This window comes from Aythya ferina (assembly GCF_964211825.1).
Source record: "Aythya ferina genome assembly, chromosome: 4".
Lineage (NCBI taxonomy): Eukaryota > Metazoa > Chordata > Aves > Anseriformes > Anatidae > Aythya > Aythya ferina.
Genome location: NC_140300.1, coordinates 132,585 through 193,532, shown reverse-complemented (window position 1 = coordinate 193,532; position 60,948 = coordinate 132,585). Strand labels below are relative to the sequence as shown.

The 60,948-nt window shown below is 48.9% G+C and overlaps 1 protein-coding gene and 8 long non-coding RNA genes across 13 annotated transcripts in view; all 9 read left to right on the top strand.

The window, feature by feature from the left end:
* The first annotated feature begins 1,043 nt into the window (after nt 1-1,043).
* LOC311436749 lies at nt 1,044-6,181 on the top strand. Its single transcript, XR_014693081.1, has 7 exons — nt 1,044-1,084; nt 2,712-2,752; nt 3,023-3,076; nt 4,946-5,058; nt 5,180-5,229; nt 5,615-5,708; nt 5,818-6,181. It is a non-coding gene; the product is annotated as an uncharacterized lncRNA (long non-coding RNA).
* Nucleotides 6,182-10,811: 4,630 nt separating this feature from the next.
* On the top strand, nt 10,812-13,364 carry LOC311435409. Its single transcript, XR_014692115.1, has 3 exons — nt 10,812-11,027; nt 11,458-11,603; nt 12,675-13,364. It is a non-coding gene; the product is annotated as an uncharacterized lncRNA (long non-coding RNA).
* Nucleotides 13,365-14,660: 1,296 nt separating this feature from the next.
* Nucleotides 14,661-23,055, top strand: LOC311436748 (uncharacterized protein; the record flags this gene model as incomplete). The annotated part of the gene is made up of 8 exons (XM_084519211.1): nt 14,661-14,669; nt 17,873-17,964; nt 19,576-19,616; nt 19,887-19,940; nt 21,810-21,922; nt 22,044-22,093; nt 22,479-22,572; nt 22,682-23,055. The coding sequence occupies 6 exons, from the start codon at nt 14,661-14,663 to the stop codon at nt 22,071-22,073; spliced, it is 339 nt and encodes a 112-aa protein (XP_084375337.1). The 3' UTR covers nt 22,074-22,093; nt 22,479-22,572; nt 22,682-23,055.
* Nucleotides 23,056-24,847: 1,792 nt separating this feature from the next.
* Nucleotides 24,848-27,017, top strand: LOC311435408. Its single transcript, XR_014692114.1, has 2 exons — nt 24,848-26,279; nt 26,963-27,017. It is a non-coding gene; the product is annotated as an uncharacterized lncRNA (long non-coding RNA).
* Nucleotides 27,018-27,644: 627 nt separating this feature from the next.
* LOC311435407 lies at nt 27,645-30,197 on the top strand. The gene is made up of 3 exons (XR_014692113.1): nt 27,645-27,860; nt 28,291-28,436; nt 29,508-30,197. It is a non-coding gene; the product is annotated as an uncharacterized lncRNA (long non-coding RNA).
* A 5,339-nt stretch (nt 30,198-35,536) lies between these two features.
* Nucleotides 35,537-40,675, top strand: LOC311436747. The gene is made up of 7 exons (XR_014693080.1): nt 35,537-35,577; nt 37,206-37,246; nt 37,517-37,570; nt 39,440-39,552; nt 39,674-39,723; nt 40,109-40,202; nt 40,312-40,675. It is a non-coding gene; the product is annotated as an uncharacterized lncRNA (long non-coding RNA).
* Nucleotides 40,676-42,042: 1,367 nt separating this feature from the next.
* Nucleotides 42,043-49,980, top strand: LOC311435406. 2 transcript variants are annotated; one of them, XR_014692111.1, is made up of 4 exons: nt 42,043-42,338; nt 45,448-45,521; nt 45,952-46,097; nt 47,169-49,980. It is a non-coding gene; the product is annotated as an uncharacterized lncRNA (long non-coding RNA). The 2 variants fall into 2 exon arrangements; XR_014692112.1 differs by lacking the exon at nt 42,043-42,338 and having other exon boundaries at nt 45,306-45,521.
* Nucleotides 49,981-53,201: 3,221 nt separating this feature from the next.
* On the top strand, nt 53,202-56,500 carry LOC311435405. Of its 3 annotated transcripts, none has more exons than XR_014692108.1 (4): nt 53,202-53,235; nt 54,858-54,898; nt 55,169-55,222; nt 55,323-56,500. It is a non-coding gene; the product is annotated as an uncharacterized lncRNA (long non-coding RNA). The 3 variants fall into 3 exon arrangements; XR_014692109.1 differs by lacking the exon at nt 53,202-53,235 and adding an exon at nt 53,953-54,031; XR_014692110.1 differs by lacking the exon at nt 53,202-53,235 and having other exon boundaries at nt 54,705-54,898.
* A 2,312-nt stretch (nt 56,501-58,812) lies between these two features.
* LOC311435404 overlaps nt 58,813-60,948 on the top strand; it is a 6,703-nt gene continuing 4,567 nt past the window's right edge. Inside the window, exons 1-3 of one of the 2 annotated variants that reach the window (XR_014692106.1) lie at nt 58,813-58,942; nt 59,137-59,175; nt 59,853-59,998. This is a non-coding gene — a long non-coding RNA (uncharacterized lncRNA). Of the gene's footprint in view, nt 58,943-59,136; nt 59,176-59,731; nt 59,999-60,948 lie in introns of those variants that run through there. The other variant, XR_014692107.1, reaches the window with a different exon arrangement.

Genomic DNA, 60,948 nt, shown 5'->3' with positions numbered 1-60,948 from the left:
GGGGTACTGCAGGCGGCCGGGGGGCGCGCATGCGCGGTGACGCCCGCGTGCGCCCTCTACCGCCACCTGCTGGTGGGAAGCGAGTACTGCAGGCGGCCGGGAGGCGCGCATGCGCAGTGACGCCCGCGGGCGCCCTCTGCCGCCACCTGCTGGTTTTAATCGGGTACTGCAGGCGGCCGAGGGGCGCGCATGCGCGGTGACTCCCGCGGGCGCCCTCTGCCGCCACCTGCTGGTTTTAATCGGGTACTGCAGGCGGCCGGGGGCCGCGCATGCGCGGTGACGCCCGCGGGCGCCCTCTGCCGCCACCTGCTGGTTTTAATCGGGTATTGCAGGCGGCCGGGGGGCGCGCATGCGCGGTGGGGCCCCGGGGGCGCCCTCTGCCGCCACCTGCTGGTGGAGAACTAGTACTGCAGGCGGCCGAGGGGGGCGCATGCGCGGTGAGGCCCGGGGGCGCCCTCTGCCGCCTCCTGCTGGTGGAAAACGAGTACTGCAGGCGGCCGAGGGGGGCGCATGCGCGGTGGGGCCCGGGGGCGCCCTCTGCCGCCTCCTGCTGGTGGGAAACGAGTACTGCAGGCGGCCGCGGGGCCGTGCATGCGCGTTGCTTATTACGTCGTTGTTTTTTTTGCTGTGTAATTTCCTACGCTCCTAGATTTTTCTTCATATGTAAATCACACAGAATCACAGATCTTCTAGGTTGGAAGAGACCTCAAGATCATTGAGTCCAACCTCTGACCTAACACTAACGTTTGAGCTAATTCCCGTGGAAAATATTTCATTTACTTTCTTGGTTGTATTGTCCTTTCTATGTTCAAAGCTGAGGCATAAATACGGTAAATTTTGCTTCTAGAAACACCCCAGTTCTTTTGTCTGCACTCTGCATGCTGTAAACTAGGGATAGGCACAAAAAAAAACAAATAAATAAATAAATAAAAGAACACAGCTGCTGCTGCTCCTGCTCTCTTTCTTGTGGTTTGCCCCCTCCTCTTTCCCAGGTGATTGGGTTTGGGTGCTGGGCGGGGCCAAATGGTATAGGAGCCCCAGGCATGCCATCAGAGAGCTCCTTCTGCCCGGGCTGCTCTTTGGGGTCAGTGCTTTGTTGATGCTTCTGTTAGCTACATGCAGGGTTCTTTTGGTGGGTCAGGGTCTGGTACGATCTTTTAGAGGAAACCGATCTAGTAGTATGTGCATTTATTGCTTGAAGCTCTTTGGAGGTGATTAATTGTTATAGCACATTTATGGATAGGATGTCAATGTTATTTTGTGCGTTTGCTTTGTTGTTCTAGGTCCCTCGTGATTTTTGCAGGGTTACAGGGCAGATGCCACCAGATCTACCCCTTTTGTTGTTTTTGTTTTGTTTGATTTTTTTTTTTCTTGATTTTTCTTTTTCTTTTTTGGAAGGGGGTTTGGGATTTGAGCATCTCAATTTTGCGGGTTTGGGATTTGAGCGTCTTAATTTATTGGGTTAGGGGTTTTAGGCATAGGACTTCAGGGGTTTAGTGTGGTAAATAGTTTGGGTTAGGTCCGTAGGGGTTTCGAGGATGTTTAGGGATAGGGCTTGAGGCTTTTTTGTGTAAGGGCGGGAAGGGCTAGGGTTACAGTGAGCGCTGTTAAATGTAGTTCTCGAAAACTCGGCCTCTGATTGGCCGTGCTGGCTGTCCAGGGAATTCTGGTAGGTGTAGTTTTCCGGCACCAGGCTTCCGGTAGGCCGTGTTGACTGCCCGGAGCATGCCGGGAGATGTAGTTCTGGGACTCCGAACTTCCGGGAGGCCATGTTGGGTGCCCGGAGCATGCCGGGCAATGTAGTTCTGGGCCTCCGGACCTCCGGGAGGCCATGTTGAGCGCCCAGAGCATGCCTGGAAATGAAGTTCTCGGGAACCAGGGTTGGGCTTAGGGACTAGGGCTGGGGCTAGGGTTAGAGTTTAGGGTGAGGGTTGGGGTTAGGGTTAGGGCTAGTGAATGCTGGTTCTCTGTGTTTGCAGATGACGGTGAGCGTGTTTAAACTAATTCCAGTTGAAGAAGTTTCAGTTACTTGCTTGGTGCCGTTATCAGTTCAACATTAAAAGCTGCAGCAAAAGCAAAAGGGGATTTTTGCTTCTAGAAACACCACAGGTCTCTTGTCTGCTCTCTGAATGTTTTTGAGATAAAACAGATTTTAAAAAACAAAGGAAAGGAAAGGAAAGGAAAGGAAAACAAAACAAAACAAAACACAGCTGCTCCTTTTGCTCTCTTCCTACTTTCATGTGCTTTGCCCCTCCCCTTTCCCAGGTGATTGGGTTTGGGTGCTGGGCGGGGCTAAATGCTCTATGAGCCCCAGGCATGCCATCAGAGAGCTCCTTCTGCCTGGGCTGCTCTTTTGGGGACAGTGCTTTGTTTTTCCTTCTGTCCGTTGCAGGGTTGTTTAGGCAGGCTGGAGTCTATGGATTTCTGGATTTTAAGTGCTTGGAATTCACTTAGGAGAGGGATGTTTAGTAGGGGCTGCTGGCTCAGTTTGGGGCGCGGTTGTCACTGCAGTTATTTTCCTACAGCCAATAGAGTAAAATTCCAGTTTGCCTTTTAGAGGTGCTATAAGTGGGTAAAGAGAACAGATGGAAGCGTGTGCCACGTGGGGTAGGCAAGCGGCTGAGGTACAGGAGGGGATGAGAGCATGTGATTTTTTTTCTGGGGATGAAATGGACTCAATTTTGTTGGTGTATAATCTGTTCTGCTCCTAGATTTTTCTTTCAATGTGAAGAAAAGTTTGAGCTAATTCCAGGTAAGAAAGTTCCAGTTACTTGCTGGGTCGTATTGTCCTTTTAATATTCAAAGCTACAGCAAAAGCGTGGGGATTGTTGCTTCTAGAAACACCCCAGTTTTCTTGTCTGCACTCTGCATGCCGTTGAGCTAAAGCAGACTAAAAAATAAATAAATACAGGAAACACACACACAAAAACCAACAATAACAAAAACAACAACACCAAAAAAACCACACCATTGGGTGATGTGTTGTGAACGCAACGATCATTTAATCCCTTTGTTTTCCCAGGTGGTGTGGATGATACTGGTTGCACTGTTGGAGCTTGGATTTGGAGAGGAACAGGTGAGCATAGTTGTATGTTGCATCAGCAGTAGTCAGCGTTGTGGAGAAGGTGGGCATCATGACCGGCATGCTAGTGAATGCTGGTACTCTGTTTTTGCAGCTGATGATGAGCCTGGCAATTGACTAAGATGACGACCAGTGCCTGTGTATTTCTTGAGGCGGAGGGAATTTACCATGCAGCAACCTGAGAGCTAAGTTGGGGGGCACCTGGTATCTGCATATCTGGGGTGGCTAATGGGAGCTGGGAGCCAGAGCAGCGTGGAGCCAGCTGGCTGAAAATACTTGGTGCCGCTGCGAGGGTGGTTCAGGCTGGGTCACGTTCAGGCTGCTTGTGGCTGGGTCACCAGGCTAATAGAAGCAGCGGGATTATTTTGTAGCGTGAGTGCGTGCGCCAGGCAGGACAGTTTCCTTCTGTTCGTCTGTCCTGTAGTGTTGCTTCTGCAATGTCTGTTCTGTGCTTCTCGGGTCTTGATATCCTTCTAGCTTTTTACACTGGACTGACCAGACAGGCGACTTGGTAGCGGTGCTGAAGGGCCTCAGTGCTTGTTTTGTCATCGTGGCTCTGATCCGAGCGCTTCTTGTCTTGCAGTCGCTGCTTGAAGTGCAGTTCTGTTTCAGGTCTCGTGCGTCATATTCGGTTTGAGATCGCATCTGTTTCCATCCTCGCTCTTGTGGAAGTCATCTGGGCCGCATCAGGAGCTCTTGCTTGGGAATTGATTTCCTAAGCGTCGTCTTATGTGATTAAGGAGGTATTGGGGAGGCAAGGACAGTCCCCAGACAAGGACTGTATATCTCGAAACAAGACACCGGAACTCACGATAAGGAAGCGGCAGGCGGACAGAGAAACAAATGTAAGGACTATAAATCTCAAAACTGGATGTTGGAATTCATTATAAAGACACAACAAAGGGAAGAATTAGCAACAGCCAGCTCTTGCGATTAAGAAACATGCCAACTCAGCGGATTCCTGACCAAAGGTGAAAAGTACAATGTGAGGAAGACTCGGGGTCTTCCTCCCAAAGACCCCTGCCCACGTCCCAAAGGCCCCTGCCCACAGTTCTTGGGAGGCTCTACTCAGGCGCAAGGTGCCAAAAGGCTAATTAGCATGAGAAGCGAGGGAAGGCGGGGGTAGGCAATGAATATGTATAGGCGCCGGTAGAATATTGATAGATTGATTGTATAAATTCAAGACTGCTTTCTGCTTTGGGTATGCACGATAGGTGGAGAGATCCCCCCGTGCATCCAGCGCTGCAATAAAGAATATACCGCTTAAAGGAATTTCGGCTTCGATCTTTGAATCATATGGGGTTTTCAGTCCCCATCCTTCTGGTCTCTTGTCTTGAAGGAAGGCTTTTTAGGCCTCCATCACCCCAGTTCTGGCAGTGTCTTCCAGTCGCGTGTCGTGACATTTGAGTCTCTCCTTGGGTCTGGTGCAGAGCACCTGTTGTGACTTGCTGTTGCCATAGGGCTTCCCTCCGGGGGTCACTTTTTCTTGCGCCTTGTGTTGTGTGTTTTGTTTGTAGTGTTTGTGGCGTGGCTGTGTGTGTATGTGTTTGGTCTGGAGCTGTCCTGCCTGGCAGTTAGTGATGACAGCTAACGTGGCAGTGCATGGGTGTGCTAATACATTGTCCGGACTGTGTTGGCGAAGACATCTGGTCTGCCTCTGCGCACGTACTGAAGGGCAGCAGGCACAGTCATCTCTGTGGTGTTTGTCAGATGTGCGTGTGGGGGGGAAGAGTTGAGCTGCTTGTGAGCAGCTGCTCGCATAGTGCTTGAACGGTGTGCTTGAGGAGGAGGTCTGTGGAATCTTGAAAGCTTACAGATAAGGGGTTTTTGAAACTTTTATTTTTATTTCTCTCCTGTCCCCAGTAGAGTGTAAACCTTTGGAGGAACCTGTCACAGGAAAGAGCTCCTTCCGGAACTGTTCAGCGCTCCGTAGGCAGCTCGGTGACTGGCTTGGTCTACTTCTGAGGTGTGCTGAGGTATGGGGGCTGCTGTTTCGAAATGATAATATTGTAAACGGGGTCCCTTTGTGTTGTTGAGGGATGGGTGCTAATGCTGGCAGCTGAATGATTATCTTGTGACCGTTTTCATTTGTTAAAGCTGAAACACAGTGTACAACGCGGGACTTGACCGGAGCTGCTTTTGGCAAGGTGAGCGATGAACAGATGTAGCAGGTACTTTAGGGGTGCAGTTGTCACTGCAGTTACTTAACTGCACAAAGTACAGTAAAAATCCTGTTGATATTTCAGGGGTGTTGTAGCTGGCCTAAGAGAGCAGATGGAAGCATCTGCCTCGAGGGCAGGTGAGGGAGCAGAGGTTAGGGAGCAGATGAGAGTAACTGTCCCAGCTGTGCTGTGGCTTTGGATGCTGCTTCAGCCTATGCTTTTCTTTTTGTTTCACAGGTGTGTCGCACAGGCTCAGAGGGGCCAAGCTGCACTCTGAAGAGCAGCACGGGAAGGGCGGGCTGTTTGTGAGCTGGATTGGAGCAGAACTGCCAAGTAGCACGAGGTGACTGCGAAGGGTCTTGCTTTGCAGGTGCCATGGCAGGCTCTCCACAGAAGCGGTTGAGGATTTGAGAAGAGGTTGCAGATCATCGAGGAGCGACACGTGCAGGGACGGCTTGAAAACGGTATGGCTGCTTTCTCTTCTGTTTATCAGGTGTCCCAGGCGACGTGGGCTGTGATGTTAGCCTTTAGGATCGGAACAAAGCAGGTGCTGATGGCGGTCTTCTTCGGTAGGCAAAGAGGTGCCCGAAGCCCCCTCCTGTGCAGCCTGAGCACGCCTCGCTGAGGATGAAGCTTGCTTTCCAGCAGTTCTGGAAACTGTGTTGAGGCTGAAATGCTGCGTCTGTGTTCGGGTTGGGGTTGCACCTTGGTGAGTGTAGGGATGGGTTTTAAGTGGGTGCAGCGGAGGGCCCGGCCCCAGTGTCCTGTAGTGTGTTTTGACCCATCAGCATAGCCTTTTGGTTCTCAGATAGCCTGCTGAAGTAAGTGATTTTTGCTGCGAGTGGAACGGAATTGATTTTGTTGGCGTATAATCTGTTCTGCTCCTAGATTGTTCTTTCTGCGTAAATAAAAGTTTGAGCTAATTCGAGCTGAAAAAGCTTCAGTTACTTGCTTGGTTGTGTTGTCCTTTCAATATTCAAAGCTGCAGCGAAAGCATGGGGATTGTTGCTTCTAGAAACACCCCAGTTCTCCTGTCTGCCCTCTGCATGCTGTTGAGCTAAGTCTTATAAATAAGTAAATAAACCACAGCTGCTGCTCCTCCTCTTTCTACTTTCATGTGCTTTGCCCCTCCCCTTTCCCAGGTGATTGGGTTTGGGTGCTGGGTGGGACCAAAAGGTATATGAGCCCCAAGTATGCCGTCAGAGAGCTCCTTCTGCCTGGGCTGCTCTTTGGGGGTAAGTGCTTTGTTTTTCCTTCAGTCAGTTGCCGGGTTCTCTAGGCAGGCTGGAGTCTATGGATTTCTGGAATTCTAAGGGCTTGGAATTCACTTCATAGAGGGATATGTAGCAGAGGTTGCTGGCTCACTTTTTTTTTGGGATGGTGGGATACGCTCCTGTGTTTGATCTGTATTTTAATCTCTAGATGAATCAACCCACTTGTGTAACTCTCCAGAGGACTAAAACCAGCTTGATGACATGCTACAAGAGGCTTGACCGTGTTGGTGCAGTATTACCAAGAGACTGAGCAGGGTCACCTTTTTCATCTGCAAAGGGTATGTCTGTCATTACCCCTGCCGGGGCTGCTATGCATTCACGGCCTTGTGGCATTTGTGGACTTCAGTTTGTTTGTTTGTTTGTTTTATTTGTCTGGCTCCGGTCTCTGTGTTTGAGTCCTCTGCATGTGCCGCACTGTTTGCGTATCCATTGTGGATGTGACCTTCTCTCTTTGTTTCTTGTAGCTCAGGGCGTAGGCACGGAAGCTTGAACGAAGCATGAGGGTGAGTGGACAGCAGTGGGGGCCCCGAGTTGCTCGGTGGACTGTGTGAGTCTGCTTCAGCTGTCGGGCCGGCTTTGCAAGTGCCTTGCGACAGCAGAGTACGTCTCCTGCCACGTTTCTGACACGTGCCAGACGTCAGCGGTTCCAGGGTTCCAGTTCCTGAAATGCTGGAGATGCTCGGAGCACGAGAGGAGCTGGGGCGGCTTCGGGGGGCTGGGGGAGAGGGGACAGGGGAGAGGGGGTCGGCTGCGGCGGCGGGGGGGGGCAGAGAGGGCAGCAGGAGGAGGTGCCGTTGCGTGCGCGTGGCCCACGCCCCTCTGGATTGGCTGGAGTGCTCCGTCCCGAGGCATGCTGGGAGCTGTAGTTCTGCGCTGCCGGGCGGCCACGTGGGCTCCGGGCTGCGCGGCCGGGCCGGGGCCGGGCCGGGGCCGGGCCGTGCGCGCCGGGAGGCGCAGGTTGCCGCTGGCGGCGAGCGCGGTTGCCGGCGGTGAGGCGAGCGAGAGCCTCCGGGGGTGCCTCCTCGGAGCGTCGGGCCGGGAGGGGCGGGGGGTGTTGAGGCCGGGCGCGGGTCCTCGCTGCGCTTGATCGTTGGGCTGCGCCGCGCCGCGCCTCGGAGGCTTTCCTCTCCCTGCGTCCTGACAGCCGGCTCTCTCCTTGTGCTGCGGTTCACCGGGGCAGAAGCAGCTCCCCGCCGCTAGGACCCCTGCGGGGTTTGTTGCCGAGCGAAGGTGGGGCACCGGGTAAAGCGAGGAAAGCCGCAGCTGGCGTGCTGCGGTCGCAGGGTTCTCAGGAGAGAGAGCAGCCCGTCCGTCCCGACTGCCCAGGTAAGTCGCAGCGACCTCGGGGTGGAATCAAGGCGTGCTCGTAAGCTTCCTGCAGCCCCGGCTCCAAGGCTTCATTGAATTTGCGGAAGCGCGAGCTGCTCGGCGCTGGGAAGCGCAAAGGGAAGGAAGGCACGTAGTGCCTGCCGAGTCGTAGTAGCCTCTTAGACCTAGAATGAACTGGCCTGTCAGGCTCTGTCTGTTGCTCAGTCTTTGGTACGAGAGGCTAAACTTTGTCCCGCCTCAGCTTTCGGAGTTGTCCTAGGAATAGACCGGTGCTTGCGGGGCTTTCCAGGACGCTGGTTGCGGTCAGTGAGGACAGACGTGAGAGGCAATTTCTGTCTGTCTGTCTGTCTGTCTCTTGGTTATGTCCCAAGAGTTTTGCTTGAACTGTGTGCAATAAAGGAGGCCTTGGGCCTGTACTGAGCAGCGAGAGAGAGCAAAACTCTGCGTAAGCACTGGCCGTGGCAACGTTGCTTGGGAGTTGAGCGGCTGGGGGTCTTTCCAGAGGTGGGGGGTCTTCCCAGCGGAACTCGGTACGCAGGCAGAAACGTGACCTTCGAGGTCTTTGTTTGTCTTGCGCTGCAGCTGTGGTATTTGCCCCATAACTGTATGGAGTTGCTGAATTCTAGAGGGGATGATGATAGAGACGTCCCTGGTTCAGCCTTTTTTTGCCGCAGTCCTTGCAGAAGTTGTGGAAAAATGAGTAGTATCCTTCTCTTTAAGTTCACCTTTTAAAGAGTTCTTCCTGCAGACTCCTGTCTCCGTGGTTTAGGTACGTGATTTGTGTGAAACAGAGCCAGGCTTTCCTGTTAACGAGTGCCCTGATTGAAATTCCCTGTTGTTGGAGAACAAGAACCATCAGTGGTGCTTGGCAGTTTAAAACCTCTTGGCTTACGCAAAGGCTAACTTGCCAAAGCAAATGGGAAGTAGCCTAAAGTTCAGTAAATGCGCTGAATAGAAAAGGCCGTCTTCTTGACGGGAAAAGAGCTTTGCAGAACGTGAGCTTTGTTTCCCGTAGGGCTCCCTGCTTGCCCACCTGTTCAGCGATTACTGCAGGCTTTGACTGGTCCCCTCAGGCCCAATATCGCACACGTGCTGTGCTGCAGACGGTGCCTTAGCTTCCTTGCCGTCTCGTGCTGCGTTACTTGTACCTGCGGAAAACTTACTTCAGTGTCACAGAAACCCCGTGGGAAGCGTTCCCGACTCACGCCGGTAGGACCATCCCGTCGCGGCTGGTAAAATCCAGGAGCAGGACGATGCTTGGAAGAACGTCACCTATGGAGGAGAAGACAACAGTCTCCTTCCTGTTAGGCAACAGGTTTCCAAGACTGGTTTCCCCACCCCCCTGTGCGTTTTGAAGGAGGCAGTCCCTAAGCTGATGCAATCCAACTATCCAACTGCATCTAAGATGCTGGTTGTTACTTCCATAAGCTATAAAGGAACTTAATGTGTTCTGTGTTTTTAGGTCGAGGCTCGTGTGCGTGAGTTTGGCTTGTCGCGATGGCCGGTGTAGATGATCGCTCACGTGCCCCAAAGCTCCTTGTGCTGATGCTGGATCTGCCCCACGGTAAAGGACCGCATGCTGTGTGTTCAGCTTTTCTTCCTTACCGTGTCGTCCGTATGTATGTATGTATTTACTTCTCTGAAGGAAAGGGTGGATTTTTCGTGGGTCCCTCTGTGCGCGTCTCGAACCAGGCTGCAGTAAATACGCGTAAGCGAGTAGGCTGCTGCAGCGCGTCCTGGACAGTATCAGGGTGCTACTCTGCTAGCAGTGGAGAGCTGGGTGAAGGTGCCCAGGGTAAGGGCTTGTTCTGCCTCAAGTTGAACAGAAAGTTTCAGGAGTTGAGCATCCCAGGGGATGTTTGTAGGACTGCTGTTAGACGATAAAGGTTCGGATGGCTGTCGACGAAGGGGATTTTGTTGGTTCTTTTTCGATAGCTGTTCCTGCCAAAGATCGCGTCGGTCACAAAAGGTAGTAGTAACCTTGCGGTTTCTATGTTCTGTAGCGTTTGTACTAAAATACACTGGCAGATGAATAAATGAGCAGGTACAAATACACGTGACTCTGTAGCTGAGACTAAATAACGTGCAGTTTCTTCTGTGTTTTATCTTTCAAAGCACGTTGTTGCTGAGCGCGTGAGCTTTTTGCTCGCATTACCGAGGAAAGGAATGGCAGTGCTTCTTCCCCCCTCATCTCTCTTTTTTTTTTTTTTTTTTTTTCCCCCCCCTCTCCTCTTCTTCCTCGATGACAGGGTACTCGAAATGTTTTCCTCGGATGTCCACGTGAAAAACGAAATAAATAAATAAATGCTGATGGTGAAGACACTGACAGAATTGGGTGACGTTTTCAAGGTAGAGGAGGGGCGAAGAATGTGGAAATTCCTGGTACATTAGTGGTGCTCTGTTAACAAAACTGACGTATACGCCACTTGCTGTTCCTAGTTTTTTGGTTTGGTTTTCCTTTCAGTAGTCTCCCCGAAGGCTTTTGCGGACACACGGTGTATCTTTTCTGTTCTTTTCAGTATTCTGAAAAGTATTCAGTATTTCTTTTTCAGTATTCGTTTGTCAGGAAAGACGACCGTGCAATCCGAGGGCTGTGGACAACCATCTACCAGGTGGTTGTTGCAGCCTCCATCGGTCATGTTATTTGTGCTTTTAGCTCGCCCTCTCCTATATCTTGAGTTGAATTTCTTTTTTTTTTTTTTTTTTGGCAACGCTATGTTTGCAGTGATAGCATTGCTGCCGAGGTATTTTTGACTAAAAATGATCTTAACTGTAGTAGTGAATTCACAGAGTGTGGCTTTGTGTAACGACTCCCGCGATCACAACTTTTTTTTTTTTTTTTTTTCCTTTGTCACAGATAGGAGGAAAGCTCTTTCCGGAGAGATGGAAAGAAAGTTGTTTCAGAATACGTTCAGAATGTCTGAAGTTGTTTTGGAATTTTGTTTTGTTTTGTTTTGTTTTTTAGTAGTTAACGGTAGTACAGCCCACAGAGCAATTTCTTTGTGCGTGAGAACTCGCGGGTTAACTGAAAGTTACTTGTTTTATTATAAAACTAGGATTTGAAGCCACGGGCATTCAGAAATGCATATGATATGTCTTGTCACAGTCTTCTAGATCAGCTAACCGGAATGAGAACCAATCTTCTGAAAACACACAGGGATATCGTGGGGCAGGATGAAGGTAAATGGACACAATTATTTATTAATATTCTGGTACAGCTATTTAATTCACCTAAGTAGTGTTTCTGTCCTCGGTGTGGGAGAGGAAGTAGACTTTGCATCGTTTCTTGGGTCAGTCGTCCTTCCCTAGATTCCGAAGGAAAAGAATGAAATTTCTGCCTTCTGTCACAAAACATGTTGTGCGTGCTTGGAATTTGAAAATTCAGTTTCATGGGTGAGCTTTCCTGTGCAACAGGATGCAGTAGATGTTCTTATAGTGATGGTGAAAGGAAAGAGGGGCTTTATTTGCCTTTTGCTTTTCCTTTGTTTTGTAGAGGGAGGAAATAGTGATTTCTAGATCTTAAATGCTAACACTGGAAATGGAAGCATGCGAGGCTTGTATTTCCTTAGTCTTAAGGTAGACTAAATTTAGATACCTTGTTCTGCTGCAGACTGCCTTCACGGCGTTCCTGTTGCTCAAAGGGGAAATCATCAGGAGTAGTTGAAAATGATGCCTTCACCCCTTCGGGAGATTGATCCAGATCAACCAAAAAGGCTTCTTCATACACTTGGCAGTCTGTTCAAACAGGATGAGAAGGTAGGAGAAGTCTTGCTATCTGCTGTATCATTATTTGAAAAGTAACTGAATTGTAACACGGAGGCAAATACTCTGGTAGTGAATTGACGAAGCAATTGTTTTTTACTTATATTAAAAAAAAAAAAAAAAAAGTCTTTTCAGGGTACGATGATAGATGAAGCAGATAAATTTGTTGCTGGGCCTCAGAATAAGATCAAGCGTCCTGGAGAGCCCAATACTCCAGCATCACTAAAGAGAGAAGGCGTAGCACGTCGCCGCTATTGCGACGGCCACAGTCACTGTTGTGACAAACCATGTTGGTGGGAAAGGGCCACCCTGTGCTGCTGGATCTCCGTCACCATATCTGAACCTCAAAGGCATGCCAACAAATAAAAGTATGTTGGAGTTGTTGTAGTACAGGAACTTGTGTGGTCATAAATGGACATAATGTGCAGGAAAAAAAAAAAAAGGTCTCCGTGCTTTCTGTGTTAATTCAAAAGGACACGTAAGTTTTAGAGTTAATTGGGACTGAATTTCTTTGGTCGGCTTAGACAAACAGGCTGTTGCTATAGGTAACGAAGTCCTGAATGAGCAATAATTTGGAACTGTTTCTAAAAAGTGCTGAAACCTTTCACCACGATGGTTTGGCGGTAGCAAGGATTTCATTTCAGCTTTTAATTCTCATTTGTGTATTCTATAGTGGGGAAGGGAGAAGTGGGGAAGGAAAGTGTGTAAAAAAAAAAAAAAAAAATTTTTAAATTTCTCACAAATAGTAATTTACCCACCTGTTGCAGCAGAGTCGAAAGAAAAATTTGCTGGAACTCGGGGAAGGAGGGGAAACTTTAGTTTACTTTAGTCACTGAAATGGGAATACAGCAAATAACTTCACGACAGTCATATGAGACGGTAGCAGCCCAAAAGGAGGTATTCCTGTGGTTGCGTCAAAGGGTGAATAAAACTACTGAAGTGATCTGACAGTGCTGAGTAACTCTCTCCACAGTACTTTCAACAAGAAGGGATGCAGAATAACGTCCTTCTGTGTTTTTTGATCCTGCAGTTATATGCACTACTAAGCTCCTTCTTAATTTTCAGACACTGGTATCAGTACTGTCCAAGATGGTAATGGAGAGAAGAAAGCAGAAAACTGTCAGTTGCTGGAAAAGCAAATTGATGGCTTGTCTGTGCAAATGGCTTCTTCGGTTCCAGCTGTTAAGGGAGAGGATGAAATGTCACCTGGTGACTTAGACTCTCTACATGATGAGTTCAATTGCTTAAATGATGCAAAGACGGCTTGGATCGTAAACCTGGTACCAATGCACTTGTTCGAGGGCCTCTAAATTACAGCGTGGCTGGAGATGACCAAAAACGAGTGATGGAGTCTACTTCTGAATCTGTGCCAAATTGATTTAAAATAACACCTACGATGTTGGAGGGAAGCGATGCTGGCATTAAAATCAGAGTGGTGAAAGAGGTTCGCAAACGTGGAAGAAGTAAGTTCTTTATTAGTGTATTAAAAATAGGCTAGGGGTACAGAAGACTTTTTCTTGAAATGAGGATCTATTTTGAAAATAAAACCTCAGATTTGGAATGATTTTTGATTAGTCGTGTACAAGTAGTGGAAGAACAAGAAAGTAAGTACATGTATTCACAGTCCAACTTTATATCCTCACTGTCCTTACTGCAGCACTCTTAAGCAGGCTTAGTCACAGCGCCATTCGTGTTTTCATAGTTGGTTCAGAGAAGAAAACACAGAAACCAATGAAAAAATACTGTTGTTTCACATCTAAGGTGTCCGGTTCATTCTTTGGCGCTACTTTTTTTTTTTTTTTTTTTTGTTAAACTTTATACGAGACAATCGTGCTCATGCTCCACATAGATCGGTCATCTTGTAAAGAGTAGTTATCTTAAACCTCTGCTTTCAAAAATGACAGCTCTAGGTTGAAACGTGGCTTGGTATCCCTTTGTTTCTATTAACTGCTGATCATGGCAGCGTGTTCGTGGAGATGCAAGGCTTCTCTGCTGATTAAACCTAGTCTGCATTTTCCAAGGGCAGGTGTTTCTAGATACTGCTCTTTTAAGAGAACAAAATTCAGCGTTACATTTGAATATCAGCTAATCGATATCACTTCAAATTATTGGTATGCTGGCTTTTTTTTCTTACGTGCATTACTGTATGCAGAAATGGGAAACTCTAGGCTTTGTTGTTTTTCCTTTGGCTGTTGAGATTTACTGAAAATGCATTTACAAGATCTGTTTCTAATATCCGTTTGGATCTCTTCTTTAAGATCGTGAAAAAAATCTTCTCTCTTCTTGAGGAGGTACGTACAAGGACCGATGGAAACTCAGAAGTATTTCATTGAATTTGCTATAAGGGAAGGAGCAAGGTTTGTATAGATACGAATGATTCGGAGTTAAACGCTAACGTTGTTCATGATAGCAAATCTCAGTCTTTTCCAAAACAAGTGTTTTGTTTTGACATACTTAAATTATTACAGTTTCAGCGGTCAAACTGCCGTTGTATTTTTCTGAAGTAAATGGTCGTTACCTAGAGCTGAAGTGTGAAATAGAAAGATACGGGTGGTTATGGAAGAAAGACCCAGAATTTGCGTGGGTTGGGGAAAGATGGCTGTATCAAATTAAATTTGCCATTCTGGCGTCAGAAATGAGGGAAGCTCTTCCATGCTGGAAACAGAGAGCCTCCGCTAATACTGTTTGTCGTGGCCAAATAATACTGAGTTATTTAACTGCTGTTTTTGGAAGAAGAAATGAAATTACTTCCCTAGGTTTAAAAATCGTGTCTTAATACAGCACTTAGAGAGAACGCTAGAGGAGCTAGAGTTCAACAGCCTACCCAACAGAGTTAATCAGGTGAACGGTAGATAATAGTGTACCAGCCAGAGGAATACGGACCGGGAATGAGTTTGCTGTGCCGCAGAAGAGTGGAAGAGGACGTAGCTGTTGCCCTCGCCATCCTGGCGGTCAAGTGATCTTACTGTCAGAGTCCGAGAAGAAGCAGCAGAGCTTTAACTTTACGAACCTCTATCGGCAGAAGCTGGGCTGTAACCTTAGGGACGTGCTATGAAAGGTGTGGCTTTTTTCCTGTGGAGGGTGCTCTTTGCTCAACAGGCTGAAAAAAATAACCATTGCTGCCCCTCCTGCAGGTGGTGAGAATTTACTCACTTGAATACTGTCATTAGCCGTTTTACGTGCAATAGGCAGTGGATCGCACTAAAATGGGGCACTGTCAAATGCACACAGTGTCTGCATTGTGGAGAGATCCCATCTGTTGTGTGTCCCCCCCCCCCCCCCCCCCAATAAAAAACCAACCAACCAAACAAAACTCCCAGAAACACCTGCACTGGTAATATTGCATGTTGCCAGCACAGAGACGAGGGCCTTGTTCCCGAGAACTGCTAGCCATGCCTTTAAACTTGAGATTCAGCGTAGATCGAGAGTAAAGAAACTGCTGTTGTGTTAATGAAAGCTAAAGACAGCCCTGTGACTGTTACCACTTGGTGGTTACTAAACAATCTACCTCAGACTCTCTTCTGTTTTTATCTGCGGACATTATGAAAGCGCACCTGAGGCTTCCCAGGTCCCTGACTTCAGTTCTCTTTCATCCCGTGAGGAGGACGGAGATTCTTCAGGTGGCCTTGCCTTGGCACACGCTGTGCTTTGGAAGCACTAAAAAGAAATGCTTTTAAAAGTGTGCATTTATTTTAATGTTCATACAAAAGAGATTGGTTTTGAACAGTGTTGTTACCGGATCACTAATTTGATATTTTAACTGTATGCATTTTTTTGAACATAGGGGTGTGTGTGTGTGTGTGTGTGTATATGTGTGTGTGTGTATATATATATATATATATAAAAAAAAAAAAATAAACCGTTTTATTAATTCTCGTTAAGTGCTGATCTGAGGAGTCTGTAATGGGCAGCGCTGAATTCCTCCAATTGTCTGTCACCAACAGACCGCTAATATTTTTTGTGAAACCAGTCTGCATATCCTGAAACCCCACTTCTGGTAATAGCTGCGGAATGTGTTTGTTACTTACCTCCCGGTAGCACGTACCCTGGAGCACCTGCCTCATCAGTCAGCTCAGCCTGTACAGGGTGTACATTTTTGCTCCAAGGCTAAAGTGTTAAAGACACCAAGTTCCAGCTTACCAAATCCTTGGTTACCCGAGTTAATATCCTCCCTTCCGTTCCTCTTACTCTTTTGTTCAAAGGTAATGTTGTGAATCACAGAAAATGCAACGAAGACTGGAGCACCTGCACGTAATTAATATTTTCCTTTTAAACGGTAATATGCCAGTAGTAAGTGGCTCTTCAGATAATTTTATTTTCGGTTGTTCTCATTTAAAAACAGTCTCCTGCTCCTTTAACAGCTTTCTTTTAAAAGACAGGTTGAAGTTGTGCTGGCGTTAAGAAGCTCTTCACAAGGTACTGGGGCTGTCCTGAGGATTCCACTTGACCAGCCAGCAGAAGAGGCAGGGAAACATACTTACATTGATGGCCTGAACTTCTCTTCCTATTACTCTTTTTAGTACTAGCCAGCGTGTGTGAGACATCTTTTCCTTCTCCTGTGAAGCAGTGGGCTGGTCTTTCTGGAAGAGGTTGTTTGACCATTGGAATTACACCAGTGAGATTCAAGAAGGAAATAAAATCCAAAAGCAGCAGCGTATCTTTATTACTACGTTAAGTGAGAAAGTGACACTTGGAACGAACTCGTTATAAACAATTCTGAACTCTTTTCTTAGCGGGAACGTACTTATCTGTACCGTTGAACGTACTTGAAAAAAAAAACAAACGAACCACAGGAGTACCTTGGAATACATAGGGCGATTCATCCCTTCAGGATCATTACACGGCAGCTGTATGTCACCACAATACACCTCTTTTGCTTAATGGTGGACTTCTCAGAGGGAATTTACTTGGGTCAGGTATACTGTGTGTATGTGGTTTTATGCACGTAGAACTGCCTGTACTACACTATCTTTTAAATAGGTGGTGGTAAGAGGAGACAGCTTTCTTCTAGTAGATTCTTCCTTAAGTTTCTTTAGTGATTCCGGGGGCGCTCACTTGACCGTGATGTGCCTGACCTGGTTAGCATCTAAACCTCCTCCTCTGATGTGGTACAGCTGTCTGCTAAATTAGTTACAGAAAGATGGTGACTTTAACTCAGCCAGTTCTCTCTTACCTCGCTATTGTTTTATCTGGATAATTTGAATTTGGATTAGAGCAGCGGAGGGAAAAGATGCCTTACACTGAAACGGACGCGAGTCTGTGAGAAGAAAGCCAGGCGTCCTTGGAGACTGTGCCAATGAAAAGGGGAAGAAAAATGAGTGGAATAAATCTGAGTGCACATAGTCCTGCATCCCGAAGGGAGCACAGAAGGAAGGTTGCTTGCTTAGAAGAGCAGTGGATGCTTCGTGCCCGCCTTAAAGAGAATATTAACAGAGAGAATTCTTTGTAAGACAAGCTGCCCCGCGGGGTGTGGGTAGCAAATACGTTGGAAAAAATACAGCCACAAGCTCCGAATGGCACAGTAGGCGAGCTGTGATCCGCCCGACAAGGCCTCCCGCGGGCGCCCTCTGCCGCCACCTGCTGGTTTTAATCGGGTATTGCAGGCGGCCGGGGGGCGCGCATGCGCGGTGGGGCCCCGGGGGCGCCCTCTGCCGCCACCTGCTGGTGGAGAACTAGTACTGCAGGCGGCCGAGGGGGGCGCATGCGCGGTGAGGCCCGGGGGCGCCCTCTGCCGCCTCCTGCTGGTGGAAAACGAGTACTGCAGGCGGCCGAGGGGGGCGCATGCGCGGTGGGGCCCGGGGGCGCCCTCTGCCGCCTCCTGCTGGTGGGAAACGAGTACTGCAGGCGGCCGCGGGGCCGTGCATGCGCGTTGCTTATTACGTCGTTGTTTTTTTTGCTGTGTGATTTCCTACGCTCCTAGATTTTTCTTCATATGTAAATCACACAGAATCACAGATCTTCTAGGTTGGAAGAGACCTCAAGATCATTGAGTCCAACCTCTGACCTAACACTAACGTTTGAGCTAATTCCCGTGGAAAATATTTCATTTACTTTCTTGGTTGTATTGTCCTTTCTATGTTCAAAGCTGAGGCATAAATACGGTAAATTTTGCTTCTAGAAACACCCCAGTTCTTTTGTCTGCACTCTGCATGCTGTAAACTAGGGATAGGCACAAAAAAAAACAAATAAATAAATAAATAAAAGAACACAGCTGCTGCTGCTCCTGCTCTCTTTCTTGTGGTTTGCCCCCTCCTCTTTCCCAGGTGATTGGGTTTGGGTGCTGGGCGGGGCCAAATGGTATAGGAGCCCCAGGCACGGCATCAGAGAGCTCCTTCTGCCCGGGCTGCTCTTTGGGGTCAGTGCTTTGTTGATGCTTCTGTTAGCTACATGCAGGGTTCTTTTGGTGGGTCAGGGTCTGGTACGATCTTTTAGAGGAAACCGATCTAGTAGTATGTGCATTTATTGCTTGAAGCTCTTTGGAGGTGATTAATTGTTATAGCACATTTATGGATAGGATGTCAATGTTATTTTGTGTGTTTGCTTTGTTGTTCTAGGTCCCTCGTGATTTTTGCAGGGTTACAGGGCAGATGCCACCAGATCTACCCCTTTTGTTGTTTTTGTTTTGTTTGATTTTTTTTTTCTTGATTTTTCTTTTTCTTTTTTGGAAGGGGGTTTGGGATTTGAGCATCTCAATTTTGCGGGTTTGGGATTTGAGCGTCTTAATTTATTGGGTTAGGGGTTTTAGGCATAGGACTTCAGGGGTTTAGTGTGGTAAATAGTTTGGGTTAGGTCCGTAGGGGTTTCGAGGATGTTTAGGGATAGGGCTTGAGGCTTTTTTGTGTAAGGGCGGGAAGGGCTAGGGTTACAGTGAGCGCTGTTAAATGTAGTTCTCGAAAACTCGGCCTCTGATTGGCCGTGCTGGCTGTCCAGGGAATTCTGGTAGGTGTAGTTTTCCGGCACCAGGCTTCCGGTAGGCCGTGTTGACTGCCCGGAGCATGCCGGGAGATGTAGTTCTGGGACTCCGAACTTCCGGGAGGCCATGTTGGGTGCCCGGAGCATGCCGGGCAATGTAGTTCTGGGCCTCCGGACCTCCGGGAGGCCATGTTGAGCGCCCAGAGCATGCCTGGAAATGAAGTTCTCGGGAACCAGGGTTGGGCTTAGGGACTAGAGCTGGGGCTAGGGTTAGAGTTTAGGGTGAGGGTTGGGGTTAGGGTTAGGGCTAGTGAATGCTGGTTCTCTGTGTTTGCAGATGACGGTGAGCGTGTTTAAACTAATTCCAGTTGAAGAAGTTTCAGTTACTTGCTTGGTGCCGTTATCAGTTCAACATTAAAAGCTGCAGCAAAAGCAAAAGGGGATTTTTGCTTCTAGAAACACCACAGGTCTCTTGTCTGCTCTCTGAATGTTTTTGAGATAAAACAGATTTTAAAAAACAAAGGAAAGGAAAGGAAAACAAAACAAAACACAGCTGCTCCTTTTGCTCTCTTCCTACTTTCATGTGCTTTGCCCCTCCCCTTTCCCAGGTGATTGGGTTTGGGTGCTGGGCGGGGCTAAATGCTATATGAGCCCCAGGCATGCCATCAGAGAGCTCCTTCTGCCTGGGCTGCTCTTTTGGGGACAGTGCTTTGTTTTTCCTTCTGTCCGTTGCAGGGTTGTTTAGGCAGGCTGGAGTCTATGGATTTCTGGATTTTAAGTGCTTGGAATTCACTTAGGAGAGGGATGTTTAGTAGGGGCTGCTGGCTCAGTTTGGGGCGCGGTTGTCACTGCAGTTATTTTCCTACAGCCAATAGAGTAAAATTCCAGTTTGCCTTTTAGAGGTGCTATAAGTGGGTAAAGAGAACAGATGGAAGCGTGTGCCACGTGGGGTAGGCAAGTGGCTGAGGTACAGGAGGGGATGAGAGCATGTGATTTTTTTTCTGGGGATGAAATGGACTCAATTTTGTTGGTGTATAATCTGTTCTGCTCCTAGATTTTTCTTTCAATGTGAAGAAAAGTTTGAGCTAATTCCAGGTAAGAAAGTTCCAGTTACTTGCTGGGTCGTATTGTCCTTTTAATATTCAAAGCTACAGCAAAAGCGTGGGGATTGTTGCTTCTAGAAACACCCCAGTTTTCTTGTCTGCACTCTGCATGCCGTTGAGCTAAAGCAGACTAAAAAATAAATAAATACAGGAAACACACACACAAAAACCAACAATAACAAAAACAACAACACCAAAAAAACCACACCATTGGGTGATGTGTTGTGAACGCAACGATCATTTAATCCCTTTGTTTTCCCAGGTGGTGTGGATGATACTGGTTGCACTGTTGGAGCTTGGATTTGGAGAGGAACAGGTGAGCATAGTTGTATGTTGCATCAGCAGTAGTCAGCGTTGTGGAGAAGGTGGGCATCATGACCGGCATGCTAGTGAATGCTGGTACTCTGTTTTTGCAGCTGATGATGAGCCTGGCAATTGACTAAGATGACGACCAGTGCCTGTGTATTTCTTGAGGCGGAGGGAATTTACCATGCAGCAACCTGAGAGCTAAGTTGGGGGGCACCTGGTATCTGCATATCTGGGGTGGCTAATGGGAGCTGGGAGCCAGAGCAGCGTGGAGCCAGCTGGCTGAAAATACTTGGTGCCGCTGCGAGGGTGGTTCAGGCTGGGTCACGTTCAGGCTGCTTGTGGCTGGGTCACCAGGCTAATAGAAGCAGCGGGATTATTTTGTAGCGTGAGTGCGTGCGCCAGGCAGGACAGTTTCCTTCTGTTCGTCTGTCCTGTAGTGTTGCTTCTGCAATGTCTGTTCTGTGCTTCTCGGGTCTTGATATCCTTCTAGCTTTTTACACTGGACAGACCAGACAGGCGACTTGGTAGCGGTGCTGAAGGGCCTCAGTGCTTGTTTTGTCATCGTGGCTCTGATCCGAGCACTTCTTGTCTTGCAGTCGCTGCTTGAAGTGCAGTTCTGTTTCAGGTCTCGTGCATCATATTCGGTTTGAGATCGCATCTGTTTCCATCCTCGCTCTTGTGGAAGTCATCTGGGCCGCATCAGGAGCTCTTGCTTGGGAATTGATTTCCTAAGCGTCGTCTTATGTGATTAAGGAGGTATTGGGGAGGCAAGGACAGTCCCCAGACAAGGACTGTATATCTCGAAACAAGACACCGGAACTCACGATAAGGAAGCGGCAGACGGACAGAGAAACAAATGTAAGGACTATAAATCTCAAAACTGGACGTTGGAATTCATTATAAAGACACAACAAAGGGAAGAATTAGCAACAGCCAGCTCTTGCGATTAAGAAACATGCCAACTCAGCGGATTCCTGACCAAAGGTGAAAAGTACAATGTGAGGAAGACTCGGGGTCTTCCTCCCAAAGACCCCTGCCCACGTCCCAAAGGCCCCTGCCCACAGTTCTTGGGAGGCTCTACTCAGGCGCAAGGTGCCAAAAGGCTAATTAGCATGAGAAGCGAGGGAAGGCGGGGGTAGGCAATGAATATGTATAGGCGCCGGTAGAATATTGATAGATTGATTGTATAAATTCAAGACTGCTTTCTGCTTTGGGTATGCACGATAGGTGGAGAGATCCCCCCGTGCATCCAGCGCTGCAATAAAGAATATACCGCTTAAAGGAATTTCGGCTTCGATCTTTGAATCATATGGGGTTTTCAGTCCCCATCCTTCTGGTCTCTTGTCTTGAAGGAAGGCTTTTTAGGCCTCCATCACCCCAGTTCTGGCAGTGTCTTCCAGTCGCGTGTCGTGACATTTGAGTCTCTCCTTGGGTCTGGTGCAGAGCACCTGTTGTGACTTGCTGTTGCCATAGGGCTTCCCTCCGGGGGTCACTTTTTCTTGCGCCTTGTGTTGTGTGTTTTGTTTGTAGTGTTTGTGGCGTGGCTGTGTGTGTATGTGTTTGGTCTGGAGCTGTCCTGCCTGGCAGTTAGTGATGACAGCTAACGTGGCAGTGCATGGGTGTGCTAATACATTGTCCGGACTGTGTTGGCGAAGACATCTGGTCTGCCTCTGCGCACGTACTGAAGGGCAGCAGGCACAGTCATCTCTGTGGTGTTTGTCAGATGTGCGTGTGGGGGGGAAGAGTTGAGCTGCTTGTGAGCAGCTGCTCGCATAGTGCTTGAACGGTGTGCTTGAGGAGGAGGTCTGTGGAATCTTGAAAGCTTACAGATAAGGGGTTTTTGAAACTTTTATTTTTATTTCTCTCCTGTCCCCAGTAGAGTGTAAACCTTTGGAGGAACCTGTCACAGGAAAGAGCTCCTTCCGGAACTGTTCAGCGCTCCGTAGGCAGCTCGGTGACTGGCTTGGTCTACTTCTGAGGTGTGCTGAGGTATGGGGGCTGCTGTTTCGAAATGATAATATTGTAAACGGGGTCCCTTTGTGTTGTTGAGGGATGGGTGCTAATGCTGGCAGCTGAATGATTATCTTGTGACCGTTTTCATTTGTTAAAGCTGAAACACAGTGTACAACGCGGGACTTGACCGGAGCTGCTTTTGGCAAGGTGAGCGATGAACAGATGTAGCAGGTACTTTAGGGGTGCAGTTGTCACTGCAGTTACTTAACTGCACAAAGTACAGTAAAAATCCTGTTGATATTTCAGGGGTGTTGTAGCTGGCCTAAGAGAGCAGATGGAAGCATCTGCCTCGAGGGCAGGTGAGGGAGCAGAGGTTAGGGAGCAGATGAGAGTAACTGTCCCAGCTGTGCTGTGGCTTTGGATGCTGCTTCAGCCTATGCTTTTCTTTTTGTTTCACAGGTGTGTCGCACAGGCTCAGAGGGGCCAAGCTGCACTCTGAAGAGCAGCACGGGAAGGGCGGGCTGTTTGTGAGCTGGATTGGAGCAGAACTGCCAAGTAGCACGAGGTGACTGCGAAGGGTCTTGCTTTGCAGGTGCCATGGCAGGCTCTCCACAGAAGCGGTTGAGGATTTGAGAAGAGGTTGCAGATCATCGAGGAGCGACACGTGCAGGGACGGCTTGAAAACGGTATGGCTGCTTTCTCTTCTGTTTATCAGGTGTCCCAGGCGACGTGGGCTGTGATGTTAGCCTTTAGGATCGGAACAAAGCAGGTGCTGATGGCGGTCTTCTTCGGTAGGCAAAGAGGTGCCCGAAGCCCCCTCCTGTGCAGCCTGAGCACGCCTCGCTGAGGATGAAGCTTGCTTTCCAGCAGTTCTGGAAACTGTGTTGAGGCTGAAATGCTGCGTCTGTGTTCGGGTTGGGGTTGCACCTTGGTGAGTGTAGGGATGGGTTTTAAGTGGGTGCAGCGGAGGGCCCGGCCCCAGTGTCCTGTAGTGTGTTTTGACCCATCAGCATAGCCTTTTGGTTCTCAGATAGCCTGCTGAAGTAAGTGATTTTTGCTGCGAGTGGAACGGAATTGATTTTGTTGGCGTATAATCTGTTCTGCTCCTAGATTGTTCTTTCTGCGTAAATAAAAGTTTGAGCTAATTCGAGCTGAAAAAGCTTCAGTTACTTGCTTGGTTGTGTTGTCCTTTCAATATTCAAAGCTGCAGCGAAAGCATGGGGATTGTTGCTTCTAGAAACACCCCAGTTCTCCTGTCTGCCCTCTGCATGCTGTTGAGCTAAGTCTTATAAATAAGTAAATAAACCACAGCTGCTGCTCCTCCTCTTTCTACTTTCATGTGCTTTGCCCCTCCCCTTTCCCAGGTGATTGGGTTTGGGTGCTGGGTGGGACCAAAAGGTATATGAGCCCCAAGTATGCCGTCAGAGAGCTCCTTCTGCCTGGGCTGCTCTTTGGGGGTAAGTGCTTTGTTTTTCCTTCAGTCAGTTGCCGGGTTCTCTAGGCAGGCTGGAGTCTATGGATTTCTGGAATTCTAAGGGCTTGGAATTCACTTCATAGAGGGATATGTAGCAGAGGTTGCTGGCTCACTTTTTTTTTGGGATGGTGGGATACGCTCCTGTGTTTGATCTGTATTTTAATCTCTAGATGAATCAACCCACTTGTGTAACTCTCCAGAGGACTAAAACCAGCTTGATGACATGCTACAAGAGGCTTGACCGTGTTGGTGCAGTATTACCAAGAGACTGAGCAGGGTCACCTTTTTCATCTGCAAAGGGTATGTCTGTCATTACCCCTGCCGGGGCTGCTATGCATTCACGGCCTTGTGGCATTTGTGGACTTCAGTTTGTTTGTTTGTTTGTTTGTTTTATTTGTCTGGCTCCGGTCTCTGTGTTTGAGTCCTCTGCATGTGCCGCACTGTTTGCGTATCCATTGTGGATGTGACCTTCTCTCTTTGTTTCTTGTAGCTCAGGGCGTAGGCACGGAAGCTTGAACGAAGCATGAGGGTGAGTGGACAGCAGTGGGGGCCCCGAGTTGCTCGGTGGACTGTGTGAGTCTGCTTCAGCTGTCGGGCCGGCTTTGCAAGTGCCTTGCGACAGCAGAGTACGTCTCCTGCCACGTTTCTGACACGTGCCAGACGTCAGCGGTTCCAGGGTTCCAGTTCCTGAAATGCTGGAGATGCTCGGAGCACGAGAGGAGCTGGGGCGGCTTCGGGGGGCTGGGGGAGAGGGGACAGGGGAGAGGGGGGCGGCTGCGGCGGCGGGGGGGGGCAGAGAGGGCAGCAGGAGGAGGTGCCGTTGCGTGCGCGTGGCCGACGCCCCTCTGGATTGGCTGGACTGCTCCGTCCCGAGGCATGCTGGGAGCTGTAGTTCTGCGCTGCCGGGCGGCCACGTGGGCTCCGGGCTGCGCGGCCGGGCCGGGGCCGGGCCGGGGCCGGGCCGTGCGCGCCGGGAGGCGCAGGTTGCCGCTGGCGGCGAGCGCGGTTGCCGGCGGTGAGGCGAGCGAGAGCCTCCGGGGGTGCCTCCTCGGAGCGTCGGGCCGGCAGGGGCGGGGGGTGTTGAGGCCGGGCGCGGGTCCTCGCTGCGCTTGATCGTTGGGCTGCGCCGCGCCGCGCCCCGGAGGCTTTCCTCTCCCTGCGTCCTGACAGCCGGCTCTCTCCTTGTGCTGCGGTTCACCGGGGCAGAAGCAGCTCCCCGCCGCTAGGACCCCTGCGGGGTTTGTTGCCGAGCGAAGGTGGGGCACCGGGTAAAGCGAGGAAAGCCGCAGCTGGCGTGCTGCGGTCGCAGGGTTCTCAGGAGAGAGAGCAGCCCGTCCGTCCCGACTGCCCAGGTAAGTCGCAGCGACCTCGGGGTGGAATCAAGGCGTGCTCGTAAGCTTCCTGCAGCCCCGGCTCCAAGGCTTCATTGAATTTGCGGAAGCGCGAGCTGCTCGGCGCTGGGAAGCGCAAAGGGAAGGAAGGCACGTAGTGCCTGCCGAGTCGTAGTAGCCTCTTAGACCTAGAATGAACTGGCCTGTCAGGCTCTGTCTGTTGCTCAGTCTTTGGTACGAGAGGCTAAACTTTGTCCCGCCTCAGCTTTCGGAGTTGTCCTAGGAATAGACCGGTGCTTGCGGGGCTTTCCAGGACGCTGGTTGCGGTCAGTGAGGACAGACGTGAGAGGCAATTTCTGTCTGTCTGTCTGTCTGTCTCTTGGTTATGTCCCAAGAGTTTTGCTTGAACTGTGTGCAATAAAGGAGGCCTTGGGCCTGTACTGAGCAGCGAGAGAGAGCAAAACTCTGCGTAAGCACTGGCCGTGGCAACGTTGCTTGGGAGTTGAGCGGCTGGGGGTCTTTCCAGAGGTGGGGGGTCTTCCCAGCGGAACTCGGTACGCAGGCAGAAACGTGACCTTCGAGGTCTTTGTTTGTCTTGCGCTGCAGCTGTGGTATTTGCCCCATAACTGTATGGAGTTGCTGAATTCTAGAGGGGATGATGATAGAGACGTCCCTGGTTCAGCCTTTTTTTGCCGCAGTCCTTGCAGAAGTTGTGGAAAAATGAGTAGTATCCTTCTCTTTAAGTTCACCTTTTAAAGAGTTCTTCCTGCAGACTCCTGTCTCCGTGGTTTAGGTACGTGATTTGTGTGAAACAGAGCCAGGCTTTCCTGTTAACGAGTGCCCTGATTGAAATTCCCTGTTGTTGGAGAACAAGAACCATCAGTGGTGCTTGGCAGTTTAAAACCTCTTGGCTTACGCAAAGGCTAACTTGCCAAAGCGAATGGGAAGTAGCCTAAAGTTCAGTAAATGCGCTGAATAGAAAAGGCCGTCTTCTTGACGGGAAAAGAGCTTTGCAGAACGTGAGCTTTGTTTCCCGTAGGGCTCCCTGCTTGCCCACCTGTTCAGCGATTACTGCAGGCTTTGACTGGTCCCCTCAGGCCCAATATCGCACACGTGCTGTGCTGCAGACGGTGCCTTAGCTTCCTTGCCGTCTCGTGCTGCGTTACTTGTACCTGCGGAAAACTTACTTCAGTGTCACAGAAACCCCGTGGGAAGCGTTCCCGACTCACGCCGGTAGGACCATCCCGTCGCGGCTGGTAAAATCCAGGAGCAGGACGATGCTTGGAAGAACGTCACCTATGGAGGAGAAGACAACAGTCTCCTTCCTGTTAGGCAACAGGTTTCCAAGACTGGTTTCCCCACCCCCCTGTGCGTTTTGAAGGAGGCAGTCCCTAAGCTGATGCAATCCAACTATCCAACTGCATCTAAGATGCTGGTTGTTACTTCCATAAGCTATAAAGGAACTTAATGTGTTCTGTGTTTTTAGGTCGAGGCTCGTGTGCGTGAGTTTGGCTTGTCGCGATGGCCGGTGTAGATGATCGCTCACGTGCCCCAAAGCTCCTTGTGCTGATGCTGGATCTGCCCCACGGTAAAGGACCGCATGCTGTGTGTTCAGCTTTTCTTCCTTACCGTGTCGTCCGTATGTATGTATGTATTTACTTCTCTGAAGGAAAGGGTGGATTTTTCGTGGGTCCCTCTGTGCGCGTCTCGAACCAGGCTGCAGTAAATACGCGTAAGCGAGTAGGCTGCTGCAGCGCGTCCTGGACAGTATCAGGGTGCTACTCTGCTAGCAGTGGAGAGCTGGGTGAAGGTGCCCAGGGTAAGGGCTTGTTCTGCCTCAAGTTGAACAGAAAGTTTCAGGAGTTGAGCATCCCAGGGGATGTTTGTAGGACTGCTGTTAGACGATAAAGGTTCGGATGGCTGTCGACGAAGGGGATTTTGTTGGTTCTTTTTCGATAGCTGTTCCTGCCAAAGATCGCGTCGGTCACAAAAGGTAGTAGTAACCTTGCGGTTTCTATGTTCTGTAGCGTTTGTACTAAAATACACTGGCAGATGAATAAATGAGCAGGTACAAATACACGTGACTCTATAGCTGAGACTAAATAACGTGCAGTTTCTTCTGTGTTTTATCTTTCAAAGCACGTTGTTGCTGAGCGCCTGAGCTTTTTGCTCGCGTTACCGAGGAAAGGAATGGCAGTGCTTCTTCCCCCCTCATCTCTCTTTTTTTTTTTTTTTTTTTCCCCCCCCTCTCCTCTTCTTCCTCGATGACAGGGACTCGAAATGTTTTCCTCGGATGTCCACGTGAAAAACGAAATAAATAAATAAATGCTGATGGTGAAGACACTGACAGAATTGGGTGACGTTTTCAAGGTAGAGGAGGGGCGAAGAATGTGGAAATTCCTGGTACATTAGTGGTGCTCTGTTAACAAAACTGACGTATACGCCACTTGCTGTTCCTAGTTTTTTGGTTTGGTTTTCCTTTCAGTAGTCTCCCCGAAGGCTTTTGCGGACACACGGTGTATCTTTTCTGTTCTTCCAGTATTCGTTTGTCAGGAAAGACGACCGTGCAATCCGAGGGCTGTGGACAACCGTCTACCAGGTGGTTGTTGCAGCCTCCATCGGTCATGTTATTTGTGCTTTTAGCTCGCCCTCTCCTATATCTTGAGTTGAATTTCTTTTTTTTTTTTTTTTTTGGCAACGCTATGTTTGCAGTGATAGCATTGCTGCCGAGGTATTTTTGACTAAAAATGATCTTAACTGTAGTAGTGAATTCACAGAGTGTGGCTTTGTGTAACGACTCCCGCGATCACAACTTTTTTTTTTTTTTTTTTTTTCCTTTGTCACAGATAGGAGGAAAGCTCTTTCCGGAGAGATGGAAAGAAAGTTGTTTCAGAATACGTTCAGAATGTCTGAAGTTGTTTTGGAATTTTGTTTTGTTTTGTTTTGTTTTTTAGTAGTTAACGGTAGTACAGCCCACAGAGCAATTTCTTTGTGCGTGAGAACTCGCGGGTTAACTGAAAGTTACTTGTTTTATTATAAAACTAGGATTTGAAGCCACGGGCATTCAGAAATGCATATGATATGTCTTGTCACAGTCTTCTAGATCAGCTAACCGGAATGAGAACCAATCTTCTGAAAACACACAGGGATATCGTGGGGCAGGATGAAGGTAAATGGACACAATTATTTATTAATATTCTGGTACAGCTATTTAATTCACCTAAGTAGTGTTTCTGTCCTCGGTGTGGGAGAGGAAGTAGACTTTGCATCGTTTCTTGGGTCAGTCGTCCTTCCCTAGATTCCGAAGGAAAAGAATGAAATTTCTGCCTTCTGTCACAAAACATGTTGTGCGTGCTTGGAATTTGAAAATTCAGTTTCATGGGTGAGCTTTCCTGTGCAACAGGATGCAGTAGATGTTCTTATAGTGATGGTGAAAGGAAAGAGGGGCTTTATTTGCCTTTTGCTTTTCCTTTGTTTTGTAGAGGGAGGAAATAGTGATTTCTAGATCTTAAATGCTAACACTGGAAATGGAAGCATGCGAGGCTTGTATTTCCTTAGTCTTAAGGTAGACTAAATTTAGATACCTTGTTCTGCTGCAGACTGCCTTCACGGCGTTCCTGTTGCTCAAAGGGGAAATCATCAGGAGTAGTTGAAAATGATGCCTTCACCCCTTCGGGAGATTGATCCAGATCAACCAAAAAGGCTTCTTCATACACTTGGCAGTCTGTTCAAACAGGATGAGAAGGTAGGAGAAGTCTTGCTATCTGCTGTATCATTATTTGAAAAGTAACTGAATTGTAACACGGAGGCAAATACTCTGGTAGTGAATTGACGAAGCAATTGTTTTTTACTTATATTAAAAAAAAAAAAAAAAAAAGTCTTTTCAGGGTACGATGATAGATGAAGCAGATAAATTTGTTGCTGGGCCTCAGAATAAGATCAAGCGTCCTGGAGAGCCCAATACTCCAGCATCACTAAAGAGAGAAGGCGTAGCACGTCGCCGCTATTGCGACGGCCACAGTCACTGTTGTGACAAACCATGTTGGTGGGAAAGGGCCACCCTGTGCTGCTGGATCTCCGTCACCATATCTGAACCTCAAAGGCATGCCAACAAATAAAAGTATGTTGGAGTTGTTGTAGTACAGGAACTTGTGTGGTCATAAATGGACATAATGTGCAGGAAAAAAAAAAAAGGTCTCCGTGCTTTCTGTGTTAATTCAAAAGGACACGTAAGTTTTAGAGTTAATTGGGACTGAATTTCTTTGGTCGGCTTAGACAAACAGGCTGTTGCTATAGGTAACGAAGTCCTGAATGAGCAATAATTTGGAACTGTTTCTAAAAAGTGCTGAAACCTTTCACCACGATGGTTTGGCGGTAGCAAGGATTTCATTTCAGCTTTTAATTCTCATTTGTGTATTCTATAGTGGGGAAGGGAGAAGTGGGGAAGGAAAGTGTGTAAAAAAAAAAAAAAAAAATTTTTAAATTTCTCACAAATAGTAATTTACCCACCTGTTGCAGCAGAGTCGAAAGAAAAATTTGCTGGAACTCGGGGAAGGAGGGGAAACTTTAGTTTACTTTAGTCACTGAAATGGGAATACAGCAAATAACTTCACGACAGTCATATGAGACGGTAGCAGCCCAAAAGGAGGTATTCCTGTGGTTGCGTCAAAGGGTGAATAAAACTACTGAAGTGATCTGACAGTGCTGAGTAACTCTCTCCACAGTACTTTCAACAAGAAGGGATGCAGAATAACGTCCTTCTGTGTTTTTTGATCCTGCAGTTATATGCACTACTAAGCTCCTTCTTAATTTTCAGACACTGGTATCAGTACTGTCCAAGATGGTAATGGAGAGAAGAAAGCAGAAAACTGTCAGTTGCTGGAAAAGCAAATTGATGGCTTGTCTGTGCAAATGGCTTCTTCGGTTCCAGCTGTTAAGGGAGAGGATGAAATGTCACCTGGTGACTTAGACTCTCTACATGATGAGTTCAATTGCTTAAATGATGCAAAGACGGCTTGGATCGTAAACCTGGTACCAATGCACTTGTTCGAGGGCCTCTAAATTACAGCGTGGCTGGAGATGACCAAAAACGAGTGATGGAGTCTACTTCTGAATCTGTGCCAAATTGATTTAAAATAACACCTACGATGTTGGAGGGAAGCGATGCTGGCATTAAAATCAGAGTGGTGAAAGAGGTTCGCAAACGTGGAAGAAGTAAGTTCTTTATTAGTGTATTAAAAATAGGCTAGGGGTACAGAAGACTTTTTCTTGAAATGAGGATCTATTTTGAAAATAAAACCTCAGATTTGGAATGATTTTTGATTAGTCGTGTACAAGTAGTGGAAGAACAAGAAAGTAAGTACATGTATTCACAGTCCAACTTTATATCCTCACTGTCCTTACTGCAGCACTCTTAAGCAGGCTTAGTCACAGCGCCATTCGTGTTTTCATAGTTGGTTCAGAGAAGAAAACACAGAAACCAATGAAAAAATACTGTTGTTTCACATCTAAGGTGTCCGGTTCATTCTTTGGCGCTACTTTTTTTTTTTTTTTTTTTTTGTTAAACTTTATACGAGACAATCGTGCTCATGCTCCACATAGATCGGTCATCTTGTAAAGAGTAGTTATCTTAAACCTCTGCTTTCAAAAATGACAGCTCTAGGTTGAAACGTGGCTCGGTATCCCTTTGTTTCTATTAACTGCTGATCATGGCAGCGTGTTCGTGGAGATACAAGGCTTCTCTGCTGATTAAACCTAGTCTGCATTTTCCAAGGGCAGGTGTTTCTAGATACTGCTCTTTTAAGAGAACAAAATTCAGCGTTACATTTGAATATCAGCTAATCGATATCACTTCAAATTATTGGTATGCTGGCTTTTTTTTCTTACGTGCATTACTGTATGCAGAAATGGGAAACTCTAGGCTTTGTTGTTTTTCCTTTGGCTGTTGAGATTTACTGAAAATGCATTTACAAGATCTGTTTCTAATATCCGTTTGGATCTCTTCTTTAAGATCGTGAAAAAAATCTTCTCTCTTCTTGAGGAGGTACGTACAAGGACCGATGGAAACTCAGAAGTATTTCATTGAATTTGCTATAAGGGAAGGAGCAAGGTTTGTATAGATACGAATGATTCGGAGTTAAACGCTAACGTTGTTCATGATAGCAAATCTCAGTCTTTTCCAAAACAAGTGTTTTGTTTTGACATACTTAAATTATTACAGTTTCAGCGGTCAAACTGCCGTTGTATTTTTCTGAAGTAAATGGTCGTTACCTAGAGCTGAAGTGTGAAATAGAAAGATACGGGTGGTTATGGAAGAAAGACCCAGAATTTGCGTGGGTTGGGGAAAGATGGCTGTATCAAATTAAATTTGCCATTCTGGCGTCAGAAATGAGGGAAGCTCTTCCATGCTGGAAACAGAGAGCCTCCGCTAATACTGTTTGTCGTGGCCAAATAATACTGAGTTATTTAACTGCTGTTTTTGGAAGAAGAAATGAAATTACTTCCCTAGGTTTAAAAATCGTGTCTTAATACAGCACTTAGAGAGAACGCTAGAGGAGCTAGAGTTCAACAGCCTACCCAACAGAGTTAATCAGGTGAACGGTAGATAATAGTGTACCAGCCAGAGGAATACGGACCGGGAATGAGTTTGCTGTGCCGCAGAAGAGTGGAAGAGGACGTAGCTGTTGCCCTCGCCATCCTGGCGGTCAAGTGATCTTACTGTCAGAGTCCGAGAAGAAGCAGCAGAGCTTTAACTTTACGAACCTCTATCGGCAGAAGCTGGGCTGTAACCTTAGGGACGTGCTATGAAAGGTGTGGCTTTTTTCCTGTGGAGGGTGCTCTTTGCTCAACAGGCTGAAAAAAATAACCATTGCTGCCCCTCCTGCAGGTGGTGAGAATTTACTCACTTGAATACTGTCATTAGCCGTTTTACGTGCAATAGGCAGTGGATCGCACTAAAATGGGGCACTGTCAAATGCACACAGTGTCTGCATTGTGGAGAGATCCCATCTGTTGTGTGTCCCCCCCCCCCCCCCCCCCAATAAAAAACCAACCAACCAAACAAAACTCCCAGAAACACCTGCACTGGTAATATTGCATGTTGCCAGCACAGAGACGAGGGCCTTGTTCCCGAGAACTGCTAGCCATGCCTTTAAACTTGAGATTCAGCGTAGATCGAGAGTAAAGAAACTGCTGTTGTGTTAATGAAAGCTAAAGACAGCCCTGTGACTGTTACCACTTGGTGGTTACTAAACAATCTACCTCAGACTCTCTTCTGTTTTTATCTGCGGACATTATGAAAGCGCACCTGAGGCTTCCCAGGTCCCTGACTTCAGTTCTCTTTCATCCCGTGAGGAGGACGGAGATTCTTCAGGTGGCCTTGCCTTGGCACACGCTGTGCTTTGGAAGCACTAAAAAGAAATGCTTTTAAAAGTGTGCATTTATTTTAATGTTCATACAAAAGAGATTGGTTTTGAACAGTGTTGTTACCGGATCACTAATTTGATATTTTAACTGTATGCATTTTTTTGAACATAGGGGTGTGTGTGTGTGTGTGTGTGTATATGTGTGTGTGTGTATATATATATATATATATATATAAAAAAAAAAAAATAAACCGTTTTATTAATTCTCGTTAAGTGCTGATCTGAGGAGTCTGTAATGGGCAGCGCTGAATTCCTCCAATTGTCTGTCACCAACAGACCGCTAATATTTTTTGTGAAACCAGTCTGCATATCCTGAAACCCCACTTCTGGTAATAGCTGCGGAATGTGTTTGTTACTTACCTCCCGGTAGCACGTACCCTGGAGCACCTGCCTCATCAGTCAGCTCAGCCTGTACAGGGTGTACATTTTTGCTCCAAGGCTAAAGTGTTAAAGACACCAAGTTCCAGCTTACCAAATCCTTGGTTACCCGAGTTAATATCCTCCCTTCCGTTCCTCTTACTCTTTTGTTCAAAGGTAATGTTGTGAATCACAGAAAATGCAACGAAGACTGGAGCACCTGCACGTAATTAATATTTTCCTTTTAAACGGTAATATGCCAGTAGTAAGTGGCTCTTCAGATAATTTTATTTTCGGTTGTTCTCATTTAAAAACAGTCTCCTGCTCCTTTAACAGCTTTCTTTTAAAAGACAGGTTGAAGTTGTGCTGGCGTTAAGAAGCTCTTCACAAGGTACTGGGGCTGTCCTGAGGATTCCACTTGACCAGCCAGCAGAAGAGGCAGGGAAACATACTTACATTGATGGCCTGAACTTCTCTTCCTATTACTCTTTTTAGTACTAGCCAGCGTGTGTGAGACATCTTTTCCTTCTCCTGTGAAGCAGTGGGCTGGTCTTTCTGGAAGAGGTTGTTTGACCATTGGAATTACACCAGTGAGATTCAAGAAGGAAATAAAATCCAAAAGCAGCAGCGTATCTTTATTACTACGTTAAGTGAGAAAGTGACACTTGGAACGAACTCGTTATAAACAATTCTGAACTCTTTTCTTAGCGGGAACGTACTTATCTGTACCGTTGAACGTACTTGAAAAAAAAAACAAACGAACCACAGGAGTACCTTGGAATACATAGGGCGATTCATCCCTTCAGGATCATTACACGGCAGCTGTATGTCACCACAATACACCTCTTTTGCTTAATGGTGGACTTCTCAGAGGGAATTTACTTGGGTCAGGTATACTGTGTGTATGTGGTTTTATGCACGTAGAACTGCCTGTACTACACTATCTTTTAAATAGGTGGTGGTAAGAGGAGACAGCTTTCTTCTAGTAGATTCTTCCTTAAGTTTCTTTAGTGATTCCGGGGGCGCTCACTTGACCGTGATGTGCCTGACCTGGTTAGCATCTAAACCTCCTCCTCTGATGTGGTACAGCTGTCTGCCAAATTAGTTACAGAAAGATGGTGACTTTAACTCAGCCAGCTCTCTCTTACCTCGCTATTGTTTTATCTGGATAATTTGAATTTGGATTAGAGCAGCGGAGGGAAAAGATGCCTTACACTGAAACGGACGCGAGTCTGTGAGAAGAAAGCCAGGCGTCCTTGGAGACTGTGCCAATGAAAAGGGGAAGAAAAATGAGTGGAATAAATCTGAGTGCACATAGTCCTGCATCCCGAAGGGAGCACAGAAGGAAGGTTGCTTGCTTAGAAGAGCAGTGGATGCTTCGTGCCCGCCTTAAAGAGAATATTAACAGAGAGAATTCTTTGTAAGACAAGCTGCCCCGCGGGGTGTGGGTAGCAAATACGTTGGAAAAAATACAGCCACAAGCTCCGAATGGCACAGTAGGCGAGCTGTGATCCGCCCGACAAGGCCTCCCGCGGGCGCCCTCTGCCGCCACCTGCTGGTGGAAAACGAGTACTGCAGACGGCCGAGGGGCGCGCATGCGCGGTGGCACCGGCGGGCGCCCTCTGCCGCCACCTGCTGCTGTTACTCGGGTACTGCAGGCGTCCGGGGGGCGCGCATGCGCGGTGGGGTCCGGTGGCGCCCCCTGCCGCCACCTGCTGGTGGTGAAGGGGTACTGCAGGCAGCCGGGGGGCGCCCTCTGCCGCCACCTGCTGGTGGGAAGCGAGTACTGCAGGCTGCCGGGCGCCACGAATGCCGCATGACGCCCGCGGGCGCCCTCTGCCGCCACCTGCTGGTGGGAAGCAAGTACTGCAGGCGGCCGGGGGGCGCGCAACGCGCGGTGACGCCCGCGGGCGCCCTCTGCCGCCACCTGTTGGTGCAAAACGAATACTGCAGGCGGCCGGGGGACGCGCATGCGCGTTGGCACCCGCGGGCGCCCTCTGCCGCCACCTGCTGGTGGGAAAGGGGTACTGCAGGCGGCCGGGGGGCGCGCATGCGCGGTGACGCCCGCGTGCGCCCTCTACCGCCACCTGCTGGTGGGAAGCGAGTACTGCAGGCGGCCGGGAGGCGCGCATGCGCAGTGACGCCCGCGGGCGCCCTCTGCCGCCACCTGCTGGTTTTAATCGGGTACTGCAGGCGGCCGAGGGGCGCGCATGCGCGGTGACTCCCGCGGGCGCCCTCTGCCGCCACCTGCTGGTTTTAATCGGGTACTGCAGGCGGCCGGGGGCCGCGCATGCGCGGTGACGCCCGCGGGCGCCCTCTGCCGCCACCTGCTGGTTTTAATCGGGTATTGCAGGCGGCCGGGGGGCGCGCATGCGCGGTGGGGCCCCGGGGGCGCCCTCTGCCGCCACCTGCTGGTGGAGAACTAGTACTGCAGGCGGCCGAGGGGGGCGCATGCGCGGTGAGGCCCGGGGGCGCCCTCTGCCGCCTCCTGCTGGTGGAAAACGAGTACTGCAGGCGGCCGAGGGGGGCGCATGCGCGGTGGGGCCCGGGGGCGCCCTCTGCCGCCTCCTGCTGGTGGGAAACGAGTACTGCAGGCGGCCGCGGGGCCGTGCATGCGCGTTGCTTATTACGTCGTTGTTTTTTTTGCTGTGTAATTTCCTACGCTCCTAGATTTTTCTTCATATGTAAATCACACAGAATCACAGATCTTCTAGGTTGGAAGAGACCTCAAGATCATTGAGTCCAACCTCTGACCTAACACTAACGTTTGAGCTAATTCCCGTGGAAAATATTTCATTTACTTTCTTGGTTGTATTGTCCTTTCTATGTTCAAAGCTGAGGCATAAATACGGTAAATTTTGCTTCTAGAAACACCCCAGTTCTTTTGTCTGCACTCTGCATGCTGTAAACTAGGGATAGGCACAAAAAAAAACAAATAAATAAATAAATAAAAGAACACAGCTGCTGCTGCTCCTGCTCTCTTTCTTGTGGTTTGCCCCCTCCTCTTTCCCAGGTGATTGGGTTTGGGTGCTGGGCGGGGCCAAATGGTATAGGAGCCCCAGGCATGCCATCAGAGAGCTCCTTCTGCCCGGGCTGCTCTTTGGGGTCAGTGCTTTGTTGATGCTTCTGTTAGCTACATGCAGGGTTCTTTTGGTGGGTCAGGGTCTGGTACGATCTTTTAGAGGAAACCGATCTAGTAGTATGTGCATTTATTGCTTGAAGCTCTTTGGAGGTGATTAATTGTTATAGCACATTTATGGATAGGATGTCAATGTTATTTTGTGCGTTTGCTTTGTTGTTCTAGGTCCCTCGTGATTTTTGCAGGGTTACAGGGCAGATGCCACCAGATCTACCCCTTTTGTTGTTTTTGTTTTGTTTGATTTTTTTTTTTTCTTGATTTTTCTTTTTCTTTTTTGGAAGGGGGTTTGGGATTTGAGCATCTCAATTTTGCGGGTTTGGGATTTGAGCGTCTTAATTTATTGGGTTAGGGGTTTTAGGCATAGGACTTCAGGGGTTTAGTGTGGTAAATAGTTTGGGTTAGGTCCGTAGGGGTTTCGAGGATGTTTAGGGATAGGGCTTGAGGCTTTTTTGTGTAAGGGCGGGAAGGGCTAGGGTTACAGTGAGCGCTGTTAAATGTAGTTCTCGAAAACTCGGCCTCTGATTGGCCGTGCTGGCTGTCCAGGGAATTCTGGTAGGTGTAGTTTTCCGGCACCAGGCTTCCGGTAGGCCGTGTTGACTGCCCGGAGCATGCCGGGAGATGTAGTTCTGGGACTCCGAACTTCCGGGAGGCCATGTTGGGTGCCCGGAGCATGCCGGGCAATGTAGTTCTGGGCCTCCGGACCTCCGGGAGGCCATGTTGAGCGCCCAGAGCATGCCTGGAAATGAAGTTCTCGGGAACCAGGGTTGGGCTTAGGGACTAGGGCTGGGGCTAGGGTTAGAGTTTAGGGTGAGGGTTGGGGTTAGGGTTAGGGCTAGTGAATGCTGGTTCTCTGTGTTTGCAGATGACGGTGAGCGTGTTTAAACTAATTCCAGTTGAAGAAGTTTCAGTTACTTGCTTGGTGCCGTTATCAGTTCAACATTAAAAGCTGCAGCAAAAGCAAAAGGGGATTTTTGCTTCTAGAAACACCACAGGTCTCTTGTCTGCTCTCTGAATGTTTTTGAGATAAAACAGATTTTAAAAAACAAAGGAAAGGAAAGGAAAGGAAAGGAAAACAAAACAAAACAAAACACAGCTGCTCCTTTTGCTCTCTTCCTACTTTCATGTGCTTTGCCCCTCCCCTTTCCCAGGTGATTGGGTTTGGGTGCTGGGCGGGGCTAAATGCTCTATGAGCCCCAGGCATGCCATCAGAGAGCTCCTTCTGCCTGGGCTGCTCTTTTGGGGACAGTGCTTTGTTTTTCCTTCTGTCCGTTGCAGGGTTGTTTAGGCAGGCTGGAGTCTATGGATTTCTGGATTTTAAGTGCTTGGAATTCACTTAGGAGAGGGATGTTTAGTAGGGGCTGCTGGCTCAGTTTGGGGCGCGGTTGTCACTGCAGTTATTTTCCTACAGCCAATAGAGTAAAATTCCAGTTTGCCTTTTAGAGGTGCTATAAGTGGGTAAAGAGAACAGATGGAAGCGTGTGCCACGTGGGGTAGGCAAGCGGCTGAGGTACAGGAGGGGATGAGAGCATGTGATTTTTTTTCTGGGGATGAAATGGACTCAATTTTGTTGGTGTATAATCTGTTCTGCTCCTAGATTTTTCTTTCAATGTGAAGAAAAGTTTGAGCTAATTCCAGGTAAGAAAGTTCCAGTTACTTGCTGGGTCGTATTGTCCTTTTAATATTCAAAGCTACAGCAAAAGCGTGGGGATTGTTGCTTCTAGAAACACCCCAGTTTTCTTGTCTGCACTCTGCATGCCGTTGAGCTAAAGCAGACTAAAAAATAAATAAATACAGGAAACACACACACAAAAACCAACAATAACAAAAACAACAACACCAAAAAAACCACACCATTGGGTGATGTGTTGTGAACGCAACGATCATTTAATCCCTTTGTTTTCCCAGGTGGTGTGGATGATACTGGTTGCACTGTTGGAGCTTGGATTTGGAGAGGAACAGGTGAGCATAGTTGTATGTTGCATCAGCAGTAGTCAGCGTTGTGGAGAAGGTGGGCATCATGACCGGCATGCTAGTGAATGCTGGTACTCTGTTTTTGCAGCTGATGATGAGCCTGGCAATTGACTAAGATGACGACCAGTGCCTGTGTATTTCTTGAGGCGGAGGGAATTTACCATGCAGCAACCTGAGAGCTAAGTTGGGGGGCACCTGGTATCTGCATATCTGGGGTGGCTAATGGGAGCTGGGAGCCAGAGCAGCGTGGAGCCAGCTGGCTGAAAATACTTGGTGCCGCTGCGAGGGTGGTTCAGGCTGGGTCACGTTCAGGCTGCTTGTGGCTGGGTCACCAGGCTAATAGAAGCAGCGGGATTATTTTGTAGCGTGAGTGCGTGCGCCAGGCAGGACAGTTTCCTTCTGTTCGTCTGTCCTGTAGTGTTGCTTCTGCAATGTCTGTTCTGTGCTTCTCGGGTCTTGATATCCTTCTAGCTTTTTACACTGGACTGACCAGACAGGCGACTTGGTAGCGGTGCTGAAGGGCCTCAGTGCTTGTTTTGTCATCGTGGCTCTGATCCGAGCGCTTCTTGTCTTGCAGTCGCTGCTTGAAGTGCAGTTCTGTTTCAGGTCTCGTGCGTCATATTCGGTTTGAGATTGCATCTGTTTCCATCCTCGCTCTTGTGGAAGTCATCTGGGCCGCATCAGGAGCTCTTGCTTGGGAATTGATTTCCTAAGCGTCGTCTTATGTGATTAAGGAGGTATTGGGGAGGCAAGGACAGTCCCCAGACAAGGACTGTATATCTCGAAACAAGACACCGGAACTCACGATAAGGAAGCGGCAGGCGGACAGAGAAACAAATGTAAGGACTATAAATCTCAAAACTGGATGTTGGAATTCATTATAAAGACACAACAAAGGGAAGAATTAGCAACAGCCAGCTCTTGCGATTAAGAAACATGCCAACTCAGCGGATTCCTGACCAAAGGTGAAAAGTACAATGTGAGGAAGACTCGGGGTCTTCCTCCCAAAGACCCCTGCCCACGTCCCAAAGGCCCCTGCCCACAGTTCTTGGGAGGCTCTACTCAGGCGCAAGGTGCCAAAAGGCTAATTAGCATGAGAAGCGAGGGAAGGCGGGGGTAGGCAATGAATATGTATAGGCGCCGGTAGAATATTGATAGATTGATTGTATAAATTCAAGACTGCTTTCTGCTTTGGGTATGCACGATAGGTGGAGAGATCCCCCCGTGCATCCAGCGCTGCAATAAAGAATATACCGCTTAAAGGAATTTCGGCTTCGATCTTTGAATCATATGGGGTTTTCAGTCCCCATCCTTCTGGTCTCTTGTCTTGAAGGAAGGCTTTTTAGGCCTCCATCACCCCAGTTCTGGCAGTGTCTTCCAGTCGCGTGTCGTGACATTTGAGTCTCTCCTTGGGTCTGGTGCAGAGCACCTGTTGTGACTTGCTGTTGCCATAGGGCTTCCCTCCGGGGGTCACTTTTTCTTGCGCCTTGTGTTGTGTGTTTTGTTTGTAGTGTTTGTGGCGTGGCTGTGTGTGTATGTGTTTGGTCTGGAGCTGTCCTGCCTGGCAGTTAGTGATGACAGCTAACGTGGCAGTGCATGGGTGTGCTAATACATTGTCCGGACTGTGTTGGCGAAGACATCTGGTCTGCCTCTGCGCACGTACTGAAGGGCAGCAGGCACAGTCATCTCTGTGGTGTTTGTCAGATGTGCGTGTGGGGGGGAAGAGTTGAGCTGCTTGTGAGCAGCTGCTCGCATAGTGCTTGAACGGTGTGCTTGAGGAGGAGGTCTGTGGAATCTTGAAAGCTTACAGATAAGGGGTTTTTGAAACTTTTATTTTTATTTCTCTCCTGTCCCCAGTAGAGTGTAAACCTTTGGAGGAACCTGTCACAGGAAAGAGCTCCTTCCGGAACTGTTCAGCGCTCCGTAGGCAGCTCGGTGACTGGCTTGGTCTACTTCTGAGGTGTGCTGAGGTATGGGGGCTGCTGTTTCGAAATGATAATATTGTAAACGGGGTCCCTTTGTGTTGTTGAGGGATGGGTGCTAATGCTGGCAGCTGAATGATTATCTTGTGACCGTTTTCATTTGTTAAAGCTGAAACACAGTGTACAACGCGGGACTTGACCGGAGCTGCTTTTGGCAAGGTGAGCGATGAACAGATGTAGCAGGTACTTTAGGGGTGCAGTTGTCACTGCAGTTACTTAACTGCACAAAGTACAGTAAAAATCCTGTTGATATTTCAGGGGTGTTGTAGCTGGCCTAAGAGAGCAGATGGAAGCATCTGCCTCGAGGGCAGGTGAGGGAGCAGAGGTTAGGGAGCAGATGAGAGTAACTGTCCCAGCTGTGCTGTGGCTTTGGATGCTGCTTCAGCCTATGCTTTTCTTTTTGTTTCACAGGTGTGTCGCACAGGCTCAGAGGGGCCAAGCTGCACTCTGAAGAGCAGCACGGGAAGGGCGGGCTGTTTGTGAGCTGGATTGGAGCAGAACTGCCAAGTAGCACGAGGTGACTGCGAAGGGTCTTGCTTTGCAGGTGCCATGGCAGGCTCTCCACAGAAGCGGTTGAGGATTTGAGAAGAGGTTGCAGATCATCGAGGAGCGACACGTGCAGGGACGGCTTGAAAACGGTATGGCTGCTTTCTCTTCTGTTTATCAGGTGTCCCAGGCGACGTGGGCTGTGATGTTAGCCTTTAGGATCGGAACAAAGCAGGTGCTGATGGCGGTCTTCTTCGGTAGGCAAAGAGGTGCCCGAAGCCCCCTCCTGTGCAGCCTGAGCACGCCTCGCTGAGGATGAAGCTTGCTTTCCAGCAGTTCTGGAAACTGTGTTGAGGCTGAAATGCTGCGTCTGTGTTCGGGTTGGGGTTGCACCTTGGTGAGTGTAGGGATGGGTTTTAAGTGGGTGCAGCGGAGGGCCCGGCCCCAGTGTCCTGTAGTGTGTTTTGACCCATCAGCATAGCCTTTTGGTTCTCAGATAGCCTGCTGAAGTAAGTGATTTTTGCTGCGAGTGGAACGGAATTGATTTTGTTGGCGTATAATCTGTTCTGCTCCTAGATTGTTCTTTCTGCGTAAATAAAAGTTTGAGCTAATTCGAGCTGAAAAAGCTTCAGTTACTTGCTTGGTTGTGTTGTCCTTTCAATATTCAAAGCTGCAGCGAAAGCATGGGGATTGTTGCTTCTAGAAACACCCCAGTTCTCCTGTCTGCCCTCTGCATGCTGTTGAGCTAAGTCTTATAAATAAGTAAATAAACCACAGCTGCTGCTCCTCCTCTTTCTACTTTCATGTGCTTTGCCCCTCCCCTTTCCCAGGTGATTGGGTTTGGGTGCTGGGTGGGACCAAAAGGTATATGAGCCCCAAGTATGCCGTCAGAGAGCTCCTTCTGCCTGGGCTGCTCTTTGGGGGTAAGTGCTTTGTTTTTCCTTCAGTCAGTTGCCGGGTTCTCTAGGCAGGCTGGAGTCTATGGATTTCTGGAATTCTAAGGGCTTGGAATTCACTTCATAGAGGGATATGTAGCAGAGGTTGCTGGCTCACTTTTTTTTTGGGATGGTGGGATACGCTCCTGTGTTTGATCTGTATTTTAATCTCTAGATGAATCAACCCACTTGTGTAACTCTCCAGAGGACTAAAACCAGCTTGATGACATGCTACAAGAGGCTTGACCGTGTTGGTGCAGTATTACCAAGAGACTGAGCAGGGTCACCTTTTTCATCTGCAAAGGGTATGTCTGTCATTACCCCTGCCGGGGCTGCTATGCATTCACGGCCTTGTGGCATTTGTGGACTTCAGTTTGTTTGTTTGTTTGTTTTATTTGTCTGGCTCCGGTCTCTGTGTTTGAGTCCTCTGCATGTGCCGCACTGTTTGCGTATCCATTGTGGATGTGACCTTCTCTCTTTGTTTCTTGTAGCTCAGGGCGTAGGCACGGAAGCTTGAACGAAGCATGAGGGTGAGTGGACAGCAGTGGGGGCCCCGAGTTGCTCGGTGGACTGTGTGAGTCTGCTTCAGCTGTCGGGCCGGCTTTGCAAGTGCCTTGCGACAGCAGAGTACGTCTCCTGCCACGTTTCTGACACGTGCCAGACGTCAGCGGTTCCAGGGTTCCAGTTCCTGAAATGCTGGAGATGCTCGGAGCACGAGAGGAGCTGGGGCGGCTTCGGGGGGCTGGGGGAGAGGGGACAGGGGAGAGGGGGTCGGCTGCGGCGGCGGGGGGGGGCAGAGAGGGCAGCAGGAGGAGGTGCCGTTGCGTGCGCGTGGCCCACGCCCCTCTGGATTGGCTGGAGTGCTCCGTCCCGAGGCATGCTGGGAGCTGTAGTTCTGCGCTGCCGGGCGGCCACGTGGGCTCCGGGCTGCGCGGCCGGGCCGGGGCCGGGCCGGGGCCGGGCCGTGCGCGCCGGGAGGCGCAGGTTGCCGCTGGCGGCGAGCGCGGTTGCCGGCGGTGAGGCGAGCGAGAGCCTCCGGGGGTGCCTCCTCGGAGCGTCGGGCCGGGAGGGGCGGGGGGTGTTGAGGCCGGGCGCGGGTCCTCGCTGCGCTTGATCGTTGGGCTGCGCCGCGCCGCGCCTCGGAGGCTTTCCTCTCCCTGCGTCCTGACAGCCGGCTCTCTCCTTGTGCTGCGGTTCACCGGGGCAGAAGCAGCTCCCCGCCGCTAGGACCCCTGCGGGGTTTGTTGCCGAGCGAAGGTGGGGCACCGGGTAAAGCGAGGAAAGCCGCAGCTGGCGTGCTGCGGTCGCAGGGTTCTCAGGAGAGAGAGCAGCCCGTCCGTCCCGACTGCCCAGGTAAGTCGCAGCGACCTCGGGGTGGAATCAAGGCGTGCTCGTAAGCTTCCTGCAGCCCCGGCTCCAAGGCTTCATTGAATTTGCGGAAGCGCGAGCTGCTCGGCGCTGGGAAGCGCAAAGGGAAGGAAGGCACGTAGTGCCTGCCGAGTCGTAGTAGCCTCTTAGACCTAGAATGAACTGGCCTGTCAGGCTCTGTCTGTTGCTCAGTCTTTGGTACGAGAGGCTAAACTTTGTCCCGCCTCAGCTTTCGGAGTTGTCCTAGGAATAGACCGGTGCTTGCGGGGCTTTCCAGGACGCTGGTTGCGGTCAGTGAGGACAGACGTGAGAGGCAATTTCTGTCTGTCTGTCTGTCTGTCTCTTGGTTATGTCCCAAGAGTTTTGCTTGAACTGTGTGCAATAAAGGAGGCCTTGGGCCTGTACTGAGCAGCGAGAGAGAGCAAAACTCTGCGTAAGCACTGGCCGTGGCAACGTTGCTTGGGAGTTGAGCGGCTGGGGGTCTTTCCAGAGGTGGGGGGTCTTCCCAGCGGAACTCGGTACGCAGGCAGAAACGTGACCTTCGAGGTCTTTGTTTGTCTTGCGCTGCAGCTGTGGTATTTGCCCCATAACTGTATGGAGTTGCTGAATTCTAGAGGGGATGATGATAGAGACGTCCCTGGTTCAGCCTTTTTTTGCCGCAGTCCTTGCAGAAGTTGTGGAAAAATGAGTAGTATCCTTCTCTTTAAGTTCACCTTTTAAAGAGTTCTTCCTGCAGACTCCTGTCTCCGTGGTTTAGGTACGTGATTTGTGTGAAACAGAGCCAGGCTTTCCTGTTAACGAGTGCCCTGATTGAAATTCCCTGTTGTTGGAGAACAAGAACCATCAGTGGTGCTTGGCAGTTTAAAACCTCTTGGCTTACGCAAAGGCTAACTTGCCAAAGCAAATGGGAAGTAGCCTAAAGTTCAGTAAATGCGCTGAATAGAAAAGGCCGTCTTCTTGACGGGAAAAGAGCTTTGCAGAACGTGAGCTTTGTTTCCCGTAGGGCTCCCTGCTTGCCCACCTGTTCAGCGATTACTGCAGGCTTTGACTGGTCCCCTCAGGCCCAATATCGCACACGTGCTGTGCTGCAGACGGTGCCTTAGCTTCCTTGCCGTCTCGTGCTGCGTTACTTGTACCTGCGGAAAACTTACTTCAGTGTCACAGAAACCCCGTGGGAAGCGTTCCCGACTCACGCCGGTAGGACCATCCCGTCGCGGCTGGTAAAATCCAGGAGCAGGACGATGCTTGGAAGAACGTCACCTATGGAGGAGAAGACAACAGTCTCCTTCCTGTTAGGCAACAGGTTTCCAAGACTGGTTTCCCCACCCCCCTGTGCGTTTTGAAGGAGGCAGTCCCTAAGCTGATGCAATCCAACTATCCAACTGCATCTAAGATGCTGGTTGTTACTTCCATAAGCTATAAAGGAACTTAATGTGTTCTGTGTTTTTAGGTCGAGGCTCGTGTGCGTGAGTTTGGCTTGTCGCGATGGCCGGTGTAGATGATCGCTCACGTGCCCCAAAGCTCCTTGTGCTGATGCTGGATCTGCCCCACGGTAAAGGACCGCATGCTGTGTGTTCAGCTTTTCTTCCTTACCGTGTCGTCCGTATGTATGTATGTATTTACTTCTCTGAAGGAAAGGGTGGATTTTTCGTGGGTCCCTCTGTGCGCGTCTCGAACCAGGCTGCAGTAAATACGCGTAAGCGAGTAGGCTGCTGCAGCGCGTCCTGGACAGTATCAGGGTGCTACTCTGCTAGCAGTGGAGAGCTGGGTGAAGGTGCCCAGGGTAAGGGCTTGTTCTGCCTCAAGTTGAACAGAAAGTTTCAGGAGTTGAGCATCCCAGGGGATGTTTGTAGGACTGCTGTTAGACGATAAAGGTTCGGATGGCTGTCGACGAAGGGGATTTTGTTGGTTCTTTTTCGATAGCTGTTCCTGCCAAAGATCGCGTCGGTCACAAAAGGTAGTAGTAACCTTGCGGTTTCTATGTTCTGTAGCGTTTGTACTAAAATACACTGGCAGATGAATAAATGAGCAGGTACAAATACACGTGACTCTGTAGCTGAGACTAAATAACGTGCAGTTTCTTCTGTGTTTTATCTTTCAAAGCACGTTGTTGCTGAGCGCGTGAGCTTTTTGCTCGCATTACCGAGGAAAGGAATGGCAGTGCTTCTTCCCCCCTCATCTCTCTTTTTTTTTTTTTTTTTTTTTCCCCCCCCTCTCCTCTTCTTCCTCGATGACAGGGTACTCGAAATGTTTTCCTCGGATGTCCACGTGAAAAACGAAATAAATAAATAAATGCTGATGGTGAAGACACTGACAGAATTGGGTGACGTTTTCAAGGTAGAGGAGGGGCGAAGAATGTGGAAATTCCTGGTACATTAGTGGTGCTCTGTTAACAAAACTGACGTATACGCCACTTGCTGTTCCTAGTTTTTTGGTTTGGTTTTCCTTTCAGTAGTCTCCCCGAAGGCTTTTGCGGACACACGGTGTATCTTTTCTGTTCTTTTCAGTATTCTGAAAAGTATTCAGTATTTCTTTTTCAGTATTCGTTTGTCAGGAAAGACGACCGTGCAATCCGAGGGCTGTGGACAACCATCTACCAGGTGGTTGTTGCAGCCTCCATCGGTCATGTTATTTGTGCTTTTAGCTCGCCCTCTCCTATATCTTGAGTTGAATTTCTTTTTTTTTTTTTTTTTTGGCAACGCTATGTTTGCAGTGATAGCATTGCTGCCGAGGTATTTTTGACTAAAAATGATCTTAACTGTAGTAGTGAATTCACAGAGTGTGGCTTTGTGTAACGACTCCCGCGATCACAACTTTTTTTTTTTTTTTTTTTCCTTTGTCACAGATAGGAGGAAAGCTCTTTCCGGAGAGATGGAAAGAAAGTTGTTTCAGAATACGTTCAGAATGTCTGAAGTTGTTTTGGAATTTTGTTTTGTTTTGTTTTGTTTTTTAGTAGTTAACGGTAGTACAGCCCACAGAGCAATTTCTTTGTGCGTGAGAACTCGCGGGTTAACTGAAAGTTACTTGTTTTATTATAAAACTAGGATTTGAAGCCACGGGCATTCAGAAATGCATATGATATGTCTTGTCACAGTCTTCTAGATCAGCTAACCGGAATGAGAACCAATCTTCTGAAAACACACAGGGATATCGTGGGGCAGGATGAAGGTAAATGGACACAATTATTTATTAATATTCTGGTACAGCTATTTAATTCACCTAAGTAGTGTTTCTGTCCTCGGTGTGGGAGAGGAAGTAGACTTTGCATCGTTTCTTGGGTCAGTCGTCCTTCCCTAGATTCCGAAGGAAAAGAATGAAATTTCTGCCTTCTGTCACAAAACATGTTGTGCGTGCTTGGAATTTGAAAATTCAGTTTCATGGGTGAGCTTTCCTGTGCAACAGGATGCAGTAGATGTTCTTATAGTGATGGTGAAAGGAAAGAGGGGCTTTATTTGCCTTTTGCTTTTCCTTTGTTTTGTAGAGGGAGGAAATAGTGATTTCTAGATCTTAAATGCTAACACTGGAAATGGAAGCATGCGAGGCTTGTATTTCCTTAGTCTTAAGGTAGACTAAATTTAGATACCTTGTTCTGCTGCAGACTGCCTTCACGGCGTTCCTGTTGCTCAAAGGGGAAATCATCAGGAGTAGTTGAAAATGATGCCTTCACCCCTTCGGGAGATTGATCCAGATCAACCAAAAAGGCTTCTTCATACACTTGGCAGTCTGTTCAAACAGGATGAGAAGGTAGGAGAAGTCTTGCTATCTGCTGTATCATTATTTGAAAAGTAACTGAATTGTAACACGGAGGCAAATACTCTGGTAGTGAATTGACGAAGCAATTGTTTTTTACTTATATTAAAAAAAAAAAAAAAAAAGTCTTTTCAGGGTACGATGATAGATGAAGCAGATAAATTTGTTGCTGGGCCTCAGAATAAGATCAAGCGTCCTGGAGAGCCCAATACTCCAGCATCACTAAAGAGAGAAGGCGTAGCACGTCGCCGCTATTGCGACGGCCACAGTCACTGTTGTGACAAACCATGTTGGTGGGAAAGGGCCACCCTGTGCTGCTGGATCTCCGTCACCATATCTGAACCTCAAAGGCATGCCAACAAATAAAAGTATGTTGGAGTTGTTGTAGTACAGGAACTTGTGTGGTCATAAATGGACATAATGTGCAGGAAAAAAAAAAAAAGGTCTCCGTGCTTTCTGTGTTAATTCAAAAGGACACGTAAGTTTTAGAGTTAATTGGGACTGAATTTCTTTGGTCGGCTTAGACAAACAGGCTGTTGCTATAGGTAACGAAGTCCTGAATGAGCAATAATTTGGAACTGTTTCTAAAAAGTGCTGAAACCTTTCACCACGATGGTTTGGCGGTAGCAAGGATTTCATTTCAGCTTTTAATTCTCATTTGTGTATTCTATAGTGGGGAAGGGAGAAGTGGGGAAGGAAAGTGTGTAAAAAAAAAAAAAAAAAATTTTTAAATTTCTCACAAATAGTAATTTACCCACCTGTTGCAGCAGAGTCGAAAGAAAAATTTGCTGGAACTCGGGGAAGGAGGGGAAACTTTAGTTTACTTTAGTCACTGAAATGGGAATACAGCAAATAACTTCACGACAGTCATATGAGACGGTAGCAGCCCAAAAGGAGGTATTCCTGTGGTTGCGTCAAAGGGTGAATAAAACTACTGAAGTGATCTGACAGTGCTGAGTAACTCTCTCCACAGTACTTTCAACAAGAAGGGATGCAGAATAACGTCCTTCTGTGTTTTTTGATCCTGCAGTTATATGCACTACTAAGCTCCTTCTTAATTTTCAGACACTGGTATCAGTACTGTCCAAGATGGTAATGGAGAGAAGAAAGCAGAAAACTGTCAGTTGCTGGAAAAGCAAATTGATGGCTTGTCTGTGCAAATGGCTTCTTCGGTTCCAGCTGTTAAGGGAGAGGATGAAATGTCACCTGGTGACTTAGACTCTCTACATGATGAGTTCAATTGCTTAAATGATGCAAAGACGGCTTGGATCGTAAACCTGGTACCAATGCACTTGTTCGAGGGCCTCTAAATTACAGCGTGGCTGGAGATGACCAAAAACGAGTGATGGAGTCTACTTCTGAATCTGTGCCAAATTGATTTAAAATAACACCTACGATGTTGGAGGGAAGCGATGCTGGCATTAAAATCAGAGTGGTGAAAGAGGTTCGCAAACGTGGAAGAAGTAAGTTCTTTATTAGTGTATTAAAAATAGGCTAGGGGTACAGAAGACTTTTTCTTGAAATGAGGATCTATTTTGAAAATAAAACCTCAGATTTGGAATGATTTTTGATTAGTCGTGTACAAGTAGTGGAAGAACAAGAAAGTAAGTACATGTATTCACAGTCCAACTTTATATCCTCACTGTCCTTACTGCAGCACTCTTAAGCAGGCTTAGTCACAGCGCCATTCGTGTTTTCATAGTTGGTTCAGAGAAGAAAACACAGAAACCAATGAAAAAATACTGTTGTTTCACATCTAAGGTGTCCGGTTCATTCTTTGGCGCTACTTTTTTTTTTTTTTTTTTTTTGTTAAACTTTATACGAGACAATCGTGCTCATGCTCCACATAGATCGGTCATCTTGTAAAGAGTAGTTATCTTAAACCTCTGCTTTCAAAAATGACAGCTCTAGGTTGAAACGTGGCTTGGTATCCCTTTGTTTCTATTAACTGCTGATCATGGCAGCGTGTTCGTGGAGATGCAAGGCTTCTCTGCTGATTAAACCTAGTCTGCATTTTCCAAGGGCAGGTGTTTCTAGATACTGCTCTTTTAAGAGAACAAAATTCAGCGTTACATTTGAATATCAGCTAATCGATATCACTTCAAATTATTGGTATGCTGGCTTTTTTTTCTTACGTGCATTACTGTATGCAGAAATGGGAAACTCTAGGCTTTGTTGTTTTTCCTTTGGCTGTTGAGATTTACTGAAAATGCATTTACAAGATCTGTTTCTAATATCCGTTTGGATCTCTTCTTTAAGATCGTGAAAAAAATCTTCTCTCTTCTTGAGGAGGTACGTACAAGGACCGATGGAAACTCAGAAGTATTTCATTGAATTTGCTATAAGGGAAGGAGCAAGGTTTGTATAGATACGAATGATTCGGAGTTAAACGCTAACGTTGTTCATGATAGCAAATCTCAGTCTTTTCCAAAACAAGTGTTTTGTTTTGACATACTTAAATTATTACAGTTTCAGCGGTCAAACTGCCGTTGTATTTTTCTGAAGTAAATGGTCGTTACCTAGAGCTGAAGTGTGAAATAGAAAGATACGGGTGGTTATGGAAGAAAGACCCAGAATTTGCGTGGGTTGGGGAAAGATGGCTGTATCAAATTAAATTTGCCATTCTGGCGTCAGAAATGAGGGAAGCTCTTCCATGCTGGAAACAGAGAGCCTCCGCTAATACTGTTTGTCGTGGCCAAATAATACTGAGTTATTTAACTGCTGTTTTTGGAAGAAGAAATGAAATTACTTCCCTAGGTTTAAAAATCGTGTCTTAATACAGCACTTAGAGAGAACGCTAGAGGAGCTAGAGTTCAACAGCCTACCCAACAGAGTTAATCAGGTGAACGGTAGATAATAGTGTACCAGCCAGAGGAATACGGACCGGGAATGAGTTTGCTGTGCCGCAGAAGAGTGGAAGAGGACGTAGCTGTTGCCCTCGCCATCCTGGCGGTCAAGTGATCTTACTGTCAGAGTCCGAGAAGAAGCAGCAGAGCTTTAACTTTACGAACCTCTATCGGCAGAAGCTGGGCTGTAACCTTAGGGACGTGCTATGAAAGGTGTGGCTTTTTTCCTGTGGAGGGTGCTCTTTGCTCAACAGGCTGAAAAAAATAACCATTGCTGCCCCTCCTGCAGGTGGTGAGAATTTACTCACTTGAATACTGTCATTAGCCGTTTTACGTGCAATAGGCAGTGGATCGCACTAAAATGGGGCACTGTCAAATGCACACAGTGTCTGCATTGTGGAGAGATCCCATCTGTTGTGTGTCCCCCCCCCCCCCCCCCCCAATAAAAAACCAACCAACCAAACAAAACTCCCAGAAACACCTGCACTGGTAATATTGCATGTTGCCAGCACAGAGACGAGGGCCTTGTTCCCGAGAACTGCTAGCCATGCCTTTAAACTTGAGATTCAGCGTAGATCGAGAGTAAAGAAACTGCTGTTGTGTTAATGAAAGCTAAAGACAGCCCTGTGACTGTTACCACTTGGTGGTTACTAAACAATCTACCTCAGACTCTCTTCTGTTTTTATCTGCGGACATTATGAAAGCGCACCTGAGGCTTCCCAGGTCCCTGACTTCAGTTCTCTTTCATCCCGTGAGGAGGACGGAGATTCTTCAGGTGGCCTTGCCTTGGCACACGCTGTGCTTTGGAAGCACTAAAAAGAAATGCTTTTAAAAGTGTGCATTTATTTTAATGTTCATACAAAAGAGATTGGTTTTGAACAGTGTTGTTACCGGATCACTAATTTGATATTTTAACTGTATGCATTTTTTTGAACATAGGGGTGTGTGTGTGTGTGTGTGTGTATATGTGTGTGTGTGTATATATATATATATATATAAAAAAAAAAAAATAAACCGTTTTATTAATTCTCGTTAAGTGCTGATCTGAGGAGTCTGTAATGGGCAGCGCTGAATTCCTCCAATTGTCTGTCACCAACAGACCGCTAATATTTTTTGTGAAACCAGTCTGCATATCCTGAAACCCCACTTCTGGTAATAGCTGCGGAATGTGTTTGTTACTTACCTCCCGGTAGCACGTACCCTGGAGCACCTGCCTCATCAGTCAGCTCAGCCTGTACAGGGTGTACATTTTTGCTCCAAGGCTAAAGTGTTAAAGACACCAAGTTCCAGCTTACCAAATCCTTGGTTACCCGAGTTAATATCCTCCCTTCCGTTCCTCTTACTCTTTTGTTCAAAGGTAATGTTGTGAATCACAGAAAATGCAACGAAGACTGGAGCACCTGCACGTAATTAATATTTTCCTTTTAAACGGTAATATGCCAGTAGTAAGTGGCTCTTCAGATAATTTTATTTTCGGTTGTTCTCATTTAAAAACAGTCTCCTGCTCCTTTAACAGCTTTCTTTTAAAAGACAGGTTGAAGTTGTGCTGGCGTTAAGAAGCTCTTCACAAGGTACTGGGGCTGTCCTGAGGATTCCACTTGACCAGCCAGCAGAAGAGGCAGGGAAACATACTTACATTGATGGCCTGAACTTCTCTTCCTATTACTCTTTTTAGTACTAGCCAGCGTGTGTGAGACATCTTTTCCTTCTCCTGTGAAGCAGTGGGCTGGTCTTTCTGGAAGAGGTTGTTTGACCATTGGAATTACACCAGTGAGATTCAAGAAGGAAATAAAATCCAAAAGCAGCAGCGTATCTTTATTACTACGTTAAGTGAGAAAGTGACACTTGGAACGAACTCGTTATAAACAATTCTGAACTCTTTTCTTAGCGGGAACGTACTTATCTGTACCGTTGAACGTACTTGAAAAAAAAAACAAACGAACCACAGGAGTACCTTGGAATACATAGGGCGATTCATCCCTTCAGGATCATTACACGGCAGCTGTATGTCACCACAATACACCTCTTTTGCTTAATGGTGGACTTCTCAGAGGGAATTTACTTGGGTCAGGTATACTGTGTGTATGTGGTTTTATGCACGTAGAACTGCCTGTACTACACTATCTTTTAAATAGGTGGTGGTAAGAGGAGACAGCTTTCTTCTAGTAGATTCTTCCTTAAGTTTCTTTAGTGATTCCGGGGGCGCTCACTTGACCGTGATGTGCCTGACCTGGTTAGCATCTAAACCTCCTCCTCTGATGTGGTACAGCTGTCTGCTAAATTAGTTACAGAAAGATGGTGACTTTAACTCAGCCAGTTCTCTCTTACCTCGCTATTGTTTTATCTGGATAATTTGAATTTGGATTAGAGCAGCGGAGGGAAAAGATGCCTTACACTGAAACGGACGCGAGTCTGTGAGAAGAAAGCCAGGCGTCCTTGGAGACTGTGCCAATGAAAAGGGGAAGAAAAATGAGTGGAATAAATCTGAGTGCACATAGTCCTGCATCCCGAAGGGAGCACAGAAGGAAGGTTGCTTGCTTAGAAGAGCAGTGGATGCTTCGTGCCCGCCTTAAAGAGAATATTAACAGAGAGAATTCTTTGTAAGACAAGCTGCCCCGCGGGGTGTGGGTAGCAAATACGTTGGAAAAAATACAGCCACAAGCTCCGAATGGCACAGTAGGCGAGCTGTGATCCGCCCGACAAGGCCTCCCGCGGGCGCCCTCTGCCGCCACCTGCTGGTGGAAAACGAGTACTGCAGACGGCCGAGGGGCGCGCATGCGCGGTGGCACCGGCGGGCGCCCTCTGCCGCCACCTGCTGCTGTTACTCGGGTACTGCAGGCGTCCGGGGGGCGCGCATGCGCGGTGGGGGTCCGGTGGCGCCCCCTGCCGCCACCTGCTGGTGGTGAAGGGGTACTGCAGGCAGCCGGGGGGCGCCCTCTGCCGCCACCTGCTGGTGGGAAGCGAGTACTGCAGGCTGCCGGGCGCCACGAATGCCGCATGACGCCCGCGGGCGCCCTCTGCCGCCACCTGCTGGTGGGAAGCAAGTACTGCAGGCGGCCGGGGGGCGCGCAACGCGCGGTGACGCCCGCGGGCGCCCTCTGCCGCCACCTGTTGGTGCAAAACGAATACTGCAGGCGGCCGGGGGACGCGCATGCGCGTTGGCACCCGCGGGCGCCCTGTGCCGCCACCTGCTGGTGGGAAAGGGGTACTGCAGGCGGCCGGGGGGCGCGCATGTGCGGTGACGCCCGCGTGCGCCCTCTACCGCCACCTGCTGGTGGGAAGCGAGTACTGCAGGCGGCCGGGAGGCGCGCATGCGCAGTGACGCCCGCGGGCGCCCTCTGCCGCCACCTGCTGGTTTTAATCGGGTACTGCAGGCGGCCGAGGGGCGCGCATGCGCGGTGACTCCCGCGGGCGCCCTCTGCCGCCACCTGCTGGTTTTAATCGGGTACTGCAGGCGGCCGGGGGCCGCGCATGCGCGGTGACGCCCGCGGGCGCCCTCTGCCGCCACCTGCTGGTTTTAATCGGGTATTGCAGGCGGCCGGGGGGCGCGCATGCGCGGTGGGGCCCCGGGGGCGCCCTCTGCCGCCACCTGCTGGTGGAGAACTAGTACTGCAGGCGGCCGAGGGGGGCGCATGCGCGGTGAGGCCCGGGGGCGCCCTCTGCCGCCTCCTGCTGGTGGAAAACGAGTACTGCAGGCGGCCGAGGGGGGCGCATGCGCGGTGGGGCCCGGGGGCGCCCTCTGCCGCCTCCTGCTGGTGGGAAACGAGTACTGCAGGCGGCCGCGGGGCCGTGCATGCGCGTTGCTTATTACGTCGTTGTTTTTTTTGCTGTGTAATTTCCTACGCTCCTAGATTTTTCTTCATATGTAAATCACACAGAATCACAGATCTTCTAGGTTGGAAGAGACCTCAAGATCATTGAGTCCAACCTCTGACCTAACACTAACGTTTGAGCTAATTCCCGTGGAAAATATTTCATTTACTTTCTTGGTTGTATTGTCCTTTCTATGTTCAAAGCTGAGGCATAAATACGGTAAATTTTGCTTCTAGAAACACCCCAGTTCTTTTGTCTGCACTCTGCATGCTGTAAACTAGGGATAGGCACAAAAAAAAACAAATAAATAAATAAATAAAAGAACACAGCTGCTGCTGCTCCTGCTCTCTTTCTTGTGGTTTGCCCCCTCCTCTTTCCCAGGTGATTGGGTTTGGGTGCTGGGCGGGGCCAAATGGTATAGGAGCCCCAGGCATGCCATCAGAGAGCTCCTTCTGCCCGGGCTGCTCTTTGGGGTCAGTGCTTTGTTGATGCTTCTGTTAGCTACATGCAGGGTTCTTTTGGTGGGTCAGGGTCTGGTACGATCTTTTAGAGGAAACCGATCTAGTAGTATGTGCATTTATTGCTTGAAGCTCTTTGGAGGTGATTAATTGTTATAGCACATTTATGGATAGGATGTCAATGTTATTTTGTGCGTTTGCTTTGTTGTTCTAGGTCCCTCGTGATTTTTGCAGGGTTACAGGGCAGATGCCACCAGATCTACCCCTTTTGTTGTTTTTGTTTTGTTTGATTTTTTTTTTTCTTGATTTTTCTTTTTCTTTTTTGGAAGGGGGTTTGGGATTTGAGCATCTCAATTTTGCGGGTTTGGGATTTGAGCGTCTTAATTTATTGGGTTAGGGGTTTTAGGCATAGGACTTCAGGGGTTTAGTGTGGTAAATAGTTTGGGTTAGGTCCGTAGGGGTTTCGAGGATGTTTAGGGATAGGGCTTGAGGCTTTTTTGTGTAAGGGCGGGAAGGGCTAGGGTTACAGTGAGCGCTGTTAAATGTAGTTCTCGAAAACTCGGCCTCTGATTGGCCGTGCTGGCTGTCCAGGGAATTCTGGTAGGTGTAGTTTTCCGGCACCAGGCTTCCGGTAGGCCGTGTTGACTGCCCGGAGCATGGCGGGAGATGTAGTTCTGGGACTCCGAACTTCCGGGAGGCCATGTTGGGTGCCCGGAGCATGCCGGGCAATGTAGTTCTGGGCCTCCGGACCTCCGGGAGGCCATGTTGAGCGCCCAGAGCATGCCTGGAAATGAAGTTCTCGGGAACCAGGGTTGGGCTTAGGGACTAGGGCTGGGGCTAGGGTTAGAGTTTAGGGTGAGGGTTGGGGTTAGGGTTAGGGCTAGTGAATGCTGGTTCTCTGTGTTTGCAGATGACGGTGAGCGTGTTTAAACTAATTCCAGTTGAAGAAGTTTCAGTTACTTGCTTGGTGCCGTTATCAGTTCAACATTAAAAGCTGCAGCAAAAGCAAAAGGGGATTTTTGCTTCTAGAAACACCACAGGTCTCTTGTCTGCTCTCTGAATGTTTTTGAGATAAAACAGATTTTAAAAAACAAAGGAAAGGAAAGGAAAGGAAAACAAAACAAAACAAAACACAGCTGCTCCTTTTGCTCTCTTCCTACTTTCATGTGCTTTGCCCCTCCCCTTTCCCAGGTGATTGGGTTTGGGTGCTGGGCGGGGCTAAATGCTCTATGAGCCCCAGGCATGCCATCAGAGAGCTCCTTCTGCCTGGGCTGCTCTTTTGGGGACAGTGCTTTGTTTTTCCTTCTGTCCGTTGCAGGGTTGTTTAGGCAGGCTGGAGTCTATGGATTTCTGGATTTTAAGTGCTTGGAATTCACTTAGGAGAGGGATGTTTAGTAGGGGCTGCTGGCTCAGTTTGGGGCGCGGTTGTCACTGCAGTTATTTTCCTACAGCCAATAGAGTAAAATTCCAGTTTGCCTTTTAGAGGTGCTATAAGTGGGTAAAGAGAACAGATGGAAGCGTGTGCCACGTGGGGTAGGCAAGCGGCTGAGGTACAGGAGGGGATGAGAGCATGTGATTTTTTTTCTGGGGATGAAATGGACTCAATTTTGTTGGTGTATAATCTGTTCTGCTCCTAGATTTTTCTTTCAATGTGAAGAAAAGTTTGAGCTAATTCCAGGTAAGAAAGTTCCAGTTACTTGCTGGGTCGTATTGTCCTTTTAATATTCAAAGCTACAGCAAAAGCGTGGGGATTGTTGCTTCTAGAAACACCCCAGTTTTCTTGTCTGCACTCTGCATGCCGTTGAGCTAAAGCAGACTAAAAAATAAATAAATACAGGAAACACACACACAAAAACCAACAATAACAAAAACAACAACACCAAAAAAACCACACCATTGGGTGATGTGTTGTGAACGCAACGATCATTTAATCCCTTTGTTTTCCCAGGTGGTGTGGATGATACTGGTTGCACTGTTGGAGCTTGGATTTGGAGAGGAACAGGTGAGCATAGTTGTATGTTGCATCAGCAGTAGTCAGCGTTGTGGAGAAGGTGGGCATCATGACCGGCATGCTAGTGAATGCTGGTACTCTGTTTTTGCAGCTGATGATGAGCCTGGCAATTGACTAAGATGACGACCAGTGCCTGTGTATTTCTTGAGGCGGAGGGAATTTACCATGCAGCAACCTGAGAGCTAAGTTGGGGGGCACCTGGTATCTGCATATCTGGGGTGGCTAATGGGAGCTGGGAGCCAGAGCAGCGTGGAGCCAGCTGGCTGAAAATACTTGGTGCCGCTGCGAGGGTGGTTCAGGCTGGGTCACGTTCAGGCTGCTTGTGGCTGGGTCACCAGGCTAATAGAAGCAGCGGGATTATTTTGTAGCGTGAGTGCGTGCGCCAGGCAGGACAGTTTCCTTCTGTTCGTCTGTCCTGTAGTGTTGCTTCTGCAATGTCTGTTCTGTGCTTCTCGGGTCTTGATATCCTTCTAGCTTTTTACACTGGACAGACCAGACAGGCGACTTGGTAGCGGTGCTGAAGGGCCTCAGTGCTTGTTTTGTCATCGTGGCTCTGATCCGAGCACTTCTTGTCTTGCAGTCGCTGCTTGAAGTGCAGTTCTGTTTCAGGTCTCGTGCATCATATTCGGTTTGAGATCGCATCTGTTTCCATCCTCGCTCTTGTGGAAGTCATCTGGGCCGCATCAGGAGCTCTTGCTTGGGAATTGATTTCCTAAGCGTCGTCTTATGTGATTAAGGAGGTATTGGGGAGGCAAGGACAGTCCCCAGACAAGGACTGTATATCTCGAAACAAGACACCGGAACTCACGATAAGGAAGCGGCAGACGGACAGAGAAACAAATGTAAGGACTATAAATCTCAAAACTGGACGTTGGAATTCATTATAAAGACACAACAAAGGGAAGAATTAGCAACAGCCAGCTCTTGCGATTAAGAAACATGCCAACTCAGCGGATTCCTGACCAAAGGTGAAAAGTACAATGTGAGGAAGACTCGGGGTCTTCCTCCCAAAGACCCCTGCCCACGTCCCAAAGGCCCCTGCCCACAGTTCTTGGGAGGCTCTACTCAGGCGCAAGGTGCCAAAAGGCTAATTAGCATGAGAAGCGAGGGAAGGCGGGGGTAGGCAATGAATATGTATAGGCGCCGGTAGAATATTGATAGATTGATTGTATAAATTCAAGACTGCTTTCTGCTTTGGGTATGCACGATAGGTGGAGAGATCCCCCCGTGCATCCAGCGCTGCAATAAAGAATATACCGCTTAAAGGAATTTCGGCTTCGATCTTTGAATCATATGGGGTTTTCAGTCCCCATCCTTCTGGTCTCTTGTCTTGAAGGAAGGCTTTTTAGGCCTCCATCACCCCAGTTCTGGCAGTGTCTTCCAGTCGCGTGTCGTGACATTTGAGTCTCTCCTTGGGTCTGGTGCAGAGCACCTGTTGTGACTTGCTGTTGCCATAGGGCTTCCCTCCGGGGGTCACTTTTTCTTGCGCCTTGTGTTGTGTGTTTTGTTTGTAGTGTTTGTGGCGTGGCTGTGTGTGTATGTGTTTGGTCTGGAGCTGTCCTGCCTGGCAGTTAGTGATGACAGCTAACGTGGCAGTGCATGGGTGTGCTAATACATTGTCCGGACTGTGTTGGCGAAGACATCTGGTCTGCCTCTGCGCACGTACTGAAGGGCAGCAGGCACAGTCATCTCTGTGGTGTTTGTCAGATGTGCGTGTGGGGGGGAAGAGTTGAGCTGCTTGTGAGCAGCTGCTCGCATAGTGCTTGAACGGTGTGCTTGAGGAGGAGGTCTGTGGAATCTTGAAAGCTTACAGATAAGGGGTTTTTGAAACTTTTATTTTTATTTCTCTCCTGTCCCCAGTAGAGTGTAAACCTTTGGAGGAACCTGTCACAGGAAAGAGCTCCTTCCGGAACTGTTCAGCGCTCCGTAGGCAGCTCGGTGACTGGCTTGGTCTACTTCTGAGGTGTGCTGAGGTATGGGGGCTGCTGTTTCGAAATGATAATATTGTAAACGGGGTCCCTTTGTGTTGTTGAGGGATGGGTGCTAATGCTGGCAGCTGAATGATTATCTTGTGACCGTTTTCATTTGTTAAAGCTGAAACACAGTGTACAACGCGGGACTTGACCGGAGCTGCTTTTGGCAAGGTGAGCGATGAACAGATGTAGCAGGTACTTTAGGGGTGCAGTTGTCACTGCAGTTACTTAACTGCACAAAGTACAGTAAAAATCCTGTTGATATTTCAGGGGTGTTGTAGCTGGCCTTAGAGAGCAGATGGAAGCATCTGCCTCGAGGGCAGGTGAGGGAGCAGAGGTTAGGGAGCAGATGAGAGTAACTGTCCCAGCTGTGCTGTGGCTTTGGATGCTGCTTCAGCCTATGCTTTTCTTTTTGTTTCACAGGTGTGTCGCACAGGCTCAGAGGGGCCAAGCTGCACTCTGAAGAGCAGCACGGGAAGGGCGGGCTGTTTGTGAGCTGGATTGGAGCAGAACTGCCAAGTAGCACGAGGTGACTGCGAAGGGTCTTGCTTTGCAGGTGCCATGGCAGGCTCTCCACAGAAGCGGTTGAGGATTTGAGAAGAGGTTGCAGATCATCGAGGAGCGACACGTGCAGGGACGGCTTGAAAACGGTATGGCTGCTTTCTCTTCTGTTTATCAGGTGTCCCAGGCGACGTGGGCTGTGATGTTAGCCTTTAGGATCGGAACAAAGCAGGTGCTGATGGCGGTCTTCTTCGGTAGGCAAAGAGGTGCCCGAAGCCCCCTCCTGTGCAGCCTGAGCACGCCTCGCTGAGGATGAAGCTTGCTTTCCAGCAGTTCTGGAAACTGTGTTGAGGCTGAAATGCTGCGTCTGTGTTCGGGTTGGGGTTGCACCTTGGTGAGTGTAGGGATGGGTTTTAAGTGGGTGCAGCGGAGGGCCCGGCCCCAGTGTCCTGTAGTGTGTTTTGACCCATCAGCATAGCCTTTTGGTTCTCAGATAGCCTGCTGAAGTAAGTGATTTTTGCTGCGAGTGGAACAGAATTGATTTTGTTGGCGTATAATCTGTTCTGCTCCTAGATTGTTCTTTCTGCGTAAATAAAAGTTTGAGCTAATTCGAGCTGAAAAAGCTTCAGTTACTTGCTTGGTTGTGTTGTCCTTTCAATATTCAAAGCTGCAGCGAAAGCATGGGGATTGTTGCTTCTAGAAACACCCCAGTTCTCCTGTCTGCCCTCTGCATGCTGTTGAGCTAAGTCTTATAAATAAGTAAATAAACCACAGCTGCTGCTCCTCCTCTTTCTACTTTCATGTGCTTTGCCCCTCCCCTTTCCCAGGTGATTGGGTTTGGGTGCTGGGTGGGACCAAAAGGTATATGAGCCCCAAGTATGCCGTCAGAGAGCTCCTTCTGCCTGGGCTGCTCTTTGGGGGTAAGTGCTTTGTTTTTCCTTCAGTCAGTTGCCGGGTTCTCTAGGCAGGCTGGAGTCTATGGATTTCTGGAATTCTAAGGGCTTGGAATTCACTTCATAGAGGGATATGTAGCAGAGGTTGCTGGCTCACTTTTTTTTTGGGATGGTGGGATACGCTCCTGTGTTTGATCTGTATTTTAATCTCTAGATGAATCAACCCACTTGTGTAACTCTCCAGAGGACTAAAACCAGCTTGATGACATGCTACAAGAGGCTTGACCGTGTTGGTGCAGTATTACCAAGAGACTGAGCAGGGTCACCTTTTTCATCTGCAAAGGGTATGTCTGTCATTACCCCTGCCGGGGCTGCTATGCATTCACGGCCTTGTGGCATTTGTGGACTTCAGTTTGTTTGTTTGTTTGTTTGTTTGTTTTATTTGTCTGGCTCCGGTCTCTGTGTTTGAGTCCTCTGCATGTGCCGCACTGTTTGCGTATCCATTGTGGATGTGACCTTCTCTCTTTGTTTCTTGTAGCTCAGGGCGTAGGCACGGAAGCTTGAACGAAGCATGAGGGTGAGTGGACAGCAGTGGGGGCCCCGAGTTGCTCGGTGGACTGTGTGAGTCTGCTTCAGCTGTCGGGCCGGCTTTGCAAGTGCCTTGCGACAGCAGAGTACGTCTCCTGCCACGTTTCTGACACGTGCCAGACGTCAGCGGTTCCAGGGTTCCAGTTCCTGAAATGCTGGAGATGCTCGGAGCACGAGAGGAGCTGGGGCGGCTTCGGGGGGCTGGGGGAGAGGGGACAGGGGAGAGGGGGGCGGCTGCGGCGGCGGGGGGGGGCAGAGAGGGCAGCAGGAGGAGGTGCCGTTGCGTGCGCGTGGCCGACGCCCCTCTGGATTGGCTGGACTGCTCCGTCCCGAGGCATGCTGGGAGCTGTAGTTCTGCGCTGCCGGGCGGCCACGTGGGCTCCGGGCTGCGCGGCCGGGCCGGGGCCGGGCCGGGGCCGGGCCGTGCGCGCCGGGAGGCGCAGGTTGCCGCTGGCGGCGAGCGCGGTTGCCGGCGGTGAGGCGAGCGAGAGCCTCCGGGGGTGCCTCCTCGGAGCGTCGGGCCGGGAGGGGCGGGGGGTGTTGAGGCCGGGCGCGGGTCCTCGCTGCGCTTGATCGTTGGGCTGCGCCGCGCCGCGCCTCGGAGGCTTTCCTCTCCCTGCGTCCTGACAGCCGGCTCTCTCCTTGTGCTGCGGTTCACCGGGGCAGAAGCAGCTCCCCGCCGCTAGGACCCCTGCGGGGTTTGTTGCCGAGCGAAGGTGGGGCACCGGGTAAAGCGAGGAAAGCCGCAGCTGGCGTGCTGCGGTCGCAGGGTTCTCAGGAGAGAGAGCAGCCCGTCCGTCCCGACTGCCCAGGTAAGTCGCAGCGACCTCGGGGTGGAATCAAGGCGTGCTCGTAAGCTTCCTGCAGCCCCGGCTCCAAGGCTTCATTGAATTTGCGGAAGCGCGAGCTGCTCGGCGCTGGGAAGCGCAAAGGGAAGGAAGGCACGTAGTGCCTGCCGAGTCGTAGTAGCCTCTTAGACCTAGAATGAACTGGCCTGTCAGGCTCTGTCTGTTGCTCAGTCTTTGGTACGAGAGGCTAAACTTTGTCCCGCCTCAGCTTTCGGAGTTGTCCTAGGAATAGACCGGTGCTTGCGGGGCTTTCCAGGACGCTGGTTGCGGTCAGTGAGGACAGACGTGAGAGGCAATTTCTGTCTGTCTGTCTGTCTGTCTCTTGGTTATGTCCCAAGAGTTTTGCTTGAACTGTGTGCAATAAAGGAGGCCTTGGGCCTGTACTGAGCAGCGAGAGAGAGCAAAACTCTGCGTAAGCACTGGCCGTGGCAATGTTGCTTGGGAGTTGAGCGGCTGGGGGTCTTTCCAGAGGTGGGGGGTCTTCCCAGCGGAACTCGGTACGCAGGCAGAAACGTGACCTTCGAGGTCTTTGTTTGTCTTGCGCTGCAGCTGTGGTATTTGCCCCATAACTGTATGGAGTTGCTGAATTCTAGAGGGGATGATGATAGAGACGTCCCTGGTTCAGCCTTTTTTTGCCGCAGTCCTTGCAGAAGTTGTGGAAAAATGAGTAGTATCCTTCTCTTTAAGTTCACCTTTTAAAGAGTTCTTCCTGCAGACTCCTGTCTCCGTGGTTTAGGTACGTGATTTGTGTGAAACAGAGCCAGGCTTTCCTGTTAACGAGTGCCCTGATTGAAATTCCCTGTTGTTGGAGAACAAGAACCATCAGTGGTGCTTGGCAGTTTAAAACCTCTTGGCTTACGCAAAGGCTAACTTGCCAAAGCGAATGGGAAGTAGCCTAAAGTTCAGTAAATGCG